Here is a 71,574-nt window from a genome sequence, read left to right on the forward strand (position 1 = left end):
ATTGTTTTGTTGAACTTTGAATTTGAAACTGACACCCGACACGATAAACATAAACTGACACCCGAAAAGTTTACGTTATCACAACGAGATGGATTGGACAGAACTAGCTACTCGACAACGATGTGGATTTTGTATCCAGTTAGGACATAATCGAAGGAAGTGTCCTTCGTTACTAAGACGGGCTCCAAATAGTTAAGGATTTAATAATAAATAATTTTTTTTTATTATATATTCATTTTATTGTATATTCAATTTTTTTATTATAATTTATTGTATATTCAATTTTTTTTATAATAATCTACTGTATATTCAATTTTTTTTGTAATCAATAAAGTTTTACATTATAATAATTTAATATATTCAATTTATAGTATAATAATTTAATATATTCAATTTATTGTCTAATGATTATTCAATTATAGTATAATAATCTAATATATTCAATTTGTTGTCTAATGATTATTCAATTATAATATAATAATCTAATATATTCAATTTGTTGTCTAATGATTTTTCAATTATAGTATAATAATCTAATATATTCAATTTGTTGTCTAATGATTTTTCAATTATAGTATAATAATCTAATATATTCAATTTATTGTCTAATGATTATTCAATTATAGTATAATACTCTAATATATTCAATAATAGTCTAATGATTATTCAATTATAGTATGATTATTAGCTCTTTTTTTCTCTTTTTTTTTTAAATATATATTTCTATGGAAAGTTCAAATAAAGTGAAGACTCCCGCTCTCTCCTAAGATCTTGCTATCTCACTCTCGTTCTCTCCTAAGATCTCGCTCTCTCAGTATCGCTCTCTCCTAAGATCTTGCTCTCTCGCTCTCGCTCTCGCTCTTTCCTAAGATCTCGCTCTCTCATTTTTGCTCTCTCTCGATATCTCGCTCTCTTCTGTTATTGTTGTTATTTTTCCATTAATGATTATTAGCTTTCATTTCTTCTGGAACAATCACAAACACTTTTTGATTATGGATCTACTTGTTTGTTCGTAGACAAAGCTAATTCAGAATTGTCTTTTATTCCAAGGCATAACTTGTATCCATGCGCTTCATATTCGCCTGGAGTTCGCTCCTAGAAATATAGCCATCCCCACCCCCTCACGTCAATCCCACAAGCCTCCGTCTAATTCGAAATGATAACAAAATGCATAGGTTGTTAGAAGCAGCTCGAGTACACAGATACACATAGTATATCATCTCATTACTTTATTTCCTCTATGAGGGAAAAAAAAAAGTAATAAACCTGCAATCTCGAGAGTGGATGTGTGTCGAAACTTCAACCTTCGACAACCTAAGCGAGATTCGCGAGATTTTCCTTGTCGAGGGTTGAAGTTTCGGCTTATGTATTGTTTCCAAGTTTTTCTTTGTTTGTCGAGTTTTCAACGTTCGACCTCCACATTAGTCGAGTTCTCAACGTTCGATCTCTAGCCTCAAATTCCCAAAACAACAATATTTCTCTAATAAGTTTTGAAAACAACAATATTAATATTAAAGTTTTTTTTTTTTTTTTTCATGTGTGACATAATAATTTTTAGAAGGAAAGGACAAAAATTTTATAGTTATGTCAGACGCGGAAGAATCCAGTCATCTAGAGTAGCAGCCCATGAATCAATCTATTTATGAAAATGAAAAAACTAAAATTTATCGCATGCTAATATATATTTTTTTAATTAAATTTGATTTAACGGAAGAAAAAGAGGTCTGGAAATAAAAGAAATAGGTGCAGCCACACCTAACCATTCCTTTTATTTTATTTATACAAATTGCTCCAATATCCGAATAAAATAATATTAACGAAAGCAACTCTGACAACCAATCTCCGTATTCAATCTCCTTGCCCAATCGGAATCAGATCCTCACTCCGTCGTTGAACTTTCCGGCGAGCAACCAGAGAAGTACAGTTTTGTGCTTTGTGTTAACGGACGAGGTGATGACGGTTGGGGATGCAGCCTCATCTTCCGTTAAAACGACGCCGGCTCCTTTGCTCGCTTCCAATCTCCCCCTCCTCTCCGCCTTCCTTGCTGGCGCCATCGCCCAGTTTCTCAAGCTCTTTACCACCTGGTACTCTTTCTCTGCTCTCATCATCTTTCCGATTGCCACTTTTTTGTACATTTCTCCATGATCTAAGGGATCCAGAGCTTTTTATTTATTTATTTATTTTTGTTGTGTTTTGGTTTTTTGACTCTTAGGTATAAGGAAAGAAAATGGGAATCTAAAAGGATGCTTGATTCTGGCGGGATGCCTTCATCTCACTCTGCAACTGTGACTGCTTTGGCCGTTGCTATTGCCATACAGGATGGATCCGGAGGACCTGCTTTTGCCATCGCCCTGGTGTTTGCATGTATTGTATGTGCTTCATTCTTTCTTTCCTTCTTGTTTAAATGCTTGTTTTTTTCCGTCTACTTTCTTCTTCTGATGCCTTCATTACCGAAAGAATCAAGGCACCGAAAGAATCAAGGCATCAGCTGTACATCCTTTCAAAGTAGTTCAATGCTTGTTTGGGATTTTGATTTACTATTTAGGTTAAATTATAAGTTGTAAGTACAGTTCTTCGGTAGCTTAAAAAGTTCTTAATATATTCTGGTGATATCTATTTAGTTCCTCTACTTCATAAAATTTTTAATTTTGTATCTAATTTGTTTACTTAGTTAAAACATTTGCCAAGCATAAGTATGGTATATATAAGGATCACGATTTACGCCCAAAATCAACTTTTCGTGTAATTTTTAAATTACGCATGGTTAATTGGCTATGTAAATGCCAAATGAAATTCAAGTAAGATATTAGATACAAAATTGAACAAGTGTAAGATGGGAAATGAAATGTGTATCTTATTCATTTCCATAATGAAATTATTTATTCATAAAGAATGGTTGAAACCACTCAACAGAATAATAAGTGTACAAATAGCAACGAAACAGCTTTACTAAACTACCTTAATACTTCCCTTCAAGATGGAGTGAAAATATTCAACAAACCCATCTTGGATAAAAGAGGAAACAAAACATTAGAAGCAAGACGCTTTATAAACATGTTTGCAAGCTGGAGATGAGTACGAATGGGAAGCAGCTTAAAAAACCAGCAAAAAGCTTATCCCGAACAAAATGACAATCCAACTCTACGTGCTTCATTCTTTCATGAAAAGTGGGATTCGATGCATTGTGAACTGCCACCTGATTATCACAAAACAATAGTGTAGGCAAAGAAGAAGTAATCTGTAAATCAGATAACAGAGAGGACATCCAAACAATTTCACATGCAGTCAAAGCCAAAGCCCGATACTCTGCTTCAGTTGAAGTACGGGAAGCAATGGTCTGTTTCTTATACTTCCATGACACCAAAAAGTCACCTAGAAAAACACAGAATCCAGTTGTTGAACACCGCGTGTCTTGGCAAGATGCCCAATCAAAATTGGCAAAAGCAGGAAGTTGAAAATTGGTGATTGGCTGAAGTAAATTACCTTGTCCAGTTACTGTTATCAAGTATTTCAGCAAGTGATGTGCAACCACTAAATGAAATTTTCATGGTTTAGAAACAAGCTGACTTAGTGATGCACTCAAGTAAAGTAATACTCTGAAATTTTGTTAAAATCTGTCTACAAATATACAAAGGGAGCCTCTATTTATAAGAGAAGCTGGACACTAAACCTCAAGGAGATGGGCAACCGGAGGAAGAGGTACTTTGGTTAAAAGGCTTAATAATGGGCTGGGTAAAATAAGTATTAGAGCTGGTTATAAAGGATGAATAACCGGTTGGTTAAACAAGAAATACAAGATTAATGAGGGTTTATCTACTCACTAAAGAAACACAAGATTGATGGGTAAAAAACAAGATCTTTTAAAGAACTAACAAAAGATCCTAAAAAGATTACAAAGATTGGTCAAGATTTACAAGAATCTTGCAAGATTTGCTGCATCACTTATTTTGTTGGAAATTGCCAGATACTACAATCTACTAATCAACTAACAATTCACCACCAACTTGCCCTAGCTTGAGATGAGGATCTATAGGCACCGCCTCAGGTTCATAACCAAGAAGACCAATGTCTTCAAAGAGTTGCAGAGTATAATGTCACTCTAGTTTGTGACAAATATATTCTTGTGGAAGAATGAGCCAGCTCAAGTCCAAGAAGTTATTTTAGATCCCCCAAGTCTTTAAGCTTAAATTTCTTATTGAGAAGAACTTTCCGTTGATCAATGGCAGAAGGGTTGGCTCTAATGATAATCATGTTGTTTACATACACTAAGAGGGCCGAAAAAGGTCCGAACAAGAACCCCTCACAAAAAATTGGATTTTGATTGTTAAAAACAAGACACTGCCCCTTGTTAGAGACATGATCCACATAGACTTCTCAAATAATTCACCATGTAGAAAAGTGTTGTTGAAGTCCAATTGTACAATTGACCAATTAAAGGAAACAACCACAGTGAGATGTATATCGGGAATAGAGGAAAGATAAGATTAGGTCCGCGTTTGCTTACGGGGATTTCGTAGACTGAACACTTTCTAATACCAATAGAGATGAATAAAGAAAAGTATGTTTCTCCATCAGTTGAAAGCTCTCCCTTAGCTTACCAAGGCTTACGGCCACTTCAAACAACAATTCTTTTTTTTTTTTTACCGAATCACCTCCTTTCATTTGGTTTTTGATTTCTTGATTTGGTCAGGGAGCTATGTGTCTTTTTCTTTTGGTTTCTGTCATCCCTTGACCGATAGGGATACGTTGGAGGTAACCCCTTTTCTGTGCGTGCTTGATGCTTTCAATTTTAGGTTTGGGTGAAGGAATGTTTGTGCTTGGAATCCTAATATTCTTGAGGGGTTCTCCTCTAAGTTCTTTTGTTTGTTGTTGGACCTCTCTCTCGTTAGCGAGTCAGTTGTTGATGTGTTATGGAGGATTAAGATTCAAAAGAAAGTGAAGTTCTTTACCCGACAAGTTATATTGGGTCATTTGAACACTTTTGATAGGCTTTTGAGAAGGATGCCCCTGTTAATGGGTCAGTTTTGTTGCATTCTTTGTTTAGTTGTTGGAAGGTGGAGTAAGACTTGGATGACATTCTTTGGAGCCATCAGTTTGCGAAGTTTGTTTGGGATTGCTTCTTGGATGCATATGATATTGTTAGATCATTAGAGGGATGTCTGTGCAACGATCGAGGAGTTTCTCCTCCATCTTGCCTTTCAGAGAGAGGTCGTTTTTTGTGGGTTGCTAGAGTGTATGTAAGATCTTGGAGAGGAAGGGGGGTTGAGTGTGGCCCTAGTGAGGTTTGGTCCTTGGTGAGATTTCATGTTTCTTTTTGTGCTTCGATTTCAAAGACTTTTGTAATTACTCTTTAAGGAACATTATTCTTAATTGGACCCCCGTCCTCTAGTGGGGTTTTTGTGGGGCTTATTTTTTGTATGTCCTTATATTCTTTAATTTTTTTCTCAATGAAAGCAGTTGTTTCTATTCAAAAAAGGGAAAAAGAAAATGTCCTCGTGGAATATTACATCGTGGGAGATAAAAAAAAATTATGATTTTTAATATCAAACCCCATAAGTATGTGTTAACGATCAATAGGTCTATGTTAGGACTCCTATACCTGTAACCAAAGCCTAACATGTTCGAAGAATAGAGCAATGCTCTGGGCAATTTTATTTATAAATTTCAAGGGAAATTACAATCTAGAAAAGAAAGATTCAACAAGAAACCAATAAAACCCACTAAGTCCTAACACATTCAAGTGGCTGGAATTCTTCTCCTATAAGCCAAATTTATCCAATTCTTCCCACACAAGATATCCCTTCAGCCCTCTACGTAAACCCCTATTTAGGCTCATCATTTCTCTTTCTCCCACAACCGAATGGTCCCCACTCTTAACAACCAGCAAATTCTTCACCCTTTGATCCCCTCCTTCCCCTTCTCCTTGTGCTTTCTTATCCGTACGTTTATAAGCTTTCTTACCCCTACATTTATAAGTATTTATGATTAGGGGCCTCACAATACCCCCTAGTTTTTCAAGCACCTTGTGCTTAATGTGAAATTTTGGGTATTATTCCTTCATTCCAGCAACTCCTTCCCATGTAGCTTCACTTTCAGGATAGTGTCTCCATTTAACCAGCCATTCTTCCCGAAGTAGTGTAGTGTTGCAACAAACTCCCAGGATAGCTTCCGGTGTCATCTGTAGTTCAAAATTATCCGACAGATCTGAAGGTTGGTTCTGTATCTGGGCCGCCTTGCCCAAAAATTTCTTAAGTTGAGAAAAGTGAAAGACATCATGTATCCTTGCATTGTTGGGTAGTTCTAAATTATATGCCACTGATCCTACTCTGTCTGTGATTTTATAAGACCCATAAAATCAGGGAGCTATCTTTTCACACCTCCTTTGGGCTAACATGTGTTGTCTATACGGCCGTAGTTTCAGGAAAACAAGATCCCCAACTTCAAATTGAACTTCCCTCCGATGTTTGTCTACGTAGTGTTTCATTCTCTCTTGAGCCAAGGCCAAATGCTCCTTGAGGGCTACCAACGCCCTATCCCATTCTAGCAGTCATTGTTCTAGTGTGTCATTTGTCGTCTTCCTGTTTCTATAGGATATCAAGGGAGGAATAGGTCTTCCAAAGACCACCGTGTAAGGAGTGGTATTGATAGAGGCGTGAAAGGTCGTGTTGTACCAATACTCGGCCCAAGGAACAGAGTTAAACCACCATTTTGGCTGTTCATTTCAAAAGCACCTGAGATATGTTTCTACACAACGATTGACCCTCTCTGTTTGGCCATCCGTTTGGGGATGAAAGGCCGTACTTTGTTTAAGCGCCACTACATGGGCTGTACATAACTCCATCTAGAAACTGCTTACAAATATTTTGTCCCGATCTAACACTATAGAACGAGGGAACCCATGATGGCGTACCACTTCCCAGATAAATACTTCAGCTACCTTCTTAGCTGTGAATGGATGGCTCAATGGAAGAAGTGAGCGTATTTGCTTAATTGGTCCACGACCACCATCAGGGAATCCTTCCCATGGGATTTGGGTAATCCTTCTATGAAATCCATTGATATATCCTCCCATACACGATCTAGAATTGGTAGAGGTTGTAGCAATCCTACTAGAGCCACTGATTCATGTTTGTTTCTTTGACAAATTAGGCACTCGGGCACGTGCTTCTTGACATCGTTTTTCATACCCTGCTAGTACAGTTCTCCGGCCATTCTTTTGTATGTGTGCAAATACCCCGCGTGGCCCCCCAAAATAGAATCGTGGAAGGTTGACAGTAGGGTGGTGTTGTATCGGGAATTTTGTGATATCACCAGCCTTCCTTTGTATAACAACACTCCTTGTTTATGGGAATACTTAGCAACACTCGTCGGGTCCTTCTCAAGCCTCTTAATGATTCGTTGTAATTCCTCATCCGCCTCCACCTTTTGTCTTATTATTTTGACATCAATCAGTGTGGGGGCTACTAATGTCATTAGTTGATTCGTTGTAATTCCTCATCCGCCTCTACCTTTTGTCTTATTATTTCGACATCAATCAGTGTGGGGGCTACTAATGTCATTAGTTCTACTTCTTGAGGCCTTTGGGACAGAGCATCAGCTGCCTTACTGTTGAGCCTTCGTTGGTAAAGAATCTCGAAAGCATATCCAAGCAGCTTGATCAACCACCTTTGATATTGAGGTTGGATCTCTTTTTGCTCTAACAGAAACTTGAGGGCTTTTTGGTCGGAAATAACTGTGAATTTGTGCCCTAGGAAGTATGGTCTCCATTTTTGTACAGATAGAACCGCTGCCATTAGCTCTCTTTCGTTTATCGATTTCCCTTGTGCTCTTGTCGACAATGCTTGGCTAAAGTATGCAATTGGCCTGTGTTCCTGAACCGGATGCATCGGTTTCTATCACAAATGGTAGTTCAAAATTGGGGAAAGCGAGGATCGGAAGAGTAGTCATGGCTTGCTTAAGTGAGTTAAATGCCATTGTAGCATCCTCAGTCCACCTGAAAGCATCCTTTTGTAACAGTTGGGTTAACGATTTCGCCAAACTCCCATATTCCTTGACAAACCTTTTGTAGTAGCTCGTGAGTTCTAAGAATCTCCTCAGTTCTGTAATGTTTTTAGGAATAGGCCACTGCATCATTGCCCGAACCTTCTCTTAGTCTGCTTCAACTCCTTTTGCCGACACCCAATGTTCTAAATATTAGATCCTCTGTTGGTCGAACGTGCATTTTTTATTGGCATAGAGTTTGTAATCTCGCAAGACATTTAAAACCATGCCAAGGTGTTTAATATGAGTGTCTTCATTTCAAGACTATAAACTAGGATATCATCAAAGAAAACCAATACGCACCTTCTCAAGAATGGCCTAAAAATCTGGTTCAACGATTGACAAGTGGCCGGAGTGTTCATTATCCCAAAGGGCGTTACCAAGAACTCATAGTGGCTTTCATGGGTCCTGAAGGCTGTCTTCTCTATGTCTGCCTCGTGCATTCGTATCTGGTGGTAGCTAGGCTTGAGATCCAATTTTGAGAAGATCATCGATCCGTGTAGTTCATTGATCAATTCCTTTATTACGGGAATGGGAAATTTGTTTGCCACGGTGGACCAATTCAGCCTCCTGTAATCTACACAAAATCACCATCCTCTATTCTTTTTTTAAAACTAACAGAACCAGGCTGGAGTAAGGACTGTGGCTGAGTCTGATGATTTCGGCCGTTAACATTTCTTTGACTAATTTTTCTATCTCATCCTTTTGAGTATGACTATACTTGTAGGGCCTGACGTTCACAGGTGGTTCCCCTTCCTTTGTTAGAATTCTGTGGTCTACTGCCCTTTTATGGGGGAGGGTAGTAGGAGTATCGAATATCTCTTTGAAATTCTTTTAGCACAGGTTGAATGCACAAGGGAGTTTCCTCCTCTTCCTTTTCGGTTCTCTCCTTAAGCTGTCTCTCATTTGTCTCTGGTTCAAGGTGTTGGAATTTGATCAAAAACCCCACAACATCTTCTTCCCGTTTGTGTGTGATTACCTTGAGTGACACTTCTGAAGTAGTGAGGGTGGGGTCTCCCTTCAATACCACCTTCTGTTGCCCAGAAGTAAAAGTCATTGTTAGACTAGGCCAGTGTACTTCCATATAGCCCATGTTACATAGCCAGGTCATGCCCGGAAGTAAAAGGAATCGACGTCGCATAGGTCTCGAATTTCTTCCAGTAGTCTTCAAAGGATCCCTTCTGTTTAATTCAAAGCAAACGAGAGAGAAGGGTACCTTCTTGTGTAGGACTAAAACGGTCGAACTTCCTTTGTTTCAAAGTCTTCCCATATTCGAATCAGTCGTCGATTGTGAGCCCAACGAAACCAGTCCACTGCATCTGGTGAGAATGCAATCACAGACACCTTGATTTTCTCTTAATCCGTTAGTTCGTGGATCTCAAAAAAATGCTCCGCGCGATAAACCCAGGAATCGGGGTGGTCTCCATTGAATGTTGGCATCTCTGGTTTCTTGTATTTGCTTCGGTCGATTGCCCCCTCATGCGCTTTGGTACATGAACTCTCTCCTTCCTCTCCCTTACAATTTTTGGACTTCTGAGATCCTACCGTCACCTCCGAGGTCTCTTTCTCACGTACTTCTACTAGGTATTGCATCGTAGTTGTGAGTCGTTCTATGTTTTTCTTCAACTCGTTCATTCCCTCCCCTAGCTCAACGATTCCCTCGGTGTTGCTGTCAATCTTCTCCTCCATCTTTTGCCTCTTCTCTACCCTTGTTTTTCCTAGGTTGGATGTTGCCGGGCTCTGATACTAATTTGTTAGGACTCTTGTACCTGCAACCAAAGCCTAACAAGTTCCCAATAACAGAGCAATGCTCTGGGCGATTTTATTTATAAACTTCAAGGGAAATTACAATCTGGAAAAGAAAGATTCAACAAGAAACCAATAAAACCCACTAAGTCCCAGCACCTTCAAGAGCGCTGAAATTCCTCTCCTACAAGCCAAGCTTGTCCAATTCTTCCCACACAAGATATCCCCTCAGCCCTCTACGTAAACCCCTATTTAAGCTCATCATTTCTCTCTCTCTCCCATAACCGAATGGTCCCCACTCCTAACAACCAGCAGTTTCTTCACCCCTTTGATCCCCTCTTCTCTCTTCTCCTTGTGCTTTCTTACCCCTACGTTTATAAGTACTTATGATTGGGGCCCCACAGTCTATCGTTCAAATTTCCAACTCCCATTGTACTAAAAAATAGTTCTAGAAAAAGTATCACTATGAAACAGTTTGTATGCTTCCATACCAGGGGCATATCCTACAAAAACAGTAGGAATAACTCGGGCAAACTTTTGTCAATTTGATGGTAGAGTAGATGCAAAACAGAGACAACCAAACACTCTTAACCCATTAAGCAAATCAAAAGAAGTTTTCCGTCTAAAACATGTGAAGAGTTCTGCTTATCAAATGCACAGCAGTCAATACACACTCACTCTAAAAGGAAAGAGGTAAAAAGGCCAAAAATACAAGGCTTGTGCAACATTTAAAATGTGTCGGTGTTTTCTTTCTGCACATCATTTTACTCAGGTCTAGTAGCACACAAAAACTGATATACAATTCCCTTTTCTTTAAAAAATTGTTCAAAAGTTAACTCAGGCACATTGTCAGATCTAAAAGTCTTGATACTTTTTTCCATACTGAGTTTGAATCAACTGAAAGAACAGGAACTATTGTGAACACATCAGATTTTCTTTTTAACATGTGAAGCCAAGTGTAGAGTGTACAATCATCCACCATGGTAAGAAGTAACGGACTTTGTATCCCTTGTTATTTCCCATTGCATAGTGCCTGACAAGTTGGTTTAAACTGCTTTTTGAATGTTTATGTTTCTAATCAAATATTCTTGTTTCATTATTTGTCTAAATGTGATCGCACTTAAACTTCGGGTTTTTGAAATCTTCTTAATGTTTTAAGGTCTTCATACATTTTCAATTTGTTGAAGGTAATGTATGATGCTGCTGGTGTCAGACTTCATGCTGGTCGTCAAGCCGAGGTAAGTTCTTTCGAAAGCACATATAGATTCCACGTTTTATCTTTCATTTATTATTTCCACTTCCATCTGGATCTCCTTGAGTCTGATTATTATGTCCATTTTACAAACGAAATTCCCATGTTCATCTTTTCTTGTTCAAGTCTTATCAATTGATGATCATTGCAGTTGCTGAATCAAATAGTTTGCGAGTTTCCTCCTGAACATCCTTTGTCCAGTATTAGACCATTGCGAGATTCACTTGGCCACACTCCACTTCAGGTCAGTGCCTTTGCGGATCTCTGGCTTCATTTGTAATTTCTTTGCATTAGTCTCATATTTATGTGTGGATATGGAGATATGATATTAAGTGCTTAGCCTTGCAAATTGGTATTCTGTGAATTGTCAATATTCTGGAGAAAAAAACTCGAATCTTTTGAGATGTAAGACGATACTAATTCAACAATTCCGTAGCTACAAAATACCAATGTGATTTAACTAGTAAGGAACTTTGAATATACAAATGGCACTTTTGTTATGGCTTATATACTAATTATTTGAATATTATCATCTACAATGATCATTTGCATTCTATTTTTCCAATCTATGTATTGTAATCCTGCTATGGCTGACTGTTAATTAACTTAATATCCTCCATCTGGACTATGATGGGACTTGATCAATATCTCTATTTAGCTTTTTTCTTATTATCCAAGATCCAGTTGATAACTACTTTATTTTGACTGTTTTCAAATAAAGAAAAATGAACTAATTTATTTACAAATATAGCAAAATATCACTATCTATCAATGGTAGACGTAGACCATGATAGACCGCAATAGACATTTATTAGTATCTAATGGATGTTTATTGCAGTTTATCATCTACTGATAGATGTCTATTGTAGTCTATTACGGTTTATCACTAATAAATAGTGACATCTTGATATTCTCAATAGTTTTACCAGTTAAAACAATTACCTTTTTTGATTTTCTATTTTTGAAAACTATGCTTATTTCAACACAATTGTTTTTAGTAAGTTTTCCACGTTCCTAAAAAAACACATTTAAATTCCACACAAGCAAAATCAAGTTTTAAAAATTGTTTTTTTTAGGCCCCGATCGATGATTATTTGGTTTTTAAAAATTAAACACTACTTCCACCCATAAATTTCTTTGTTTGGTTGTGTATTTTATACCGATGTTTACAAAAATCAAGCCTAAATTCCAACTAAAAAATGTAGGCTTTATTTGGTTACCATTTGATTTTTAAAAATTAAGACTATAAACACCTATACCACCCTTAAATTCCTTGTGTCATATACTTTTTATTACTGTTTTTAAAAACTAAGCCAAAGTTTGAAAACTAAAAAAGTAGTTTTCAAAAGGTAGTTTTTGTTCTTAGAATTTAGCTGAACATTCATCTATTGGACTTAAGATATGCAAACAATTATAAGAAATTGAAATGAAATAGGCTTAATTTTCAAAAACTAAAAATTAACAACGAAATGGTTACCAAGGGCCTGAGTGTTTTGTTATTAGAATTTAACTAAGAAATTAAATCTTTCCATGATAAAGGTGAAAACATAGTTAGGAGATTAGAGAAGAAAACAAACCAAAATTTCAAAAACAGGAAAAAAAAAAAAAAAGGAAAGAAATATTTATCACTTATCCAACTTGGCCTTGGTTTTAAAATTTTAACTTGGTTTTTGAAAACATGTTTCTGAAATCAAGTTTTTGAAAAGTAGGTAATAAAGCAAGAAAACTGTAGGTAAATTTAATTTTCAAAGATAGAAAACCAAAAACAAAATGGTTATCAACGAGGTCTAAAATATCTTATTTTGAAGTTGTAATAGTGTGCATTATCCTCGTACGCTTGCCTGAACACCAAGTCTTAATTGACACCGTAATGCATTGTTCCTTCATTAAAAGTACAAGTAGTCTACTTCTGTTTGTAACTTCATCTTGACTTTGTGGTACTGAAACAGGTTGTTGCAGGTGCTGTGTTGGGATGTGTAGTGGCTTATTTGATAAGAAATCAAAATTAAAGCACGGAATTTGTACATCAGGATCGATTGAATACGACATGTCGTTCATTGAAAGCACTCGAACCTTAAAAATTGTAAAGAAAAAAATGGGTGCTGCTGCTATAAGGTAATGGACTGGGTGATTGTTCTTCCATCATAATCGACACTCAGATGAATGCAGAAATGAATATATTTTTTGGTTTTAGATCTCCCTATTGCCAGTGTCCCCCTCATCCCATCCACATTGAATTTCTTGTTTAGCCTTGTCATATATATTATATATAATATATACACACTAGTATTAATTTAAGTTAAATATTGTTTAAGATAGGGTAATTGTTTTAAAGGGTAAAACTGTTGAAAATATTTTCAAGTATAGCAAATTGTCACTATCTATTAGTAATAGATCGCGATAGAATTCTATCATTGAGTGATAGATTGTGATAGGTTGACTTCTAAAAGTCTATCGTGGTCTATCATTGATAGATAGTTCTACTTCTAGTACATAAAGTAAATTTTCTTGTGCGATCACCGATAAATAGTGACATTTTGCTATATTTATAAATAAGTTGGCTCTTTTTCCTTTATTTGAAAATGGTCTTAATAGGGTCTTATTTTGCTCCTCTTTTTTTTTTTTTTTTTTTTTTTTTTTTTTTGTTTTTAAATATTCTTATGATTTTATTATGGAAAATGTCTATAATGTTTGTGTTTTTATTTTCAATTTAATCTCTATTTTTTTTTATATATAAAAAAAGTTTCAATTTAGTTATTTAGGTTTTGTTTCATTTTGTTTTTTTGTTTTTGTTTTTGATGATTAAGCCTATAGACATTACTTAATTTCTTCATTTATTATCTACTTTTTATCAATGATTTACAAAATAAGCCAAATTTTGAGAAATAAAAAAATTGTTTTTGTTTTTGAAATTTAGTTAAAAATTCAACCATTGTACTTAAGAAAAATGCAAATCATGGTAAGAAATTTAGATGATATAGACTTAATTTTCAAAAACAAAAACAAAAAATAAAATAGTTACCAATGGGGCCTTATATTTTAATATGTAGATGACATTACAATTTTTATTTGAATAATGAATAACTAATACTTGAACGGATTAAATTTACTATTGAAATGAGGTAATTGTCATAAATATAAATTTAGAAGGATATTATAGTCTAAAAATATAGTATATAGATTTATATACACTTAGAACGATTAGATGCTAAAATGAGAATAATTCAATTGACATAGTATTTATATTATGAATGAGATTAGAAGTTTGTAATCCCATGCATTAATTCAATACCTTTGCCCAAAAAAAAAAAAAAGTTAGATATTAATTCTTGATTGGTGTGTAGCCATGGTGTTTATAATTTCTCCTTCAGCTGGCGTTTGGCAGGTCATTAATTCTATTTCCAGTCTTGGTTTTTCTCCTTTTATAAAACTTCTTTGCTCATATATATACTAAATATCAATAATACACTACTTTATTTTTAATAAAATAATACATTACTTCTAGAGGCAATATGAAGAAAAGAAGTATGATAACTTGAAACTTTACTTAACCAAAGACGAAAAAGATGAAGAATGAGAATAAATTCACAGAATTATTTGCTTTACACGATGTCAATGAATTTTGTTGAGAAACTATGCAAGTTTTGAGAGAATTTACATAAATTTCAAATGAATTTAAATGCCTGTTGGAAAGTCATTTAATACTTGGCACCTAAAGGCTTAAAAAGGAGTATTTTTATGTGATCTTTTCAAAAACATTTTGAGAGTGTCAATCAATCTTATGATGCCAAAATAACCATTATTCAACCGACATAATATTTGTATTATCAACTTCATAATCAAGTGTTCGATTCTCCCTTCTCCATCATTAAAGCATAAGTAACCATTTACATGGTTTGAATTTGAAAATTAAAGCATTGTTGATTAATATTTTGTAACTTTAACAACCATTGATTAATATAACAAAAGACAAATAATAATAATAATAAAATAAAAAAGAATAAGATAATTTGAAACTTGACCAAAAAATAAAAGTTGAAGAATTATTTGCTTGCATAGGGAAAGCAATGAAAATAAAAAACTTCCTCTCGATTTTCTTTGGGCCAACTTTTCCGCATGTTTAGTATGTATGTGAATGTAATTTCTTCCGGGAGTATTTTAAAGTATTGTACTCAAAATGTAGTACACAAAATTGTGATATTCAAAATTTAGTATATAAAATCGAGATTTGTGATACACTCAATACATGGTAGTTCAACCTTATATAGGACAAGGATATGAACCTAATTAATACTACTAACTTATAATTTAAAACAATATTAAAAAGAGAAACTCACAAAACATTAAAAGCTTAATAACAAGCAACTTCAATCTTAGATCTAATATTGACATCAAACTTAAAATTAAATATAACAATAAATTTAAGAAATTTAAAAATTAAAATTTTAAGAAAAACCTCAAATCTCAACCTATTCTTTGGTTTTAGATCTCCCTATTGCTGGTCTCCCCCTGATCCCATCCACATTGAATTTCTTGTTCATATATATATATATATTTAGTTTGTTCAATATTTTTATGACTTTGTTGTATAAATTGTTAATAACGTTTGTGTGAAACGGTTTGTTTATTATGAATTTAAAATGGTTTAAGAGAGAATTAAGAGAGTCATTAAATTAAATTTATGTTTGGTTGTTTTGGTTTTTCTTTTCAAAGTGAAGGAAGAGTTAAAAAAAAATACTAATAAATGAGTATTTATTAAGAACAACAAAACCATCAATTAGTACTACTTTGTAACTTGAGGATGATTATAACAAAAATTATAACTCAATTTAAAGCACTAAACCATGAAAACACATATTAAGTACCGATTAAATCACAAACAAAGAGTGAAGATCAAACAACAATGACAAAGAAGAAAAGTTCGACAATGGCGGTATGGCCGCCGTTGACAGCGGCGGGTTCGAAGATGGTGGTGGTTGTGTGTGCCATGGTGTTGACTTTGGCCATATTGATATTTCATTCTGATGAGTTCAAGCTAATTCAATCCTCCAACTTCACTTACCAACTCAGAAACAATGGTTTTGGAGATAGCCATGGCTTCCAATCACCTCCTAAGATTGCCTTTTTGTTTCTCACTCGTAAAAAACTTCCTCTTGACTTTCTTTGGGCCAACTTCTTCAAGGTTTTCCCCTTTTCATTGGCATGTTTAATATGTATCTGAATGTAGTTTCTTCTTAGGATATGTTCGGAAGTGATTCTGAAATCTTTAAAATCACTTTTGACATTTTCAAAATCACAAACATGTTTTTAATCATTCAAAACTGGAAAACGTGTTTTGTAGTGATTAAACATGACAAAAGTGGTTTTACGATCACTTGTATTTACATCATTTGTTATTGTTTGATGAAATGTACAGAATGGAGACCAAGCCAAATTTTCAATTTACATTCACTCAAAGCCAGGCTTTGTGTATGACAAATCAACCACTAGGTCTTCTTTCTTTTATGACAGACAATTAAACAACAGTATTCAGGTATTTCTCCATGAGTGTCATCTTTTCTTTCTCAATTTTCTTGGCTTAATTAATTTTGTGGCCATCAAATGTCTAGGTACTATGGGGAGACTCTAGCATGATTGAAGCAGAACGCCTACTATTTGGTGCAGCTCTTGATGATCCAGCAAATCAGAGATTTGTCATTCTTTCTGATAGGTTCGTTAAGATCTTCGTGTTTCGGTGCTCGAAAATTGTTAAATATTAGTCCAAGAATCTAACTTTCTTTTCCACTTTTTTGAATTGTAACTGCAGCTGCATACCTCTGCATAACTTCAATCATACTTACAATTATCTAATGTCTTCTACAAAAAGCTTTGTTGACAGGTACGTATTCGAAATGTCGGTAACGAAGATCGTTTATATCGTAAATCTGATACTTTAGAACTTTTGATGATAAAAACTGTCTTTTTCTACTTTAGTATTAGCATTGAAATGATGTTGGTTTTAAGTAGCTTGTCTTCTCTATGTAGTGTAGTTTTCTGAATGTCGATGAAGGCCGATATAATCCCAAGATGTTGCCCGTAATATCGCAGGAAAAATGGCGAAAGGGTTCTCAGGTTTAGTCTCTTTGTCTACTTGTAAAATAACATACTGATCTTAAGCAGTCCCTATAGATAATGTATTGATAAATTTTTGCCTTGTTTTTCAGTGGATCACTTTGGTGAGGAAACATGCTGAAATTGTAGTGAATGATGCCATAATCTTCCCTTTGTTTAAGAAACATTGTGAGGTGTGGAATGAAAGTTACAAGTAGTTCAATTTAGTAATAGAACAATACCCATGATCAGATTTATGATCTTTTTCCTTTTTGCAGCGATGGCCGCCGTCGGAAGACGCCACTGGAAGGAAAAAACCAGTAAGTTTTTTTTTGGTTGTTTAGAGTAAATTGTATTGTGGTTTATTTAGAAACAGGAGTTTGACAAAATTTGATATTCAAAAGGAGAAGTATCATCCCAACTGCATACCAGATGAGCATTATGTGCAGTCTTTACTTTCAGTAAGTTGCTTTTTTTACTTGCACTTGAAAATTGTACTTAATGAGAATTTGAAAATCTACATCTCTTGGTTTTTTCGGTTTGTTCCTCGTACATCCAACGGTGTAAAACTAAATTGTTTCTCATACCATATACCAAAAAAAGCTTTCATCGAAGTAACAATATTGTTAAAAATTTGAAAGTATAAGAACTAAGTTGTTACATACTAAAGTTCAAAAGCTAAATTATTATACAATTGAAAGTACATGGATTAAATTATTATAAAAAAAAGTTGATTGACTAAATTGTTACTTTTAGAAAAGTTAGAGACTAAAAGTATTTTTTAACTTACAAATCTTTACGAGCAATTACGAGATAGGATCTTCCATTGGAGATGTTATGCAATATTTATTCTCATTAACTACCAATCTTACTTCGAGTTCATTGTCGCTAAAAACTATTTTGTGTCGGTGTCGTATAAGATAAGGGGTCTCGAGAATGAACTCGAACGACGAACACTGACGTACTCGATGTGGAATAGTTCTATCCCAAAAGTGGATAAAAGATCTTGGCATCCAGTTACTTTCCATTATCCAGATGCAACTCCTCTGAGAATCAAAGAAATAAAGGTCAGTGTGGGCAATGTTGATGCATTAGTGTGCAAAAACAAAAAGTTTGAATGATAAAAATAGCTTATAAACTGATTTGGTTGTTACCTTATTATCTTCATATCTCCTAGGAAATCAATCACATTGACTATGAATCCGAACACCGAACGGAGTGGTGTCGTGTTAACTCGAAGTATACGTCGTGCTACTTGTTTGCAAGAAAGTTCACTCCCGGGGCGGGGTTGCGAATCTTGAAAAATGATTTATCAGAGAATCTAGTTGATGGAAAGCATGGGTGAGAAAAATGCAAGAAAAAGATGAAAATATTGTTGTAGATGGATTAAGGACATTTTTTTTTTGGTTAAATGGGTTCCAAAACCACTGTATTTTAAAGAGGTTGTTTGTTGAATTATATGCTCAAAAGAATAAACAAGGCTTTTGGTTTTTTCTTTACTTTTCTACAACTTTCTCACTTGATTATCTGCTTGAAAGCTGATGAGTATGAAGTTCATCTAAAATTTTACAAAGTCTTTTGTATTAACCTTAATTACAATATGATTTCTTATTAGTATATCTGGAGAATGAAGATTTAAATTTTTGACAAACTTCAAAGGAGATAATACATTTTTACGTAACAACTTTCTCTATTAGAAAGTATATCTAGTTTTTTGTCAATATGTAAGGTAGGAGATTTGAACCTTTATTCCGTCTTCTAGGTTAATAGTACAAGTTTTATATCAATTGAGTTACACTCATTTTGACAAATAATCTAGAATTTACGTTTTTTGGTTCTTTTTTTGGTTCTAGTTTTAGTTTTCTTACGATTTTTTAGATCGATTTTGAGTTAAGTTATGTTACACATGTAAGGTAACGGAACTTATTTTAAATTACAAAACTGTTGAAAATATTTATAAATAATAACAAAATACCACCGTCACAGTCTATCGTAGATAGTATTTATAAAAATTTTAGTTTATTTTCTTATATTTGAAAATAATCCATAAGTCAAGTTATTATTGTTATTATTATTATTATGGAAGAGAAATAATATACTACAAATGAACAAATTTTTTTAGTCATTAGAAAAAGTTTTATTGTACTTAAAAAATAACAAAATTTTCTCTTAAAAAATCGAAATTTTACTTTTATCATGTATACCTTATGTATTGTTTTTCTTTTTATCATGTATATCTTATTAAATTATAATCGTTATTATTGTTTTTGAATTCTATATCTTATCAAATTTAAACATAAAAGGCCAAACTCAATTAATAAAGTTTATCTAAACATGACATATCATTTTCTCATTAATTTTATTTCTTTGCAGTAATAAAAACTTAATTCAACAAAATCAATTAGAATGAATGATTAAAAGATTTGTGATTCAAATTCTCAATTTTTTATTGTATTAGAAAAAAGATTTATCTTTTAGTTTTGATCGATCCCTATTTAAAATAATAATAATAAAAATAAGGCTCCTTCTGATTTGTATTAAAAAATAACCTATTATATAATAATAATAATAATAATAATAATAATAATAATAATAATAAAAAAGGTTTGTTTCTATTGTTTTTAAATTTTGTTTCGAAATTTAGGAACACATGAGATGCAACTTTGAAAAAGAAGTTTCCATTAAATAAATCACACCTCGTATTAGTTCTCTTAAATTATAATCTTAACTGACTAAATTTACCAAATACATATTAATCCTTTTTGTATATCCAAATTCACAGCCAAACACAATTTTCAAATTTTGAGTTCAAATTAGAACCAAATGTATTTTTTTTAATATAATGAAATAAAGGAACATGTTTTTCATTTTCGGCACAATTTTCTATTTTCAAAATTCTCGGATCACAAACCAAACTAGCTTTAAAATACCCTACAAATATATTTATCCTAAAAGAAAAAGAAGAAATAAAATAAATAAAGGTTTAAATTTTATTTTGGTTCATGAACTATGAATATTGTCCTATTTTAATCTCTAAACTTTGAAAAGCGTTTTTTTTAATCCCTAAACTTTAAAAAAAATGTTTATTTTGGTCACTGCTATTAATTTCTACTAAATTTTAAGAATGGAATATTTTTAGAGAAGAAATCGCATATAACATGGGTTGAGCAAAATGGAAGTGAAGTAAAATGTCAACGACCAATGTGCAAAAGACTTTTGAGATTTCCTCTACAAATTTACTTTACTACCTAATTCAAAATTGAAATTTCATATTTTTTTAGTTAGTCTAGTCATTTAAAAATACAAGTCATTTCACTATCTTGCATTTAAGAATTAACAAAATTTTGATAGCATGGATCAAAGTAGATTTTTTTAAAAAAAGTTTAGAGACTAAAATGGATATTTTTAAAAGTTTGGAGATTAAAATAGAATAATGTTCAAAGTTTAGTGAACAAAATAAGATTTAAAAAAAAAATTCTAAATTAAAAAAAAAATCCTTGGGAAAATGGGGCATTTCTATTTCTTGTTGGAGCGTACACAATAACACGAAGTGTCCCGTTACTCTCGCAAAATTCAAATAGAGAAATGGAGGGAAAATCGTGTTTCTCGTTCTAGTTCTTCTTCCTCAAACAGCTTCCCCACTCCAATCTTTCTGGAATTTCTTTCTGTAATAATCACCTCAGTTTGATTCCTTCAATGGCGGAAACACTAAGCCCTAATCCATCAATAGCGCAGAAGCAGAGGCGTCCGATGGCCTCTCAGTTGCAATCTCCGACGAGCCCTTTTTTCCTTGGCTCCAACGACGACCAACTTGAGCGCGCTCAAGCACGGGCCGCACGCGCTGCAGCAAGTCGCCGAAAGTCCATCGCTACCAATCTCCTACCTCGCGAAGATCCCAATATATTTCTCGACAAGCGGCAGATCCTTGAGTTATTTCAAAATTGCATCAAACTCGCTAGTGAAAATGTGAGTATCTTTATCCATCTCAAAGTTCTCTTCCTTTGGTATTGCGACCTTAATTAGTTCTAAAATGTAGTTTCTGTAAACATGCATACTATCTGGAATCTTAATTATTTGTTGTGCTTTTCTGTTTGATTTTTTTTTTTGGGTGCAGAAAATTAATCAAAAAAATACATGGGAGCTGAATTTAATTGACCATCTTGCTGAGATTATTAAGGTTGAAGAAGAGGACACAGAGACAAATTTTCAGAAGGTCGGTTGTGTTTCTTTGACTGATAGTCTGGAGAAAGCTGCCATTGTTTTATTTTTTTAACGAATTTGCTCATGAATTGTTCCTGAGAATAAGAAATTTTGATTACTTTTCGTGACGATACATCAATTAGGTCTGAATTGATAAGTTAAGGATAAACTTGGAGAGTAGCAATTTGTGCGTGTGTTTCTGAATTTAAACAGCAAGATCTTAAAATTCCTTGAGTAGAAGGTTTTCATGATTATCCCTTTTCCAGAAATGTTAACCAAATTCGGTAGTCCAGTCTTCTAGGAACATAGATGACGGTGTAAAACCAAAAGTTTTCATTGCATCGTTGATTCATATATATCGACTTTGTTATTTGGTGGCCATGTGACTCCATGTACCGTGCGGCTTTACCAAAATTGGAAGCTTGAACGATGTTAATATGATTTGGATAATATGTTACCCATTTTACTGGAGATTTGGTGATCATAGTTTATACTGTTGATGAATGATTGTTTGCTTTGCACCTGTGTATGTTTTATTACATAAAGCGTGGATATTATGTACTTTGGTAGGCGTCGTTCTGTTTTCTGGAAATTAATAAAACTTTTCCATGATTCTTGAAACAAAATGGGCGTTAATCATCAGTGATAAGGTTTATGGTCTTAAAAATTTGGTTGAAGATGTTTGCATGATTTTTTGTCTTTAGGCAAGTTGTACACTTGAAGCTGGAGTCAAGATATACTCATTAAGGGTGGATGCCACTCATTCAGAGGCATATAAAGTCCTTGGAGGGATGAACAGGGCAGGCCAAGAAAATGAACAAGGTAAGCTTGAAAATCTCAAACTTTTTCCCCTTCTATGGTTTATGATTCTATAGGGAGTATCAATGATTATTCGTCAATTGAGAACAAGGAAGTGCAATGCTGAATACACAAGTCCATTTCAAATAACTATCCCATTTCAAATTTAATTATTATTTGAATATTATTTACGTAATACGGACTCAAGGATGTCAACCATCAACATTTGCTAAACTTGCATAAGACAACAGTCATTGCAGATGTTAGCATCGGTGCTTTGCCATTTGGCTTTCATGTAGAATGATTGTGCTTAATTTCACCACTATATTTTCTTCATTTTCTTCATTTCTTTCTTTACCTCTTTTAGGTTTCTAGTTTGTAGTGAACCTTAACGTAATTTCGTTTTCCGTATCAGCTGCTTGTTCTGACATCTGTCTGTACTTTCAGAAACCATCATGCAGGAAGGAAATCCAGAAAGTGAGCAGGAGGGAGTTCGTTCTAAGAAAGAGGAGGATAAAAAGGTTGGAAGTCTATTTTGACAAGTAAAACAAATTTGTCTGGATATGTATGTTAACATGTGTCTGTATCTTGCAGTTGTCTCCTTTGTCGACACTGGAGTCATCTTTTGAGGCTCTAAATGTAAAGAAATTTGATGGTGATCACACCTCTCATAAGTTCTTTCTGCTTATGATAGATGAGGATGAAGTTCTAATTTCGTTTTGTCTGTGATATCAGTGGCATTTGCGGTGGATCCTCTTTATCATCAAACATCTGCTCAATTTGATGAGGGTGGAGCCAAGGGTCTGTTAATGAATAATCTTGGAGTATATGGTGCTTGTAGGGTGCTTTTTGATTCAGATGAAGTGCCTGGAAAATGTATGTCTTTTGAGAATAGACATGATAGCTCAGATATGATCGATATCTCTTTTGCCAAAGGTTTGTGGTTGTTACTGAAAACATCTTGTATAGTTCATTTTTTATGTGTTGCCTTGACACATGGTTCAAAATGAAGAAACTTAGACCCTAAAGCATTTTCTTCCTACTTCTGTAGATTGCATCGAGGAGATGGTATTGAACATGCGAGTGAAGGATGAAATATCTCCAACTCTGAGGAATATAGTCAATCTATTTGATGAAGATAACATACGACCATCAGATTATTGTAGTTCAGGTCTGAAAGCAGCCGAGCAAGTTCATACGGATTACGACGTAGATGATAGATTTGATGGTGATGATTTTGATAACTTCGGCACTGCAAATTATGATAACGATGACCAAGCAAGCACGGTTGATGATGGACTTGGTGGTGGAGATGCAAGTTTTCCAACTTACCACGAGGTCATTTTTTCCATTATTCATACTCCTGAAATTAATTTAAATTCATGTTATTTATATGTAGCCTTGGATTAAATATTTGAAACAAAAATGGAGTTATTGTTAAAATTTTGAAGTATCACAGGAAAGTGTGTCAAATACCTACCATGACCCTGATGTTGAGGATAGATTGGGGAACGTAGATGAATATTTGATTTCATGTTTGGGTTTTGCTGTAAGACAGAATGCTTGGGCAGGCCCCGAGCACTGGAAGTATCGTAAAACTAAAGGTATTGCTAAGGGTTGTAGGTTTAAATCGTTTTTCTTTTGCAAGCTAGCGTCATCTTGAGTTTACTTGTATGTTATTTAATATGGAATTTTATAATAGTTTCTAGGGACAGTCCTACAGAAAATGGATCAGAAACGATTAGCAAGAGAGCAAGAAGTAAGAAACAAGTAGAAAATGATATTGATTTCACAAACAATTTGGAAAAAGAAGGTTCAGATCTCTTTGCACCTCCAAGAAACCCCAAATCATTGTTGTTGCCTAAGAATAGAGCACCTTGCAATACTAAGCTTCCTGAAGATTGCCATTACCAGCCTGAAGATCTTGTGAAGTTATTTCTTTTGCCTAATGTAAAGGTAAATTTTGCCACCTTATTTCCATGTCGTTTTTTGTTCAAATGGGAGCATCCCGGGTTTAACTTTTCCTCAAATTCTTGTGGATTAATTATTTTGGCTGCAGTGTCTTAGGAGGAAGGGAAAACAACATTCAGGTATTATCTCTATGATATTAAGTCTCATAGTTTTCCTAGACAGGAGATGATCGTTAGTGTGTAATATTATGCACTAATGGGCATTTTGGCGCTCCACGTTTTTAGATGAACCAGTGCAGCATAACGATGATTATGGAACATTGCCATCCTGGGAAGATGATAATGGATTTGGTGGCCAATTTGATGAAGGTGATGGTCATAGTGATGTGGAGGACTCTGATGAACTTGTTACTAAGCCTCGCCAGGTTCAATTAATTTCACTAAAATTTTCATTTTGACCCTTTTGGTTGTGAACGGGAATATGATGTATTGTCTGGCAAAACGTAATTCAACTTTGATGGAGTTGTAGTTGGATATGTTGGTTTTGTACAGATTCAGTAAGAAAGTAAAGATGCAAAGATATTTTCATGATTGTTTCTTTCTTCTGAACGGTACAGGTTAACAAAATTGAAGTTCAATACGACAAAAAATCTAAGCAAGTTGATGTCCAGGCTTTGAAAGAAACACTCTGGTCTCATTTGCAAGAATCTCGAACAGACGCTCAGGTATCTTGGCATGCACCATTACTTTGTACAGAAGTTTTGCTTTATCTAATTGTTAAACTTAACTAACTTGATTTGAGAACATTTTGGTATATGGACAAAAGCTTATCCAAATAAAATGAGGCCATTTTTCATACCATTATACGTATCTCAATGTGCAGCATTGATAATTGGATTTTTATGTTTTCTTAGGGACAAAGTTAAGGTAGAAATTAGTAGTAGAATTCCAACTCGGGTATAGTTCTGTTTGTAGAAGTTCACATTTTGTCATTCTTATTACACAAACTCACTCACACGAACACATCGTTAATCTGGTAAATAGAGAAATTCTAATTCCGATATTTTGTTTTTGAAAGGGGGAAGACGAAACAGTATCTTTCAAGCAAATCATTGCCACCTTTCCAGATGACTGCAGAGCTGCTCAAACCATCAATGATATCTCGCCCCATTTGTGTTTTATATGCTTATTACATTTAGCTAATGAGCATGGGTTACGTATAATTGGTTCTGACCACTTGAATGATCTCACTATTCACTTTGGTCGTCATAATTGATGTAAAATACTTGTGAAGATGTGTACCCCTTAGTTTTCTACATGTAATTTATCACTGTATGATGTACTTGGCTTTCCATTTTCTCCAACTGTTATTGGTGGTGCAATATGACCAGAATGTATCGATGGGGCAATATAGTTTGATTGCTTCTATTCTGATTCCTACTTTACTTTTTGTTTATGCTTGTTATTCTTTTTTAGCGGTTGAAGCCTGATGATTTAGTGAGGCTCAACAAATGGTATACGCCGGAATTTTTCATGCAATTTCCTTGATCTCTTATACAATACTGATGGACAAGGGCAATATTTTGAACGTTCTAGTTACTGACAAGTTACATGAGTACAAGTAGTCTAACTAATTGCTGTACCAAAATTTGAAAGTCCAATCAGCAATCACAGGAAAATTTGCTTGCTGTATAACCTTTCCAAAGGTTTGATCTCTTGAAGGGAAGGGAGAGTGACATTTGGTTTGTATCTTTTCCATATACAGGAGGAAATTTGAAGAAATATGAGTGGAATATGTAAAGGAAAAGCCTGGGCTCTCAGCATAGACTAATCAAAGCAACTGGTTCAGTAGGCTTTCTGGCTCCACGAAATCTGGCAGTAACTGGTTCAATAAGCATAGGACCTATTATGAGGTTCGGATGGTACCACTGGTCTGAGCACGGAATCGAACAATGTCAGTCTCTCCATCCTCTTTGGCGAGCCCTAGTCTCCCATAATGCTGTTAGCCTTTTTTGTGAAGCCAATGTAGCTTCAGCCCTTTCCCTTGCTGCTTCACATGTTTCCATGCCTGAATTGCACTTGTCTGCTTCTTTCTGATATTGAGATGTCATCTTCTTTGCTTCTAGCAGAGATATGTCAGCATGCCGATGACTCTCCAAAGCTTCAGCTTCCCTCAGTTTCAGTTCCTCAGATAACAACTCTGCAAAACTCTTTTCTGTTTCCTCGTTCATCCCAGAGTCATGTTTCACACAATCTGTAAAAATAGCAACAAGAACACATTCTGCAGTTACTAAAGAAATATAACATCTACATAAAAAAAAAGAAAAAAAAGAAAAAAAAAGAAACCAATAATGCTACCTAGCTAGTGGCAATCATATCAACTCATTAGTTACATTCGTTGTTGATACACAATTTAATTCAGGCTAAAAAAATTTCGAAATTTATGATGATGGGAGTTGGTTTGATCTAGCAATTCGAAAAAGAATTAAAATGGATAACTAAGAGGGTAAAACTTTGAGATCGAATTGATTAGAGCAACCTGAACCATGCTAGTAGTAGTAGCAAGTAGTTCTTTTACTGTTTCCTAATATAGGTCTAGGAAAAATTCTTTAAAATTTCATTGATCAGACCTGAGTGTGATGATCAAATTTAATGCCAGAACAGAGTAACAAATTCTTGCAGGAGGATGAGATTTTCTACAATCTATAATATGAAAGTGTAACCAATTTTAGCCATAATCCAAGTAAGTTTATACAAGACTAACCTCTAAAAGTGGTGTCTTCGAGCTCTGCAAAGCAAGCAAATCAAATTAAGAATCAGTTTAAAGATAACCCTTTGCAAAGGAAACTAAAAGAAATGAATCTTTAACAAGTAATAATATTTAGAAGGCACACAAGCTCGTGCATTATGAATACAGCAAAACAAGTGTCACTTGAAAAAGAGGAATACTGGCAGAAAGAAAAAGCAGAACAAAGCTAAAGGAAAACAACATGGAGCAAATCAAGATGCTACTCCATGTACTATAAGTTTATGACTTGAAGTATTATACTAATGTTAGTTTTAGTAGCAATCAACACACAGAGAGTGACAAAATAACATAGCCATTTTAAAACATTTAATTAAAAGTAAAGGCGGATTGTGAAAATGTGAAAATCTGAATGTTTTGTCTTCTCAAATCTCATTCAAGAACTTCAATCATTCACAGTTAGGTGTGTATTTACATCTACACAACACAACAGAACATTCCTTGCAATGTTTTTCTTTCTATTTCTTGTTTTTTTTTTCCCAAGATACACATACAAGTAGAACTAAAAGAATATGAAATCTTGAATAGTGACTTGGAATCCAACTAGACTAAAACCTTAATCAATGTTAACATACACGAGTAATGACAACATAATGATAATCAAGTTCAATGATAAACAAATGATGGCACATACAAATATAAAAATGTTAAAACTCATTAATGGATAAAAGTAGATAATTCATATAGACTAGAGCAGAATGGGATTAACGGTAGAGGTAAAGACTTATTGCTCCATCCATGACCATGCGGGCGTGGGGATTCCAACCTAAGACCATTTTAAAGGAAGTAGGATGCGTTAGCGGCTAATATATATTCAAGTTACCTTAAGCCAAATGGGTTCCATCCGCACAGTACATACAGCATATGATTTTGGTTTTTGGCTCTAAATAAATTATTTATTCTCCATTACCATTATCCTCCACGATCAAGGAGAAATAGAATCAAGCAACTGAAGAATAATCAGTAAAACGAAAAGGCAGCAGCCGTCTAATCATTCATGAGATCTAATAATTTGGACCTAATCGATCTGCACGAATTTGATCGTTTAAATATGAAGGAAACATTGGCATTGTTATTTCAGTATTCAATTTCAGAAAGAAACTAAACCAACCTTCAGTGAAGGCAAAGTCAGTGTGAGAAGAACAGTCACAAAAGCAAGGTGGGCAAGTTGAGAAAGAAGAAGAAGAAGAAGAGAAAGCGGCCAAGCCCTCCATGAAATGCCAGTAGAGAGGCGGACCCAGAATGTAAGCCGCCATACAAAGAGCCATTAAACACAATCCCACCTTCGTCAGGCCTGGAGACCATGAACCCACCGGCTTCACTGCCATTTTCAAGACCTTCGTGTAGCCTAGAAATGGAAAATGGGAACGAACTCGTTGGGGAAGCTGGATTGTATTGTACAAGAAAAAATGTAATGGAAATAGCACTTTGGCTTAAATGCGCCTTTTGGTTTATGTAAATCTGGCTTTGATTTATTATTAATTTTTTTTTTTTTTTTTTTAGTATGATACATATTGGACAACCAACCTTTTGATCCTTGACACATCCATATATTGGTGATAAAAATTTTTGTAAAAAGTTTTAGTTTAAATATTACTTTAGTCTCTTGTTCATTTTCATGCATATACTTTCGAAAGGTTCATTTTGGTCTTTATACTTTTAAAGTTCATTCATTTTGGTCTATTTACTTTCAAAATCTTCATTTTGTTCATTTACTTTCAATTTTTGTTCATTTTGACATTTGAATTTTAAAAAGTAACGAATTTTATCTTTTAAAATGTTATAAAAATAAAAATAAAGGACCAGACCAAAATAATTACTTTTTAAAAGCATAAAGATCAAAATGAACCACTCCAGGGATCAAAATGAACATTTTAAAAGTATATGAACCAAAGCCAAAAGTATAGAGATTAAAGTAGTATTTAAACCTAACGACTAACACTTCTTATAAAATTTCTCGTCACTATCAAATTTCATCCCACTTTTAATTTTTAAGTAATGAAGTGGTTATTTGGGATGCTAAGTTGAGTTTTGAAGTCTGATGTTAATATGTTTTTGTAGTTAATATATCTATTGAGTCAAGAAGTCATCATCTAGAATGTAAAGTTGATTTGTTAAGTTAGAGGTCTTAGTGCAGTTTTTTTAATCTAAAAATTATGATTCTCTTGTGGTTGTTTTTGTTTGACCATTCAATTGCACCTATATTTTCCCAAATTTTCAAAACTCAATTGAGATGTAACTTAAAACCTTCACATATATTTTATAATTTTTACATGTAACCATTGTATGTGAGGTAGACAAAATATTTTTGTTTCATACAAACAACAAAATTACAATATACTTACACATTAGTAGTATTTATGAGTGTAATATTGTCACACCCCTCCCCAGACTATCCTTTTAATTCGAGAAGAGACGTGAAGACAACAATTGTCAACCCTCCTATGACAACTTCCACCCAACATACTCCTAAAAACCTGTATCCTTAATACATGTTACACCTGATTAGCAGTTTATAATCCTCTAGAACTTAACACACAGTTTCAACAACTTTAAACATATAATTTACTGCTAATTAAAAATATCAACATCAACATACATAACAGATTCAGAAACTACACTTATATACAACACAACTCCCTCCCTCTTGACATGGACATAAAACTAATAATAGAACATTATGAGTTACCTTAAACTGCAATTTTTCTAAGAGTCTGATGAGTGACTGACTGACAGAACTGCTAGCCCTCGAGACGTTAACTGCTACCTGAAGAGGAAAACATTTTTAAGTAGTGAGCTGGAAAGCCCAGTGAGTGACTATCTTAAGTAAAACATACTTTAAATCATAGTTAACATAAACATGCTTATCAAAGAGTCATTTATTAAATCATAATCAGAGTTTTTAAAGTAGAACTGAAATCATAAGAATACATCATATAAAAACCCAGAAATAATTTATTAGCATCTTTCTGAAACTCTACTACTCCACTGCCTGAACACGTGAGATAACCTATTTTGCTCAATCCCCAATAACTTTAGTTAAGAGAGAGCCCTTTCGGTCGATCTCATCAATATCGATAACATAATCATACATGCACGTAGAGTTGGATTAGGTCCTGACCACCTTACCATACCTTCGGTGTCAAGGATCCCTAATATCATTGAAATTTGGGTACCTAACCATACTTTCGGTACCGACATTGGAGTAAAGTTTGTACAAGACACAACATTTGAACATGTAAGAACATATTTAGAATATGCATATTTGAAATAATCATACCTCCTGGTTTCATATCAACGCATAGTGCCTTGTAAAACATAGAATATACTTGGTTAATTTTAACACGCGATAATACATGGCATAAGCTTACTAGAAAATGTATGCTAAACTATTTAATAACTTCATTATTTAAAAACATAGATCATGCGATCAACATTCATTTTAATGCATGCGTTGGAGAAAATCATGATATAATAACTTCATATGAAATGCTTATGCATTGGGATTCATTTATAAAAATTGCATTAGAAAACACTTATTAAAACTTGTCACTCATGGTCTTAAGCTACTTATCTAAGGGGGTTGTACGCCCCTCTTATTTGTGTTTGCCTTGAAGAGGAAAGGTCCTTTGGTCAGTATACTTAGTTCCCTTTTGAGCTTAACACATAGCTTAACTTCATCACATACTAAAAGTTATCGCATTATAGCTAAGTTCGACGCATTAAAACCATTCATAATGCATCGACTATTCTTAGCCGTCTTACCTTATGACTTGGCTAATAATTGAGAATCCTTTCTCAGGGTGCTCGATAAGCGCTGAAACACTTCTCAGTCTATGCGGCCTTCATCCACTATGCGAAGTACTCAGATTGCCTTTATTGTTGATTAGCTATGTTGTATGTGTTAACGCATAACATCATTGAGTTAGTTGCTTGCTTATTCTTTATATTCAGCTGCCTGCTTATTCATCCATAACATCATTCCAAATTCAACTTCCAGACTTTATAACTTTAATTTCAGCATTCGTTTAACTAAACTCCTTTCAAAGAAATTACTCATAAACATCTTAACTTTTACTTACTTTAGAATTTGAGCATTATTTCTTCCAGAACTGATCAGAAATCCCTCAAATTCTCCTTTAACTGGATGAGAATTCTTCAACTTTCAAAGTTTTCAGATGGAAGCAATACTCCTTCACTTAGGCGTTAGAAATTTTTTGGTAAAACAATCTTATTCTCAGTTAAATCTATTTACACTTGGACTTACATGAAGAATTTGCTTAATTAATTGCCACCGACATGCTTATCCCTTCATAGACGTTACGAGGCTGCCATCAGGTTTACTTACTCGTTAATTAAGCTAAATTCTTCAGCTTAAACTTCATCGCATGGTCTTGCAGTCACCCAAGCCTTCTCCCTTCAACGCATGACATTCTGCTGCATCACTTGCCAACTTAGTCATCAACAATGGCATACAAGGTTAGTCTCATAAATCCTTCATACCATTTTTTGTATCTAGCCAAATCGTCCCCCCTCCCCCGCTCCCCCTCTCCCCCTGTTCTTAGACCTCTGGCAGCATCATTCAATTGGAACAGCCGCATGACACCTCATAGTTCGCATGGAACCTTCTATCTTTCCTAAGTGTTAACTTGTTTCTACTTCACCCGAGAAACCAACATTCCACACTTAATATATTCGCAACTCTCTACGCATCAGCCAAGTTACAACCTGAACGCATATAGTCATAACACTTAGAAAATTTTCCTTCCTTTACATTTTAGATGCATCATTCACTATACTTAATTTACTCTTCCCATTGACATTAATTCACATCTTAACTCATAATTAAGGGGTCTTAAACTTGATTAACTAGTAAAACAAGTTTAGAGGTTTGCAAATATGCACACAAAAGAGTATACCATTAAGGAGTGTAGGATTTATTATGACATCTTATGTCAAATTGTAGGTGAAGGCTTATTATGTATGTATGTTGGTATAGTGAAATGTTTTTTAAAAAGTCATTTGCATTTAAAGTATTTTTTTTATAGAAAGTATTTAAATTAAAAATATAGTGGCTTTGGTAAAATTATCATAAAAGTATTTATACACAAGTTTGTTTGGTTTTGTTATATGCTCAAAGTATTTCTATTAATGTTAAATTACTAAAGGGCCATTTGAATTGAGGTTTTCTCAATGCCTAGGAATTAAGGATGTCTGGGAATAAAATTACTGGGAATCAAGGATGAATATGTTTGGTTGTGCATGAGAAAACAATGTTTGAGAATAGTATGTGGGAATTAAAAAAAAAAAAAAAAAAATCCAAACGGCCCCTGCAAGAAATATGTTACAAAATAATTTAGTAATAGCCCAAATGCAATCATATTACATTTAATATTAATTTTACATTTCTTGCAAATGAATTACTAAATCTAAACGACCTTTGGGCATTGACTATGTTATTTTGTCTTAATCAATTCTCTCTATCGTTTATGCTCTTTACCTATCGTATAGCAAATTTCTTCTATCGTCTACATCCTATCGTGTATTTTCTGTCGCCTACACTCTCAACTCAATCGTGCAGTCTCCTACCCCATCGTCTACATGCTTACCTCTATCATGTAGACGCTTGACCTATCGTTTACCTTTTTTCCAACGATTGTCTAGATATTTGACAACGATCGTCTAGCCTTTTTCTCAACGATCGTCTAGCCTTTTCCCAATGATCGTTTAGCCTTCACCTTTCTGTCGCCTACATGTTCAACTGCAGTCTCCTACTCCATCGTCTACACGCTTACCTCTATCGTGTAGACGCTTTTCCTATCGTTTACCTTTTTTCCAATGATCGTCTAACCTTTTTTCTCAACGATCGTCTAGCCTTTTTCCAATGATCGTTTAGCCTTTACCTTTCTGTCGCCTACACGCTCAACCCAATCGTGTGGTCTCCTACCCATCGTCTACACACTTACCTCTATCGTGGAGACGCTTGTCCTATCGTTTACCTTTTTCCCAACGATCGTCTAGATAATTGACAACAATTGTCTAGTCTTTTTCTCAACGATCGTCTAGCCTTTTCCCAACGATCATTTAGCCTTCACCTTTCTGTCGCCTACACGCTCAACCCAATCGTGCAGTCTCCTACCCCATCGTCTACACGCTTACCTCCATCGTGTAGACGCTTGTCCTATCGTTTACCTTTTTCCCACGATCGTCTAGCCTTTTTCTCAACGATCGTCTAACCTTTTTCCAACGATTGTTTAGCCTTCACCTTTCTGTCGCCTACATGCTCAACCCAATCGTGCAGTCTCCTACTCCATCGTCTACACGCTTACCTCTATCGTGTAGACGTTTGTCCTATCGTTTACCTTTTTCCCAACGATCATCTAGATATTTGACAATGATCGCCTAGCCTTTTTCCAACGATCGTTTAGCCTTCATCTTTTTGTCGTCTACATGCTTAACCTAATCGTGCAGTCTCCTACCCCATTGTTTATACGCTTACCTCTATCGTGTAGACGCTTGTCATATCGTTTATATTTTTCCCAACGATCGTCTAGATATTCACGGCTGGAAGGAAGAAATTTCGTGATAGGAGGGGGAAGAAGAAAAGAAAACCCACACTTTTCAATGGGCATTCAATTCCTTCTTTTGTGTAGAAAAAAAACCTAGGAATTATCTTTTCCAAGGCAAATGAACAAAAACCTACGAACCAAACACATGGGATTCATTCCCATTCCCACCAACTAAACGGCCCCTAATAGTGAACATTGTTGAAGTCGGTAGATTATCGAAAAATTTTCACTTGTTTACTTCTTTTTAAGTAGCTAGAAAGATTCAAACTACAGACTTCTTAGCCAACATATACGTTTGCCATTGAGTTATACTCATTTTAGTAAGAACTCACTTGTTACATATACACATAAGATACACATACGGATTTGGTTGTAAATTTGAAAGCGAATTATTCTAATATGGACAACCTTCTAAACATAACTTAACTTATTAACACATTATATAACACTTATTTTTAGATCAACTTGTTCTAATTATATTTTATTGTTTTAAAAAAAATGTTAATTTTAATTTAACATACATTTGGGTTGACTCACAAATTTATATTGACAGAATTAGAGAAAATTTGTAAATAGTATGAACCTTAATAAATTTGGAAATGTACATGTGTTGGTCATTTAACTATATTCAAGTTAGCATGAAAACATATTAAAATTAGAATTATGTAATATGTATATCATTTGATAAAGTAATATGTCTATTTTTAAGGATATAATTATTTAAAAAGCTTTTTTAATGATAAAATTTTTGAAAATCTATTAAAGAGAATATATATAACGGATTAAAACTCAAACTTTAAAATTGATAATATAAGTATATGTTAATTAAACTATGTTCATGTTGACAAGAATAATTACGATATATAAGCTAAACTTAAAATTATTTTTCATATATAATTATTAGAAAAATTATTTTAAATGACAAAATTGTCAAAAATATTTACAAATAATAGCAAAATATCATAGTTTATCTGCAAAAGACTATTTGTGTCTATTAGGGATAGTTATTCAAATGGTAAAAATCAAACTGTTTCTAAAAACAGAACCAAACTAAATCGAAAAACTTAGTGAAACTGAAAAATGCATTTCGGTTCGGTTTGAAAAGATTTTGAAACCGAATTAATTTAGTTCGGTTCGATTTCAATTACGAAAATTGAATTTGAAACTGAACGGAATGATTTTCAACTAATATATTTATTTATCTATTTATATATTAAAAAAAAGGAATAAATCGAATTTAAAATCAAAACATTTTTAATTTAAAGAACGAAATTGAATCAAATCGAATCTTATTTTTTTTAATTAAAAAAATATATTTTAAAAGAATATTGAAGTCGAATTTAAAGCCGAGCCGAACCATGTGGTTTGGTTCAGTTTGAACTAATAAATCGGTTAAGTTCAATTTCACATATAAAAATTAAATATTTTAAAATTTTCGATTCGATTCGATTCGATTCGACCATTAAATTGAACGGTTTTCATCTTAATGTTTATCGCATTTCTGTCACTGAAATTTTATTATATTTATAAATATTGTCAAACAATTTCTTCAGAAAATATTTGTACCTAGGCTAAGATAGAAAAAAGGACCCATAAGGAGAAAAGTCGCTACTTGAAACGGCGGGTTATAGCTTCCATGAAACGCAGCGTTTGGGAAAATTTCCCTGTACCGGAAAAGCCATCTTCCCCGTGTGGGAGAAAATCGATTTTCATATTCGAAATCCACACAGAAGGAAGAGAAGGAGAACTCTGTCGCTCACACAACCTGGAGAAACTACGAAACACCTTTAAACTCAATCAATGGCGTATGAAATCCCTCACGATCTGATCAAACAACTTCAGATCTCTCTTCGAAATGGTGCCAAAATCTCCTCCTACGACCCTCACGATCCTTCACTTCCAAATCTACCATCGCTCCATGAAACAATTGCAGAGCTTGATCCCTCGCCGCCTTATCTTCGCTGCAAACACTGCAATGGAAGATTGCTTAGAGACTTGAAGTCGTTTATGTGCGTTTTCTGCGGCAGGGAACAGAACACGGACGTCCCTCCGGACCCCATCAATTTCAAGAATACCATTGCTTGTCGTTGGCTTCTCGAATCCTTGGACTTGGATGGATCGGTAGGTTCTTTTATTTTGATAGGAATCTTGGGATTTTTTTCTTCGCTAAGATTCGTGTAGGTATAGGGAAAAGTTAAACATCAGTTTCGCTTGTTGTTCTAACGTAGGTGCTTGTGTTTTGAATGAGCTACTTGCTTGTTTCACTTAGGCAGATTGTTGCGAAAATTATGTTGCTGATTCTAGTCTAAAGGGTTGATGGAAATTTTGTTTCTAGTTCCAGATAAAATCTCTTAGAATTTCAAACTGGGTCTTGCTATCTTAATTATATTGTTCATGGTTGTGGCATTCGGGGAGCTTGTCTGTGAATTCAAGAATATATCTGAAACGGATAGTGTTCGAAATTTAGCATATTGGATTCATACTCTTTGTGGAAATTGAGAGCCCAAAAGTATTTTCTGCATTTGGTTCAATAGGATTAGATAATTGATTGATGTTGTTACATGCCTGGGATTCCTTTGGGCAGATCCTTTGAAATGTATTTCGAAATCTTTGGCAGGAGATGGTGGAACCAATCAATTTGAAGGAATCTAACCGGGGAAAATCACCTGAGCAATTTCCCCTGACGGATCTTTTAGATTTAGAGATTAGATGGCCTGAATCTGAAAAGAAGGGGATCTCAGACGAGACTCCGGCTCCAAGCAAAAGTAACTTGAATTTGGCTGAAGTTGATCTTGACTACTACTTCTCCGAGGAAAAGAAAGACACTACCTCAAAAGCATCTAATGAGCCACCACCACTGAATAAACAAACTGTTGAGGATAATGTTGATCTTAGTTTGTTTGATAATGTTCCATCGTCCGAGACGGCTACAAGGACCACTAAACATGAGAGTGGTGATTCCTTTTCTGGTTGGGAGGCAAGCTTTCAGATTGCTAGTTCTGCAACTCTTCATGATAATTCCAAATCAGTTGATCCTTTTGCTGTTTCTGTGGTCAATATATCTTCCTCTTTGGAAACAACGTTTGGGGACCAAAACAAGTCCAGAAGTGGAGAAACAAAAGATACTAAAAATCCTTCTTCATCAGTGACCAATGACTGGTTTCAACAACAAGATTTATGGAGTAGTTCTAATCATGAAACAATTCGCATGCCAGATCAGGTTGAGCAAACTGGAATTGTAATTGATGGTAGAGCTGCAGAAACTGCTAATTATTCTTCATCAGCAAGTGTTGATTGGTTTCAAGTTGATCAGCGGCAAGGAGGGAGCCAAAAGAAACCTGATGATAAAAGTGATTTTAAAGATCATTCAGCTGATGCTTGGGATGATTTTACCAGCTCAACTGGTGTGCTAGGCCCCTCTGATAATTCTAGGAAAGATATTGTGAATGACGTTGTATCAAAGGTTGATGAGATATCAGAAGTAGATTTCTTCAGCACAACCAATAGTGATTTTAGAAACTCTTCTCAGCCAAATTCATTTGCAGAAGCATTTCCCAATCCAAATGGTACATCCATAGGAAAAGCAACCTGGTCGGATGCTTCTGATTTAAGCAGGTATGTACAAACTAATCAAATATTTTTGTAAAGCGATCTGTTAGATTGTAAAAATACAACATTGGTACAGTTGAAACCCATGGCTAGGAGGTTCCCTGTTTTCGTTCTTCCTTTGATGCTCACTAATATTGATTGGTCTTCAAGGCTGTTTTACTTTTAGACTCTCCATTAATCATCACTTTGTTCTTCATGCAAATGCTTCACTCCCTTCAAGCTTCATTTATATGTTATGCTTATGCTATATGGAAACTATGGGACAACTTGTTCCCTAGCATTTACATTTTTCATATTGTAGGATGAGTGAAGAGAGCGGAGAAACTGGAGAAAATTCCAAAGCTCTGGAGCATCAGTCTGCATCAGGTCCTAGTTCAAGTACAGATGATGTACAGATGATGATGGAGAAGATGCACGATCTATCTTTTATGCTCGAAAGCAATCTTTCAATCCCCCCAAAGTGAGGCATCTTTAGTTCTTCTGAAGAAGCACTGTGCCACTGAGCTTTTCTTGCATTTTTCTTTCCCTCTTTCTTTTAAATCTGTGGCAGCTTAGTGTTAGTTTAGTTATTACGGAATGCATTCTTTGATTTTATAAAATAGCCATATGCCGTTGAAATCCATTGCAACATAACTAACATACTACCCATTCACATATATGACATACTCTTTTCAAACTGACATACCATTGCACAAAAAATTTGACTATTATTCACTGACCAAGCTAAAACTGTGACACAAGTAGACAAGCCCTAGGGTCACCCAGGTGACTTTTCAAATAGTATATAGGGGAGTTTATTATTTTCCATTTTCAATCAACCCCTTGACAAAGATGATCGAAAGCATCAACCCCTCGACAAAATCTAAGTAACTGACCAAATGTTATTTATTTCACTTTGTTGTCTCTTGACACAAGTACACAAACAAGAATGCTAAAGCACTGGATTTGAATAAGGTTGGCCATGGAAGCCCATAGGGCCCCTTTGCAAACATCCCCTTCAAAAATGGCCAGAAGCACAAAATCAACCACACACTGCACATCACCTCCGCCACCCCAAACTCTTGAATGCTTGGCTGCGTTTGCAAGAAGCCGATCGAAAGTGCTGCCAGTTGAATCATCAAAATGGTTGTGACTGGCACAAAGAATGGGGACTCATCAAATGTGAGCCGACCCAAATCTCCATCACCACTCTCTGAGTCATCACTAGATGAAGATGACTCCTTTTTTGTTATTTCAAACACAGTTTCTGATAGTCCAAAAATCTTGAGAATGATGGCCAGCATTCCAAGCAAGGAAGTAGACATTGTCTGAATCTTCTCCATTCTCAGGTTATTCCACCAAGCTCTTACAGATTGGCCCGTTTTGAAGTAGTCTAACAACCCTCGTAGCTTGTTAATAACAAAAAGGAGAAGAGGTATGCATATTACTGGTTCTTGTACCTGCATTTAGAAATCCATAGCTGTTTAACAAGTTGAATATCTCTGGTTATTTAGATGATGTGTAGGTAGGGATTGTATTCTATACTTGCCTTGGGCAAAAAATGAGAGTTGGAAATTAGACAGAATGCTGGGAGTGTAGCGTAACATATCTCTGGAATAGCACGAATGCTAGTCAGATATGCCCACAGATACACGAGACGTTGCCTAAATTGGAGCTTATCAGAGAGAGCAGTGACAATAGGGGATCTTTTGCTGATTAGAATTTCAAGTAGTCCTGTTATTGCTCTCTTGTGATGGTTTAATGGAATTGGGCCTCCTGAAGGAGCACATCCTAGGAATGCTGGTGGAGTTGGTGTAATGTATGCAGATTTCCATCCCCTTTTGTGGATCTCCATCCCAGTCAACACATCCTCCACTAAAGATCCATATTGCCAACCCACCTAAAGGACCCATCGGTAATTTTGAGTTAACTAACTAGGTATAAGGATTGTAGTGGAGAATATTTTAACCAATTCAACAACTAAAAGATTTTAGTACTACCATAGTAACTACTACTTTTATTCATAATTATACATGTCATTTATATGATATATAGTAGTTTATTTCGTGAACTCTACATTATTATTAATTGCTACTATCATTACAAGCCATGAGTGAGAATAGCATGGAAAATTCTTTTTACTATTATAGTACTAGAATTTTTTCATTGAGCAATACTTAGATTTACAGATTCGTGATGCAAATATTTTCCTTTTAAATTCTTAAAATTTAGGAAACAAATTTGAAAGTCCTTGTCCCTTTCCTTGCTTTTTTTCAACTAGATGTTGTGTAGCATCCTATGAGGTAGCTCACAAAAATTAGAGCTAGGATAAAATAAAGGTAGATATTTTTGTATGAATGACTCAATACTAGTTGCGTGAATGCAAAACGACTCAACCTTAGAAAATAAATGAAAACTAACTTTATGCTTATATCATCGAGCACTTTACCACCACTTGAAATGCACTATCGTGTTAGGGGATGTCTATCATGAATAGTTAGAGTCTTAATGTAATTTTGATTTTTAACCACGGTTTTGTTGACTGTTATTTTTTTAAAAATCTGATTGAAATGAATATCGTGTTAGACTTCCATTTGTTTCATGATGGGCAGGGACATCCTAATGCGATAGTGGTTGTGACATCACCAAAGTGTTAGTTTTCATTGTTTTTTTAGGATTGAGTCATTTCGCGTTAATGGCTAAAAAATGGGTTATCTGTACAAAAACCCCAAATGTATATTTGAGAATAATTTTTAAAATGGTTAAAATCACATTTGTCATTGTCAAATCCACTTTGAAACACATTTTTAATGAATCAAAAATAGGCTTGGTTCAAATTGCATTTAGAAGTGCAAAATCACTTGAATGAATAAAGTCATATTTTGAATGATTTTATACATGACAAAAATGATTTTATTTTAAAATCACTCTCAACTCAATTCAAACACATGTATGAAAATTGCATTTAAAGGTATAAAATTAAACATTAAATTGATTTTGAATGATTAAAGATATATTTATGGATGATTTTTAAAATGACAAAGATGATTTTAACAATTTTAAACGTCATCCTATCTCGATAAATGGTGATTGTATTTCCCACCTTTTTGTACATAGGATCCTATCTCGATAAATGGTGATTGTATTTCCCACCTTTTTGTACATAGGTCGTATAATCCATCATTTAAATATGGTTATAGTAAAAACTCAAGCAATAAAAACAAGTATTATTTGAAAGCAAACCTTGGATCCCCAACCAGAATTGTGTTCATAACCAGCAGTAGCAACTTCATTTGTTGATTTGATTAAGTTGGATAGGCAATTCGAATCATCTTCAAAGCTTCTTAAACTACGAATCGCTGATTTTACAAAATCTTTTGAATTTCCAAATGTTTTATATAACTTTTCTTCATAACATTTCTCTGCAAAAATAATAATAATAATAAAATAATAAAATGAATTGTGTTAAACACAAAAAGAAACCAAATATTTTTTAATTTTTTTCAAATTTATATTTCTTTCCAACCCTTTGTTGGTAAAATTGTTGTCTCCCTTAAAAACATATTTGACTTCTAAGCTAAATTTCAAAAACCATTTTCTTCTCTAGTTTTTAAAATTAGCATGATTTTTTTGTAAACATGTTTAAACAGTAATAATAAGGTAAGGAAATTATAGGTAGAAAACAAAATAGTTATCAAACGAAATATTTTAAATTATAGTAAAGTTTATTACCATTAATGTTGGCTTCTTCGTTTGGTGATTGACCATACAAGACTTTTCGTCTATGGATACATCCTGTTCCCATATACATAGGCCCTTGGACTCCTGCCATTCCACAAACCACAATCTGCGAACACAAAAAAGGAACAAACGATAAATATTACTTAAAAGTACTTTTGGTTTGATGTAACAATTTAGTATCTAAACTTTAATTTGTAAGAATTGAGTTTTAAACTTTCAAACTTTTAACAAGTTAGTTATTGTAATTTAAATTTATAACAATTTATTTCTTATCGTGCAAAATATTATTAAGCTTTAATGAAATTTGTTACATACCTAGATTGATAAATTCATGATTAAAGATCAAATTAGTTTAGAAACTATAAAAACTAAATCATTACGTAAGTAAAATCAAAACTTTATTTGGATATGAGATTTTATCACATTAAAAGCTAAATTGTTACAAAACTAAGAGTATAGGAATTAAATATTTGGTAACCATTTGGATCTTGGTTATGATTTTTGAAAATTAAGTATATTTCATCCATATAAAATGATTTTCATCTTTCTTAAGTAGAATGGTTGAATTCTTAGCCAAATTCCAAAAACAAAAATTTTTTAAAAGCTATTTTTCTAGTTTTCAAAATTTAGCTTGATTTTAAAAACAAAAACTAAAAACAAAATGGTTACCAAACATGCCTAAATTAACTTTTAGTGAAAGTTGAAATCTTAAATATGAAACTACAAAAATATTATTTCAAAAACACTTTATTTATATAAAGAACAAAAGATTCACCTGCATTATGACAATCCATTGGTTCCCATAGGGATCATCTTTGACTCCATTGTAAAAGCATTGAGGAAATTGAACAAATGCATACTCTTTATCGATCATCGGGTCTAGGAAGAGACACATTGCTTGTAAAATAACATCGGGACTATTGACAAACATGTCACAATCTAGATTCAATATATAAGGAGCATTCGTCATTACTCCGGACACTCTTGTCTACACATAAAACAAGATTATTTGAGAATATAGAAATATAGTATCATAAAGAAACGATTTAGGATATGAAGAATTTGAAAATTATTACCAAAACATTCATGGCACCAGCTTTGTAACGGCGTGGAATTTGGGGTTTTTTCTCTCTTGATATATAAATCAAATTAGGCAATCCATCCCTAAGCCCTTCCTTATTCTCCCATATAATCTGGGATTAATCGAAATTTAAAAATTAATATATATTATCGACAAGCCAGAAAGTTATATAAACTATAATTAAAGTATTATACTTAGATAAATGAAAAAAATTATTCAACTTGCCTAGAACAAAATAATCAATATCTTCCAACATAACCATGTTTGTTTGTTCAAATATTTTAAAAGATGATAATTTAATGACACATCAAATTCTTTTAATAAAAAATTAAAAAAAGGTTAACACAATCTAATTTGATGTGGTTAGCAAAAATTTAATTGGGTTTAAATCTTTATTTCAGTTTGGTCCTCAAATTTTTAAAATCAAACCTTTTTGATCTTTTAATTCTTTAAGTGACTATTTTAGTTTCTAGACAATTAAAAAAAAAAGGATAATTGTTTTGGTGTCTTTGGTAATTTATTTTTTCATAAAATATTTACAATCCCAATATTCATATCCAACCTATTAAAAAAAAAAGTACTTAGGTGTATACACATTATTATATGTTACTATTCTAGACCTATAATTTTGGAGAGTTTTATAAACACCCTAATCCAATATCCAATTGATACTTCTGCATCTGTATTATATGATTTTTTTTAATAAAAAATTACTATATCACGATAGTTAAAACAATAGTAGTGAATTGCATAAATTTTGTGTCAATTTCTTCTTCTCATTCTCATTCTTTGTTTGTTGATTTCGTTTCTGTCAAAACGTTTATGCATTTCGTGAAATTAAATTTTTATGTATCACACCTTCACCACACACGTAAAAGAAAAAGAATCAAAATATTTAAAAAAATCCCTTTCCATCTTAGTTTTTGTTTTGACTTTTTAAGATTTTCTTTTAATTTGAATTTATTTTATAATTTCCTAACATGTCTATTTATATATAAAGTATTTAACTTTAATATTTTTATTTATTTATTTAAGATTAGTAGATAGTATTTTAAGTTTTTATATATTTAGATGGGTAAATATGTAAAAATTTCATTATAGTTTGTACGTAATATTATTTATCATTTTAGATGTTAATGTATAACATACGTATGAATTTCAATTTTATATTGAATAAGTTTTTGATTTATTAAAAATTATATAAAATAATAAAATTAATTATTTTATTTAACCCAAAAAAGGAAAAAAGAAAAAAAAAAAAAATCTGTTCCATTCAAACATTACCTTGACTATAGGAGGATGATTATTTGGTTTTGTGTCGGAGAAATCTGCCAACTCCCCCTTAAGGTCACCACATGCTATAGTTTTGGCGGCTTCCTCAATCTTTTGTCGCAGCTCTTCGTACTCATCCTTATATATTACACAAACATTATCAAATAAATAAATAATCTAAAAAAAAAATAATTATTTCAAATGACAAAAAATATCACTTTGGTGATGTGGTAATATTTTACTATATTTATAAATAACTTAACTCATTTTCATATATTTGAAAATATTTCCAAATTCTTTTTTCTTTAAATAAATAAAATAATGTAATAGTTTACCTTGATTTTCCTCCACTCATGCTGAAATTGGATTGACTCATTAGAAGCCAAATGGGTAGAGAAATATCTAAACGGAGCTCGAACTTGGACCTTATATTTATTGCAAAATGGTACCCAAATTTTGGCAAAATTAAAAGCTTCACAAAGGGAATAAAATGTGAGTGGTGAACAGGCATCGTCAGAGACATAACAAGCCAGTTTATTGGCCGGATATTCCATTGCTAACACTGAAAGCACCGTGTTTATCGTTATTATCGGCGGCTCTAGCACCGGATCCGCCGTGGTAACGAATACGTCCACCGCAGGAACCTCCTCCACTCTGCATTTTTCAATAATCATTAAACAAAATTATTCAAAGGTATAATTTTTTTTTTAGAAATACTCATTTCTATTCAAAAAACTATCTTTTTAATCTTTTTTAAAAATAAAAATAAAAATTGACACAAATGTCAATTTTTTATTAGAGGCAGCATGAACGCACAAGAAATGATGCAATTCAACTATGCTAAAATTTTCTAATTTTTTATTTGATCTCATAGGTTCAGAATACTTTTATAATTTCTTAAAAAAATATCTAAATTAGAGTAACAATTTTATTTTTAGCTTTTAGTTTTTTTTTAAAAAAATTATTTATTTTCTCTAAACATTATACATAAGGTTTTATGAAGTTAAGGCCTCTGGAGGATAATCATTTCATGTTTTTGTTATATTTACTATTGCTTTCAAAAAATCAAATCAACTTAAAAAAAAAAAAATCAGGAACTTATTTTCTTTTAAAATATGATTAGAAAATGTGAAAACTATAATTAAAAAATTAAGAGAAAATAAGTGTAAATTCTTAACCTCAAACTATTATTTTTAGTTTTTAAAACGTAGCTTGATTTTTTAAAACATAAGTAGAAATCAAAGTAAATAATAAAAACAAAGAAATTCATAAACAAAAGCGAAATAGTGTTCACATCCTTCTTTTTCAAAATGAAAAAGTAAGGTCTCGATTGATAATTATTTGATTTTTACTTTTGAAAATGAAGTCTATAAATATTATTTACACCTTCAAATTTCTTCTTTTGTTTACTGATGGTTTAAAAAACAAAGTTAAAAATTGAAAATTAAAAAAAAGAAGTTTTTGTTTTTAAAATTTAGCAAATAAAACAAAAAGAAACGGAGTATGTGTAATCTAATAGATCTCTGAATTATCGAACTCGAAAGATGTTACCGTTTAAGAAGGCGTTGCGGATAAGTATGGTAATGAACAGGCGTCCAACAGAGATTGAGAGCAAGAAGCCAAGTGAAAGTGAACCAAAGCTCGCAAAGAAAGGCAATGGCATAGAGACAGCAGAATCCATGGCTGTTCAATAAGAGAAGACGATAACCCAACAGTGAAACGAGGAGGAACAAAATGGTAACGTCTATAAATCTTTTCAAGCCGCTTTCAACTCTAACTCTTTGGTACAAAGGAACAGTCTTAGATTTGTTGGCCATAAGGAAAGAAAAAGAAGGCCCAATGTCTACTGCTTTGAATATCATGATTTTCTGCTCTATTTATAATGTTATAAATCTTTATAATAATAATAAGAATAATAATATTTCTTTTTGATTTTCTAAAATCTTTTTATTGGTGCCTAACGTCTTTTCATTTAATTCAAAGATTCAATATTATGATTGACGTGACAATTATGCACTACCTTACAAAAACCAAAAAAAAGTTAGTGTTAGCATGGAAAAATATGTACATCTATTATCGTTAGCATTCATTAAATATATGTTTATTAGTCAATTTAGCTATATATATCTTATATTTATTGATTATCTTTGAATAAAGAAAAATGAGCTAACTTATATATCAATATAGTAAAATATTATTGTCTATTAGTGATAGACTACAATAGATCGCGATTGACATCTGTTGTGGTCTATCAACATCTATCAGTGTCATCAATAAATGTCTATTACGGTCTATCACGATTTTTTGTTGATAGACAGTGACATTTTGCTATATTTGTAAATATATATATATATATATATATATATATTTATCAATTTTACTATTTAAAATAATTGTTCAAAAATAAATTTACATATTTTTCAATTTTGGAAGTTATATACCTTCGTACTTCAAATTGATAATTGTATCAATTAAAACCTTAAATTTTGATAATGAATCAATATAGATTTCTTATATTTGGTTGCGTTTTTTTCCAACAATTTTTGTCAAATTTATATTGGTTGCGTTTTAAAACCTTTTATTCGAATGATAGACACTGAAAGACACTGATAGACTTTTATCAGTGTCTATCAACGTCTATCATTGATAGTTCTAAATTTTTACCATATTTTGTAAATATTTTTGTTTATTTTTCTATATTTAAAAACAACCCTTAATGTAAACTAATTAATTTAAGTAATTTAATGATGTTTAATATAAAAGTATTTATTTATTTTAATTTTAATTGATCAAATAATGAATTAATATGGCAATAAATTGAATAATGTTAAATTTAATTAATGTCTACATCAATTGCCTCTTACATTTAGTAATTAATTTAAGTACTACATCAATATACGAATTTGGATCTCCATTCATTTGCATTATTGTTGTAGTAAGATGGTTTTCCTAAATGTTTAAAATAATTTGTAATCTAATTCATATAAGGGAATAAAATAAGATGAGGATAATAGGCTACAAAAAAATAGAGGTATTTTTATCTGATCAAAGTCTGACAAAAAAAAGGAAAAATGACAAAAAACTTTTTTTTGCAATTATTTGATAATTCCAAGAAAGATATCACAGTCAAATACATTGAACCCCACAGAAAGTTCTCTTGTTCTCCATTTCATTTTCTTTGGGATCAAGATATTCATCTTTTTTCTTATTGCTTGGTCTCCAAGAGAAGTGTTAAATTTTGCTTTGAATGATATCTATATTTTCCATTTTATATATATATTTTTTTTAAATTTAGGCTAAATCTACCAAATATTCCTAAATTGTGTACTTTATGTAAAAAAAATCTTGAATTTTTAAAAGTTTCATCAATATCCTTAAAATTTGGAAAACAGTTTAAAAGTACCATTGTCGTTAATTTGGATGAAAATCGTTAGTGTTTGATTTAAAAAATACTCATGAACCAAAAAGAGTTTAAAAAATACCCTTACTGTTAGCACATAAACATAAACCGTCAATACTCGTTTCAAATATTAACTTTTAGAAGTTGCATCAATACTCTTAGGGCATGGTTGAGAGTGATAAATAGCTAAAATCATTTTACTTTTTTAAAATAGCTCTAAAAACACGTTTTTAATCAATCAAAACCGATATTGATGATATGAAAATTGCATTTAAAAGTGCAAAATTAAATAATTTATATTTTTGATAGACTAAAAGTGTATTACGAAGTGATTACAAATATGACAAATGATTTTAACAATTTTAAAATCACTCCCAAACCTACCGTTAGTTTTGTAAAAAAAAAAGAAAAAAAAGAGTTAAAAAAAATTATATAGATATCATTTTTTTTTATAGATACTCTTATTTTGCTCTCATTTGTCTAATTCTTACACCACTTTTGTCACAACAAGATATAAACTATAATTTCAAGTTAAAGCATAAAATCCTACGAGTCTCCAAAAATAAAATAGTTTCTCCTTAAAACTTACGAAAATTATAAATAGTCAAATACAAAAAGAACATGTTTGGCTGGCAACACACTCAACTACTAACATATAATCTAATGGTAATGGTAGATCGATGGTAATAATATTTTTAACTTTTATTTACTTTTTTTTTATTATTTATAATTTATTTTTTAAGTAAAAGTACTAATGCAATATTTGGAAGTTTATAGGTACTTATGCAACAATAACAAGGTATTGATGGTTTCTGTTTATATATAAACAATAAGGGTATTTTTGATCCTTTTTCTTTTTTTAAAACGTATAACGGTATTTTTAAAACAAAACACTAATGGTTTCCATCCAAAACTAATAGTAAGGGTATTTTGATTTTTTTTTTTGAAAATTTAAAGATATTTTTGAAACTTTTAAAAGTTCACGGATATTTTTGACATAAAGTGCAAAGTTCAAGAACATTCTATATAATTTAGCCTAAAATTTGTTCTTCATTTTTTAGTACAACAAGTAGTGAAAGATTCAACCTCTAACTTTAATAGAAATGATATGTGTCAATAAATTTATTAATTAGATGGTAAAATTAACATTAGTGTTGTTATTGAAATCACTATAGGTAAAAAGAAATTTTCACAAATAGAAAAAATGTCAAACTATTTATAAACTAGCAAAAGAAAAAAAAAAACACCGATAGATACTAATCGACTTCTATTGACCTCTATCAATAATAAACTTTTGTCAGTTTCAATTACTAATAGTATAAATGATAGACTTCTATCAATTTCTATCATTGATAGACACTAATAGATTTCTATCGGTCTCTATCAATAATAGACTTCTATAAATTTTTATCAATAATAGAGACACTAAATTTTATTATTTATATAAATATATTTTTTTATTTATCTATTTTTGAAAATCTTCCTTAAAATTATTTAGGTGTAAATTTCACACGTGAATATTATAATACTAAAAAGAATTGGATTCAATCTCACATAGGCATGTGAATAATTTTAATTATAAATGACATGTAGAGAAAATAAAAATTGAACCATTCCCTAATAATATGATAAAATAAATGATTAGAGTACTTTCGATGTAATCAAATTTGATTCAGATCACTCCTCCCAAGAATGTCAAAGATGAGTCAATTTGATTGGATCGAGCCAGTAAGAAATTACAAAAAAGAAATCCAGATATCCAGATTCAGTTTGGCTACTGCATATGGTTTGATAATTCCTTTTCTTGGGCGTCAAGGTGTGGCCTCCATATAAAAGTCAAGTCTATTTGAAAATAGTTTTTATTACTTTTTCAAAGGGGACGGGTTGCAATATTAATGAAAAAGGAAATCTCATAGTCTAAGGTTGACACAAATAAAACACAATTATCAGAGTTAATAAAAACAAACACTAGAACAACCGCAATGAATCACGTGAAAGAAAAAAAACTAACACAACTCAAAGAAAAAGGTCCTAAAGAGAAGAGCCCACTTGGAGCCTCTCAATGGAAATCCCAAGTCACTTAAAGCAACAGATGAAAATCTCAAACGATTCAACTTGGCTGCCACCTAAGAGGTAGCTCCATGGACACAAACACTATGTTCTCTATTGAAGTAGAAGTAATATTAACTATTCTAGAAGCTTACCAGAGTATCTACCGTAGACTTTTCTAGAATTATGTTGAAGAATGTAAATATTATCAAAGAAAAGATCTAGGAATATCCTAGTCTTTTCTTTAGGCTCCAAGGAATTCTAGAATTCCTTTAGATAAGGATAACGACCCATGCAATATCTAGAAAACTTGTAGAATTCAAGAAGAACCTAGAGATCCTTTACTTGGACTCCAAGGATCTCATGCCTATAAATAGGAGATGTGACCCCATATGTAAAGAAAGCAAAGAGAGGAAGAAAGAAAAGTTAGAGAGCTAGTAAAGAAAAGTGAATGAGTATCTTGAGAGTAAGAGTAATCTTTAAGAGGACGACTATCTTAAGACTATAATAACCACCTCTTGCTACAGTACTATTTCAAAACCCCAAATTAGCTACAATCAATATTATTTCAAAACCCCAATTTGCTATAGTATTTACTATTTACTACAGTATTTACTATTGTACATTAATCACTTTTTTATTCTTTATTGCAGTATTTATTATTTCCTTCTCAAACTAAAATAGTTTACATCTCAAACACATACTATTATAATCCAAATTAAAATAATCTACACCCCAAACATAAACTATAATAACCCAACTATAATAACCAACTCCTTGCCCTAAACACCCCATAAATGTTCATCCTTGTTCATTCTTAATATAAGTCTTTCTTCAAAAGAGATCATCTCTCTTTCTTTTGTGTCAATTTCTTCAACGTTCCCTTCAAAGATGATAAATAACGACACACCAGACCACTCTCTAAACCCCCTCAAAGATGATAAATAACAATACTCCAGAGTCTAAACCTTGCTTTGTAATCGATTGACCGCACTAAAATGGAAAATCTAGTCAAGCTTAGTGTCCCAGTGAGAGATCATATGAGAACTTCCTTCCCGCAAGAACATATCCCCCAAATAGCTTGACTAGAAAGGCAATCAATCAATAAATGATCTCGAGACTCAACCACATAAGACAAAGAAACTCAGAACACTATATGCTAAATAATCATGCGTTTGTATCCAATTCTGAACAAAAAACCAAACAATAAAAGAGTGTCTGGAAATATTATCTCTAACTAGACGAGGTTAGTCCAAGGCGTTGCAGGATTTCTAGGTCACAAGGACTCCTAAACAATATTAACTAAAGATACTCCAAAATGATAAGGAAGCCAATGATAAGGAAGCCATGCAGGCTACACAATCACCCCTCTCAACTTTAACCAAACTCACCATGCTGAAGTTTCCACAAATATAGACAATTAAGCTCATTAATCATACTAAATGTGTGAGATTTGGGGAACTAAGATAGCTCATTTAGGAAACTATCCAACTTTCTAGTAAATTTTGATTCAACACAATCTTCGCATTTGTGTTTATTATCAATATTGAATTAGGCAATAGTCCTAAGTTTACCATTCTATTTAAAGAACGATAATTGAATGCCTCAACCTAGAATGTCATTGTTCGTAAATGTGTGATCGTGTGGTATTGTTTTATTTCTCTCTATCGTTCGTGAGCTTGCTTGTGCATTCTTAATCTTTAGCTTTAAGCGTTCCTATATGAAGTATGTAATGAATATAATGATGCAGTATAAGCTTTCCTTGTTTGAATCCAAATATAAATCCAAACAAAAGGTTTCTCTGTAAGTCCAGGATCGAACACATGGATTTAGTAACGTGACTTGTTTGAATGCTTTAATGATCTCTTGTAATGAAGTGTGAATTATAAGCAATGTTGATGTGGTTCTAATTGAGTATACTAATTACTACGAGGATGATGATGATGAGGCAGTGAGTGTGATGTGATGTGTTGTTTAGGCGATCACTAATTTAGTAGTAGGTGATGAAGTGAGGTAAAAAAGCATTGTAGGGTTAAGAAGAGTTGCTAACATTTCCTTAAGCATAGCATACCTACGCATTCATGCTTCAACTTCTTGCCAGGAATTCACCTCTCGGTGTCAAAAGCCACATTTGTTCTATATCTAGAATGCATGTTGAGTTGATTTTTCACAAAAGAACTAACTTTATCTTTAAAGCTAATTTTTCCTTGTTTAATAAAGTCTAAGTCACTTACTCTCTCGAGCAGTTGACTACTTGTTACCTAATCAAGTTCTCATTGAATTAGGCGTTAAGTTAAATGTAGATAATAACAAGATGAACTTTTACGTATGTATGCTTTTGTAAAATGTTAGTTTATCTTCTCAACCCATTGAAAATTTAGTTGCACATGATGAAAAATATAAAGAACATGAGTGAGATGAAATGTGTGGTAATCATATTCATATTAAAAACAACAGATTTCTCAAACGTGTGATTCTTAATACAAAGTATGAAATGAAAAACAAGAGTAAAAGTGATAAAAAGAGATGTCGAGCCGCTTTTCATAGAGTAAAAGTGATAAAAAGAGATGTCGAGCCGCTGGTTGCAATCTCTTGCTTCCTTTGGCTCTAATGTTATCTACTACTGGTGATTGCTCTCGAGATGAAGAGTGAACACTCTTTCACTTTCTAAAGAAGAGACTAAGCTCTCACTTAGAATATTCAACGTGAAGTTAAGAGGTTGAAGATGGAGGTATTTTGACAGAGCTTTTGCAATCTCTTGTAAAAGTCTCTATATCATGCATGAGTTGTTACGAGCTATTTATAGGTGTCGAAATGTGTATCCTGAGCATCTTTCCAATGATGATCTAAAACTTTTACATTTAAGTCCATGCCCTGCTGCATCGATTGATCGTGTCATAGATTCATTAGATTTGGCATGCTTGAGTTGAAGTCGGCTACCAACTTACTTTGTGATTTGACAATTTGCCAACCATGCTGTTGTTTCGTGGTTTCATCGCGTACTTCAATCTTCATCGCATGGTTTTTCTACGTGTGCAATTTTGTATCGCCTTTCTTTCATCTTTACGATAAAAAAGGCTGCAGCTTCTATCTTTTAAGAGATGTTTGCTTCTTTTTAACCAAATCTTGCATTAAAAGATGTCAAAATTTATAAATTTCAGGATATTATCTTTTGTAAACATGTGATCACCTCAAGTTAACACATTTTTTCTTATTTTCCTTAATTATTTTAAATAAAAGGTTACAATAACTTGTATTTTTACGAGTTATCACACCCCCAAATTTAAAACAATGCTTATCTTCAAGTATATTTTTAGAGCTTTAGTTAGATTCTTAACTTGAATTGATGCATTAATTAGACCTTTCAACATGTTTCCAATATTTAGGACTCACTAGGAAAATTGATCGCCTCGAAGTTTTATTTTTATTTCCTACAGAAGTATTTCTTTAAACTATATGTGGCAAACTTAAGTCTCAAAATACCTTTACTCATTTTCGGACAATTTTATTCTTCATTTTAAAAAATGGGCTTATGGTTCAAAGTTTTACAAAAAGAAAGAAGTTTTCATATTACTCCTTGTATTATTGAGTAGTTATGCGTTGATCCAGGCATCTTACTTCGTTTTGGCTTGCCCCCCCGGGTGTCATACGAACATCCAACTACAAGCAAAAACCATTTTCAAACTCAACTCTTGCCTTTAGAATTTTCTTTTCAGTTTAAGGCAGTGGAGTTGTACTTAGCATTGATTATGATTCCCACTTCGTTTTGGCTTGTCCCTGCGGGTGTCATGCGAACATCCAACTACGAGTAGGAGTCAATCTCAACGCTGTTTATTATATATATATATATATATTTGAGATAAGAAGATTTTCAGAATTTTTGAATGCATTTAGCTTAAACCTTACCCCCTCCAAAATTTGAAGGCAACAAGGTTCTCATTTATGAAATTGATGAATGAGATTGTTGTAGAAAATTTTTGTAAAAGAGGTTTGAGATAAAGCTTGCGTGCATAGTGAATACCAAAAATGCTTCCTAAGGCAAATTTCCTAAAACTAGAGTTGAACGCTGGACTATTGAATCTCAAGGTAGTGTTAGCATAAGTATCATAATTGAAGTCTGATGAAAAACTAGAAGAGAAAAGAGAAAAGGGCACACATAGATTTACATGAAAAACCCTAGAATAGGGAGAAAAACCACCATATAGAATTTTCTTAATAGAACTGATACACAGGATACACATAGGCTACACATATAAATAGAAAAGTGGGAAACCCTAGAGTACAGTAAAAAGACAAAAATTCCCATAAGGTTCGAACCCTAGTTTCAATACTCCCCCTCAAGTTAGAGCGTAGATATCAGTGAGGCTCAACTTGCTAACACAAGAGTCAAAGTTTTGTCTGGGAAGCCCTTTTGAAAGAACATCTGCTATCTGTTGACTGGAAGGAATGTAGGGAATACAAATGTTGCCATTTTTAAGTCTCTCCTTAATAAAATGTCTATTAATTTCCACATGTTTTGTTCTGTCATGCTGCACCGTGTTGTTTGCGATGCTTATTACGACTTTATTATCACAATAGAGTTTCATTGGATGATCACTATCTTGACTGAGATCAGTTAAGACCTTTTCAGCCAAATTCCTTCATATATCCCTAGGCTCATGGCCCTGTATTCTGCCTTGATATTGCTTCTGACAACAACTTATTATTTTCCACTCCTCCAAGTAACAAGATTACCCCACACGAAAGTACAGTATCATGAGAGGTTTTCAAATATCTCTGGATGCGCTCTACCGCTCTCATATGTTCTTCATAGGGAGCTTGCATAAACCGACTGACTGCACTGACAACATAAGATATGTCTGGTCCGGTATGAGAAAGATAGATCAATTTTCCAACAAGCAGCTGATATTTTCCTTGTTGACCTGAACACTATTATTTAAGTTACTGAGTTTAGCATTAGCTTCCAAAGGGGTATCAACTAGTTTAAAACTCGTCATACCTGCCTCCTTAAGTAAATTGAGAGTATATTTTCGTTGAGAAACCGAAATCCCCTCTTTTGATCCAGCCAATTTCATTCCAAGAAAGTACCTCAAGTTTTCCTAGATCATTAATTTCAAAGTCCTCAGCCATTTTCCTCTTTAGCCTGGCAATTTTTGAAGCTTCATCACCTGATATGACAATGTCATCCACATACACAATAAGAACCACAATTTTCCCTGATACTGATTTCTTCGTAAAGAGGGTGTGATCTGAATGTCCCTGATTGTACCCTTATGATTTTATGAAGGCAGTGAACCTGCCAAACCAGGCTCTTGGAGACTGTTTCAATGTGTACAAGGACTTCCCCAGTTTGCATACTCAGTGATTAAATTGTTTCTCGAACCCTGGGGGAGGACTCATGTAGACTTCTTCTTCTTATTCCCCATTAAGAAAGGTATTTTTCACATCAAACTAGTGGAGAGGCCAATCTTTTTTAATTGCAGCTGAGAGAAGAACACTGATAGTATTTAACTTCCCTATTGGGGAGAAAGTCTCAGAGTATTCTATTCCGAAGGTATGAGTAAAGACTTTGGCAACCAATCTTGCCTTGTACCTGTCCATCGTTCCATCAGGCTTGTATTAACGGTAAACACCCATTTGCACCCAATTGCCTTCCCTTGGAAGAGTAACCTGGTCTCAAGTGTTATTTTTCTCAAGCGCCCCCATTTCCTCCATAACTACAGTTTTCCATTCAGGAATCTCCATCACTGCATGTATACTGCTTGGTATCGTAACTATGTTCAGACTCGTAGTAAGAGCCTTGAACTCAGAAGATAAGTTACTATAAGATAAGTAACTCTGCAGTAGATACTTCATGCAGGATCTCGTACCTTTTCTCAAGGTAATGAGAAGATCAAGAGAGGCATCATGGCTTTTCTTCCCCTCTGATTCTCCACTACATTCAACCTCCTACTCATGAGTCTCATCTTCTGAGGGATCTCTTTCACCTTCAAGAGTGTTATCTACTAGAATGGATTTTACAAAACTGTCATCACTTGCATCTATGTCCTCGTCGCAAACAACATCCTTGATACAATTGTTGGTACTGTCACCATTTTCTCTATCTTTATTTACATCATCTTCAACATAAGCATCATTTTCAACACAAATGTTACTATCATTAGGGGTAGGAATACTAGTACTTGGAATTGATGCCGGGTCTGACTCATGGACTGAATCGGAGAGGTGACAGGTGACATATTTCCTTTCTAAGATTCTTCCTATAATACGTGATCCATGGGACTTTTTCAGTAGCGAGAATGGGTTCGTTGACACTTATGAAAGGTTCAGGAAGGATGCTCCCACTCCTAAATTCAGGTAATACTAACGAACTAAGACTCTAATTAGTCTCTTCACTCGTACTCTCCCCCTGAAGATGACTAATGAGAAAGAAGGGTTGATCTTTGAGGAAAGTAACTGAAGGATCTCTTACCAAAGAGTTCCATAAGTGCGTTCGGATCGCTCCGATCTCACCGTGACAGAAATATACATTATACATTCAAAACATACAGTTATGCAAACAAATCTTAATTAACGGCATGCTATGAACAACAAATAACAAGGGAATGAGTTGCCATACCAGTTGAAGACAATCTTCAATCTTTGGAACTTAACGCAATAGAACCCTCAAAGCGATCTACCAACGCCCAATAGCAGCGTCAAAAACAGCATCACGAACCACCGCACGAACATAAACGCTGCGAGGACGACACCACCAGAAAAGAGCCTCGGGTATTCTCGGAGTGAGAACCCAAAGTGTGGTCTTTGGTGAATTTGGTAGAGGAAGGAGGAATACCAGATCGTGTAGGCAATAAGCAAGTGGGAGGGAAAAAGCGCTAGCACGATGCTTATCGTTTAGGAGAAGCTATACGATTGTGTAGGTTTTATTGAACGATCGTTTAGGAAATGGTATACGATCGTTTAGTAAAAATGCCACACTATATGTTCGTTTAGAGAAGTTATGCGATCGTGTAGGAACTAGTATGCAATCGTTTAGGCGCGAGGTCGACGATCGTCTAGACGAAGAGCGACTATCGTATAGGCTCTCGATTCTTTTAAGCGATCGTTTAGAATTCTACAGATGTGCGATCTCTTTCTTTTCCAGACCGGGTGATCAAAATGAAACCATTTCATTTTTATTTCATTGGTTACAATAACCGACTCATTCCCACTAACCCACATCCAAACGTGATTTTTGGCTTAATTATCATATAATTAACCAATTAATTAATAATAAATATAATTATATTATATTTTTACCCTATAGTTTGATATCACATATTTACTATAGTATTTTCTCTTCTACTTGATATAAATCATATTTATATCTAATTTCCTCCAAAATAATGTATCTCATATATTTAGCCAATTATATCATATATAATTAACTAGTATAATTATATCATATATAATCGAACTTCCTCTTGTCAATTTGAACATTTCAAATTAACCCAAACACTAGTTCTCGACTTTATCGAAGCTACCTAAGGACCTAATGGACCTGTGGCTCGAAGTTCCAACGGTCCATGAATAGTTGACTAAACTCTTTAGCCACTAGATCTACCATCCGTTAATTATCAGGTATTCCACTAAAGACCAACAACCGAACTCTTCTTACCAGAGATATATTTTTGTGTCCATCGGATATAATCAATCATGAGTACGATGACCCTTCACAGATGCTCGTAAGTACAGCTGAGCCAAATTACCGTTTTGCCCTTATAGTTATATGTCACTCCTTAAGTACCACTGATTTCTCTAATGAATAATACAACATAGTCCAACTATGTGTGAACACCTTTCGAGCCAAGAGAAGGTGTGTGGCGCCACATCGTTCAAGCCTCGGAATCAGCCCTTAAGGGAGCTATCTATCTACTTACCTTTGCCTCGGGGAAGGAGTGAATTTCATCTTGTGTAGCTAAGTTCCCAGCTCCCAAATCAGACGAATCCCCAAAATGGTAGGTTTGAATCAGCGACCTGGCCATTCGCACCCATACAAATCAAAGGATCGCCCTCAATGGCAGAAGTTCTCAACTCACTCAGGATTGAGGTCATGTTACCTATGGTCATCCTAGTGAAGTTAAGTCGCTGTCATGAACGGTGTTATATAACGAGAAATTAACACTTCGTGGTCAGGTCTTATATAAACTCTTTGTATAGGACACCCCCACTCGCATGTCCCCAACACGAATGATCAGGATTAGACCATCTATGAAACGTCACAACACTTGTGACCATTCCACAAAGCGGACCGCATCCGTAGCGTTACCAGGATAAGGTTTCCCTATATCCATATACTACAGATCATTTTGGTTATCACTCAAGACATGATCCACTTGTATGTCACCACATATATGCTTGAGTCATATACAAATAACTAGGGATTTTATGTTTATTGGTTTGTGGTAAAGCAAATAAAACAAGTAACCGAACAAAATACAAAATGTGAAGTAAATATCATATATTAACAACACAAGCGTTTGTACAAATTGTTTACAAACTACAGGACACGAGACTTTAGGGCATCAATGTACGATGCTTGAGACAGTGCTAGCACTTTGTTCTTACGATCCCGAAAGATCTGTATACCTAGAACAAACTGAGCCTCTCCCAAATCTTTCATTTGGAATTGGGTTGCTAGCTAGTTCTTAACAGCAGTCAGTAGACCTACATCATTCCCAATGAGTAGGATATCGTTTACGTACAACACTAAGAAGACTACTGAAGCATTGACGAACTTCTTGTAAACATAAGGTTCATCAATGTTGTGGGCAAAGCCATACGACTTGATCGCAGTATCAAACTGTATGTTCCAAGATCGAGACGCCTATTTAAGTCCATAAATGGACCGATTCAGTTTGCAAACCTTTTGCTTTTGACCTTGGGCTATGAATCCCTCGGGTTGCACCATAGAAATGGTCTCCTCAAGATTGCCATTCAGAAAGATCGTCTTGATGTCCATTTGCCAGACCATTATCACTTTGAAGAATAGCGTTTTTTGTGTTAAACTCGGTTTCTACAGTAGTGTAGAATTGTTGGAAAACCAACGAGACTTCAGACTTACGGTGAGAAGGAAAACCCAAGTTAGCCTAGTGTGGTCGTTAATGAAGGTTAGAAACTAGCATTTTCCAGTAGAGATAGTAACGGATGATGGACTCTAAACATCGCTATGGAAGAGGGTGAACAGCTTGGAAGGCTTATAAGGCTGAGAGCTCAGCAAGACACGAGGTTGTTTAGCTCGAATACACACATCACATGTCAAGGTACATATATTAACACTGTGAAATAGATAGGAAAATAAATATTTCATATAATGAAAACTAGGATGTCTGAGAGGATAATGCCATAACATGTAATCGGTTTCAGAAGTAGAAAAACATGATGAAAATAAATTAGTCCTATCACATATCCTAGAAGAGGCATTTTTAGTGAGGAAATAGAGCCCTCTATCATGCAGGGCAATGCCAATCGTCATCCCCGAGCTTAGATCCTGAAAAACAACAGCATCAGGTGAGAAAGTAACTCGACATTTCAAATCTCTTGTAATCTTGCTAACAGATAAAAGATTATAAGAAATTTTAGGAACATGCAGCACATCATGTAGAGTTAAACCCTCAAATGTTGAAAGACAACCTTTCCCTGCTATAGAAGCAAAAGATCCATCAGTAATTTTGATTCTCTCATTTTCAGCACTTGGACAGTAAGAAATAAACTGGTCGGAGGAGCTAGTTAAGTGATCTGTAGCCCTTGAATCTAGAATCCACAGCTTTCTACCATTGATACTAACAAGACCAAGGAATTGAATTTTACCTGATTGGGCAATTGCGCTCACTCCTACAACACTAGAGTTATTCTGGCTAGTATCCTAATTTTGAGGTTGACGACCTTAATTTGTTGATTCACTTGCCAGTACTCGTCCCGAACCTGACTGACGCCGTTTACCATTAGGTAGATGACCATGCAGCTTCCAGCACTGGTCTTTGGTGTGCCAGCACCGGGGGAGGGGGAGGCTTGTTGTTCTATTTGTCATTGACAAGACCTGACGTCTTAAAAGCAGCAGAATCAGTCGATGAAATCAGCATATTATTCATAGAACTAGACCTATCTTCCTCGAGGCGAATTTCATAGTAAACTTCCATCAGGGATGGTATTAGATGATGTCCCAGTATCCGACTCCATACAACGTCGAACTTAGAGTCCAGCTCCGCAAGGAAATCATAGACTCAGACTGTTTCCTCAGACTCGTAACGTAAGACTCCCCACACGAACAGTTCCAGAACATCCCGCGACATAAATCCATTTCTTGCTAGAGAAGAGACAACTTGTTGAAGTAAGCTGTAACATCCATCATCCTCTACTTGCATTCGTCAACTTGCTTGCGTAAAGTATAAAGCCGGGAAGTATTTTTTCGTTTGGAGTACAACTTCTGAATGGCATCTCAAATATCTCGCAGTGGCAGCATACAGTAGAGGTTTTTCGATCTGAGGTTCTATACTACCTACTAAAATAGACAGAAGTAACGAATCTTCTCCCTTCTATATACGTTCTTGAGGGTCACCTGGTCTCAGTTTCGATATTTCACCCGTTAAGCATCCAAACTTATGACAACCCTCGAGGGCCATTTAATTGGATTAAGACCATGAAAAGTAATTGTAACCATTTAATTTTTTCCCCTACAATAAAGGCTCAAAATTTCCCATTGCCCTAGAAAATAAATTTGCTGTAGGTAAAACAGGGAAAGAGGTTACTGGATTTCTAGAGTAAATTGGTAGATTGGAAGGGAGGTCTAATTGGACATTTGAAGTTGTTCCAAGAGCTTCTTCGAGAATAACTATCTATTGCTGAACATACTCGTTTTGCTGCTTAATCTAAAGTTGGTGTTGGGTAAATTGGTCTTAGATTATACTGCCTTGACCTTAAGGGTAGTGGGATGACGACTCCCCAATTTAAATCTGCTACCCACAGGAACTTTTTGACCGAAACTGCCATCCAAGCTCGACTGGAATGAAGGCACGGTACCGTTGGGATCAGTGGACATCGGTTGGGATTGGGTACAAACAGCAGTTGGGATTGAGGTACTACAGTTGGAATTGACTGAGTTATGGTCGAGGAGATCCACGCGTACACGACTGTAACTGGTCCAGAGAGCTCTGACATGTTGAACGCCAGACAGATCGGGGTTGGTGTAATAATAAAAATTTAACTTCTTGTTATGCTTATGCACTACTGATGAATGACTCAAGTTCTTGTCCCAGACAACCGTGCCAAAACCTTGATAGACGAAAGTATTGTCTTCTTTATCTTTATCTTTTATCTTATTATGCGCTAATGAATGAAATCGATGATGCTCTATGCGCTCAAGTGCTTTGCGATAAAGATATATGGTACTACGTTCTAAATGTATGCGTTGATGATGATATGCTTTGTAGTATGCGATGATGTAGTGCGTGTCATAAGTTTTCTTGCGTTGGAACCAAGTATAATTCCAACACAAGTTTCTCAGGTTGACCTGAGGTCGAACACGGGGATTGTTGTTGTTAATGCGATACTAGTGTGGTAAATGCGACGGGTTTAACATAAAGAATAAAGAATTGGTTTGTGCATATCATCATCAACGCATACACTTAGAACCCTAATTTCTCTACTTAAGTATGTTCCCTACTGAGACCAGTGTGATGAGTATGTTGATGTGGAAACTAATGTGCAATGGTAGAGAAAAGGGTGGGAAATTAGAAGAAAAGTGTGAATTTGAAAACTTGACTCTTGGGAAAAGCTTTGAAAATTGGGTAAGTATAACCCATGCGTTGGAAGCAAGAAAATTGACTACGTGTTGTCCTTGCGTTGGCCTTAATCATTTAGAGGTTATTTGGGGCGTTGAAGGAAGTCAAAGTGTGGCCAAGAATAACGCATGCGGCAGTCTCAAGTTGCGAATCCAAGGGCACTGGATGTTGGATGCGATGGATAGAGGCATGCAGTGATGGATGCGATGGTAAGTAACCAAAGGCATGCGACCGAAGGAAATGCGTTGGTAGTTTACGGTGATGCAAGGGCATGCGGTGAGGCGAGGGCATACGATGACGCGGTGCGAGGCATGCGTCAATGGATGGCATGCGGCATTGGACACGGCAGTGCTATGCGATGGTAAGCATCGATGGATGTGATGGACGTGATGGATGTGACAGTGCTGCACTATGCGTTGGTGATGTACTATGCGTTGGTGATGTACTATGCGTTGGTGATGTGCTATGTGAATGACATGTGCTATGTGTTGAACATCCAAGGGTTTGTGGGTGCATAGGACAAGCTAGTAGTATGCATTGAAGGAGTGTTGGTCATTATCCTAGTTAAGCACATAGAGTAAAGGTAAGCCATGCATATGCGGCCAAAGATGAACTTGCGAGCATCTAGCATTTGTGACTAAGTTGCGTCGATTAGATGCACAAGGTAAGAGTGAATGGATGCATGCGCCGGTTGATGGTGTCTGGACATAAGAAGGTTGCGGCAGTTGGATGGGCGCATTTGTAGTTAACGCATATGAGGTTGGTTGGACACATGGAAGGTCGTCATCCGGACATGTGGCTTATTGGGAAGAAATCTCAAGCCTTAAGCAAATGAGGTGGTTCCACAAGAGGACATGCAAAATTAAGCATTTTGTGCTTGCTAAGGATGAAGAAGACACCTTAGATTGCGTTGATTGAAGGTTGTGTTGATAGTGTGAGGAAGAAACACTTGGACATGCGGCCAAGTAGAAGGTGTCGACCTTGGAGAGTTTTTGGACGCCTATAAATAGGGCCAAGGAATTCTTTTTAGATCACAATTCAAAAGACATTAAGAAGAGTGGAAAAGTTGATTAAACATTGCGTTGATAGCAAATCTATGCGTTGATCATAAAGCTTCAAGGGGAGACGTAGTAGACAGTGAAGTATGGAAACAATATCAACTAAGGACGAGGATTTCTCCCGGTATACTCATGCGTTTGAAGTGATTTCAAAGCCACCTGAAAGTTCTACAAGTCTAGTTTTTAGGGTATGGCTGCTAGAGAAGAAGCTTCAAGGGATCAGGCTGAAAACTAAGAAAAATGCAGAGGGGTCAAGCTGTCGGGTAAGCTTAGGCCAGTCTTGAAGATTTTGTGATTCTGGCCAAATAACGAGGAGTTCTAAGCTCATATTTTAGGGTAATCTTCCTGAGATATTTTAGAACATGTTGATAGAAGAAAGTATCTCAAAATAAGGCTTAGAACTATGAATAATCGGAGTTTTAAATTGAATTTGGATTTTAGGGGTTCAAAAGGGAGCCCGAGGTAGACAAAGAACTTCTAGAGTGAAAAGTTCCTAGACGACAAGGTGAGTGACTAAAATATTTACAATGTTTTAAGGAAATCATGTTTTAAAGAAAGATTATTCTCATGCCAGCTAGTTTTACAAAGTAATTTCCAAGCAAACCATGAGTTATGTTTTAAACGCATGCATGTATGAGAAGTTTATTGAAAAGCTATTTATGTGTGTTAAATACACCCATAATGCGTTAGTATCTTTAAAGACATGTTTTATATGCGTTATACTTTACATGCTTTAAAGAGAAAGTCATTTATGACTAGTTTTACTTGAAACGCGATACCGAAGGACATTTGAGAAAGTAATCGACAAACTTGATACCGAAGTACATTTGAGAAGGTATCCGAGCAGCTCGATACAGAAGGACAAGTTTAGAGAAGATATCTGAGCAGAAGTACCTAAGGTATGATGGTACTTAGTATGGCCACGTGTACGTAGGTATTTAAAGTCAAAGATTGAGTAAAAGGGTTCTCTCTTGACTAGCAGTTGGTGTTGGGATTTAACCGCAGCAGGGTTATTCTCAACTAAGAAGCAGTGTTAATGTTTTCTGATAAAAATAACTTTATATGTTTTATGCTTGGAAAATTTTTATACTGCAGTACAAGGTTACTGTAGAAGTTTATATTTCAGTTTAACCTCTTTATTGAGACTTTTGCATGAGAATCAGTAATCTTTCTTAAGTCACTCACTGGGCTAGCAAGCTCACCCCATTTTCAAATGTGTTCCTTTTCTCCAGGTAGCAGTCAAATCCTCAGGAGATAGCTCTGCATTTGCTCTGCCACTAAAGGACAGAGATATTATAACCCGTTTGCTAGGTGGTTACTGTAAATATTGTACACATATTATAGTTGTTCATATAGGGACTAGGGTTTTGGGCATTGAGACTTGTGAATCTAGTGATGTAATTACTCTAAATATGTGGTGCTTTTGAATTAATAAATTTTGGCCCTAGAGGCATCCGCTGTATATGAGTTTTTACATTGGTATCAGAGTTATTTCTGCAAGAGTTATTAGGCAGTAAGTGCCAACAAAAGGGTTGATAACTGCTGCAGTCATATCCTTTCCTAGGCTTAGAGAGTAGTCTGGGGCGGGGTGTGACACAGTTGGTTAAGTGATTCATGAAGAAATTCTTCCCGCCAGCCGTCAATGCAAGAAGACGGAGGGACGTGTTGAATTTTGAACAAATGGAAAATGAGACTCTCAGCACCGCATGGGTGCGATTCAGAAGATTAGTGAAGAACTGTCCGCACATCAGGATTCCCGATTGCGTTATGATGGAAACCTTTTACAACGGCCCTGACAGATCAATGCAAGTTGTTACTGATGCCTCCGCAGTAGGAGGATTTATGGACAAGACCTACACTAAAGCCAAGGTCATCTTGGATCGCATTTCACGAAACACAGATGACTGGGTAGACGACGGGTACGGGGGAAGAGGCCCAGAGAGAAGAAGAGCAGAAAATGCCATTGTACCATCTGATACAATGAAAACATTGGCCGCGTAAATGGCCGCAGTGACCTCTCTCCTCCAGACGATGGCAATAAATCAAGGAACTCTTTCTCAGGGTGCAATGTAAACCAATGCGCTGGCACAAGTGGCAGCAATCAGCTGTGCATAATGCATAGGGGATCATTCAGCAGAAATGTGCCATCGAACCCTCAGGCAGTGTACTCTATTCAGAATAACCCGTACAACAACACATATAACCCGGGTTGGCAGAATCACCGTAAATTCAGTTGGGGAAGTTACAATGACTAGGGAGGCTAGAATTAGAGTCATCAGCACCAAAGGTAATCGTACAACCAACCTTCCACATCAAACACCTCTACAAATTCATCATCCTTGGAAGCTCTGCTGAAGCAGTACATTGAGAAAAATGATGAATTTGGAGGTCCAGGTTATGCAATCGCAAGCATCTTCCATAAGGAATTTGGAGGTTCAAGTAGGGCAACTGACAGCCGAGCATCAAAATAGAACACTGGGAACGCTGTCCAGTAATTCAAAAGCCCTCGGATCTCATGGGAAGGAACTATGTCAGTAGTGACATTGTGCAGACATGTCTAACCGCCTGTGGGGATGCGGATTGCGGTAACCTTGAACGCATTTATTCCATTGACCTTGAACGCATTTGTAAGCTTTGATGAAGGACACCGGGATGCCGAAGGAACAATGTCATGAAGAACTTTTCCCTATCGAAATCACCTATATAATAAGCTTTGATGCGTTGGCCATTGACCTTGAACGCATTTGTTCCATCTTCTCTGGTCAATTCTATGACACCGTGTGGAAACATCTATTTAATGATGTAACTAAGAGGTAAAGAGTAATATTTTTTGTCGAGCATAAAAGTCTCGTTGATGGATGTGGCTATCATGCCACGTCTTTGTCTTTTCTTTATAAATTTTGGCATTCTCGTATGCCTCAAGCCTCTATACATTCAAATCATGCAACTGAATCTTCCTTGCTTCATTTGCAAGGTTTAAATCAAGGTTAATCTTTTTGAGTGCCCAGAGTGCTTTGTGTTTCAACTCTAGTGGTAAGTGGCAGGCCTTTCTAAACATCAACGGATATGAAGATAAGGGTTGGGTGGATGGTAGGCGGTGGCAACCATGTGATTAACATTAAACTTGATCATTATTTTAGAAACAATGCGATTGATGAACTGTGTACTTTCGTCGCTTATTAGGGCACGAGGCGTCCCAAAAGGTGTGAAGATGTTCTTCTTTAAAAATTTGTATACGGTCGCCACATAATTCTTCGTATAGGAAATAGCTTCAACTCATTTGGATACATAGTCTACAACCAAGAAGATGTACTAATGGCCACCTGAGGAAGGAAATGACCTCATAAAGTCAATGCCCCACACATCAAATAATCCAACCTCCAGGATTGTCGTGAGTGGCATCTCATTTTTTGTTGAGACATATTTCCAATCCTTTGATAACGGCCACAATTGACTACAAAGGCGCGAGCGTCTTTGAATAGCGTTAGCCAATAGTAACCACATTACAACACCTTAGCTGTTGTTCTCTGTCCCCCAAATTTCCCATAGTGCTTCATGGCCCTTTGATAAGATTTCTTGCGCTTCAGACTCGAGAACGTATCTTCTTAGAATGTGATTAGAACCCGACTTATACAAGAAGGGCTCATCCCATCTATAGAATTTGCACTAATGGACCAGATTCTTACACTGGTGGTAGTTGAAGTCATTTAGCCATGTCCTACAGACTAGGTAGTTTACAACATTAGCGTACCACGACTCATTTCCTTTTATTTTTAGTAGCTTTTCATCAAGGAAACTATCATGAATATCCTGAGTAGTGTGTTGAAAAGGCTCATTCTCAAGTCTTGAAAAATAATCGACAACTTGATCTTCAATGCCCTTGCGGTCCATAATCTCCAAGTCAAATTCTTGAACTAATAGTACTCATCGAATTAGCCGTGGTTTAGCATCCTTTTTCGCCATTAGATACTTGATTTTTGAATGCTCAATATGACGAAATTTTTCTGCAACGAAAACTACTGCAAGCAACTCTTTTTCTGTAGTCGTATAGTTCTCTTAGGCTTCACTCAGAGTCTTGCTCGCATAGTAAATCAGATGAATCATTTTGTCTTTCTTTTGACCCAGCATGACACCTACTACCACATCACTCGCATCACACATGAGTTCAAATGGATGCGACCAATCTGGTGTTATGAAAATAGGCGTTAAAGTCAATGCTTTCTTAAGAGTTCGAAATGCATGGTCACATGAATCAGTAAACTTGTAGGGTTGGTTGAGTCCAAGTAAGTTGCTTAAAGGCTTGGAAATTTGGAAAATCCTTTGATAAAGCGTCGTTAAAAGCTCGTGTCCTAAAAAGCTTTGTAGTGTTTTGATATTAGAAGAAGTTGTGGTAGTTTAGCTACCACATCAACCTTGGAAGGTGTTGGAGTTGATACCCTAAAGTCTCGTATCCTGTAGTTTGTAAACTGTTTGTATGAACGCTTGTGTAGTATAATATATGATATTCACTTCACATCTTCTTTTTTGCTCAATTATATGTTTTATTTGCTTTACCACAAACCAATAAACATAAAATCCCTAGTTATCATGTAACTTAAGCATGGATACAGAAGTATATGGATATAGAAGGAAAACCATATCTTGGTAACACTACAAATGCAGCCCACTTTGTGGAATGGTCACAAGTGTTGTGACTTGTCACAGATGGTCTGATCCTGATCATTCGTGTAGGGGACATGCGAGTGGGGTCATCTTATACAAAGAGTTTGTATAAGACCTGACCACGAAGTATTAACGTCTCGTTATATAACACCATTCATGACAGAGACTTCACTTCACTAGGATGACCATAGGTAACATGATCTCAATCCTGAATGAGTAGGGAACTCCGCCATTGAGAGCGGTCTTTTGATTTGTATGGGTGCGAGTGACTAGGTCGCCGATTTAAACCTACCATTTTGGGGATTCGTCTGATTTGGGAGCTGGGAACTTAGCTACACAAGATGGAATTCACTCCTTCCCCAAAGCAGGGGTAAGTAGATAGATAGTTACCTTAAGGGCTGATTCTAGGGCTTGAACGATGTGGCCCCACATACTTTCTCTTGGCCCGAAAGGTGTTCACACATTGTTGGACTATGTTGTATTGTTCATTAGAGGAATCGGTGGTAATTAAGGAGTGAGATGTAACTACAGGGGCAAAACGGTAAATTGGCCCAACTGTAGTTATGAGCATCTGTGAAGGGTCATCGCACTCATGATTGGTTATATCCGATGGACACAGAAATATATCTGTGGTAAGAAGAGTTCAACTGTTGGTCTTTAGTAGAATGCCTGGTAGTTAACGGATGGTGGATCTCGTGGCTAAAGAATTTAGTCAGCTATTCACGTACCGTTGGAGCTTCGAGCTACAGGTCCATTAGGTCCCCTAGGTAGCTTGGATAAAGTAGAGAATTAGTGTTTGAGTCAGTTTGAAATGTTCAAATTGATAAGAGGGAGTTCGATTATATATAATATAATTGAACTGGTTGATTATATATGATATAATTGACTAAATGTATGAGATACATTATTTTGGAGGAATTTAGATATAAATATGATTTATATCATGTGGAGGAGAAATTACTATAGTAGATATGTGATATCAAACTATAGGGTAAGAATATAATCTGATTATATTCATTAATGATTAAATTGGTTAATTATATGATAATTGACCTAAAACTTCTCTCGGACGTGCGTTATTGGGAGAATCCGAAGTACATAGCATAGCATCTACACAATTTGTTCTTTCTCCAACCTCTACCAAATTCACCAAAGATCACACTTTGGATTCTCACACCGAGAATACCAAGGGCTCCATTCGGTGGTGTCGTCCCCGCTGCTGTTCACTTGTTCGTGACTGTTCGTGTTGCTGCCATTCGTGTAGACGATCGTGCTGCTGCAACCAACTTGTTTGCTGGGCAATAGAGTGCGGGTGGAGGTTCTTCCGCTGTGTTTGAGTTTAAATCTTGAAGAGAGTCTTCAAATGGTATGAAAACTCTTTCCTTTGTATTTTAGTGTTCAAAGCACGCCTTTAATTAATGTGAATTTGCATAACTGTCTGTTAGAATGTATGTGTTGTATTTCAGTCACAATGAAATCAGAAATATCCGAATGCGCTCATGGATGCTCTTCATTAAGAGTTCCTTCAGACGGATCTACCTTTAAACTTTTCTGAGGGACCTTGTGCCCAAACATAATTTCTTCTGTCACCATAAAGTGACACTTTTCCCAGTTTTCTACAAGGTCGGCCTTCTCGTATCTCTTGAGTACATCTTAAAGGTTGGTCAAGCACTTATCATAAGAATATCCAAAAACAGAGAATTCATCCATAAAATTCTCCACTAATTGTTCTAGGAAGTTCGTGAAAATCGCCATCATACACCTTTAAAATGTACTAGGTGCGTCGCACAAGCTAAATGGCATGTGAAGAAATACAAAGGTCCTATATGGGTAGGTGAAGATAGTATTCTCCTGATCCTCCAGAGCAATCATTATCTGGTTATAAGCTGAGTAGCTGTCCAAAAAGTAAAAGAATTCATTACCTTCTAATCTGTTCAACATCTTATCAATAAAAGTTAAGAGGAAGTGATCCTTTTTGGTGGTGGCATTGAGCTTTCTACAGTCCATACATATTCGCCACCCAGTCACTATTCTGGTAGGTATCTGCTCTTTATTGCTATTAATGACTACAGTCATGCCTTCTTTCTTGGGCATACATTGGATAAGGCTAACCCATTGGCTGTTGAAGATAGGATAAATGACTCCTACGTCGAGCCATTTAATGATCTCCTTCTTCACAACATCTTTTATTGCAGGGTTTAATCTTCACTGGCATTGGATAATCCGTGTATGTTCTTCTTCTAGTCAAATCTTATGCATACAATATGATGAGCTTATATCTCTGATATTTGCCAAGGTCCCTTTAATGGCTTTGATGTGTTATTTGAGCACATTCATTAATGATTCTTCATTAGATGCGTTCAATTGGGAGGATATTAACTAGCAATGTGTTATCCTTTCCTAAGTATGCATATTTCAGATGTTCTGGTAATGTCTTCAATTCCAATGTTGGCGGTTCCTCAAACGATGGTTTTGTTCTCTTCTTCTCTTTATCACTCAGATCTAGAGATTCAATCTTCCTTTGTGTTTTGATCATAGCATTGGAAACTTCTTCTTGTTCGTGATCAAAAACTTTTTTACAAAGTAGCTCAGATTCAGCTTCAACTCCTTCAAGTTCCCATTTCAATGCGTCAATATGTTGACAAGTTTCTGCTTCATCAGGATATTTCAATACGTCCAATACGTTGAACTTGGTTTCCTGATCATTCATCCTTAATGTTAGCTTACCTTTGTAAGTATCTATGAGGAATTTCCCTGTGCATAAAAATGGCCTACCTAAGATAATAGGCATTTCCTTATCCTCCTCATAATCTAGAATTATGAAATCGGTTGGGAATATAAACTTGTCCACTTGCACTAGAATATCCTCTATCTTTCCTTCAGGATAAGCAATGGATCTATCAACCAATTGGAGCGATACTGTTGTCGGTCTCGCTGCCCCGATCCCTAGTTTCTTAAAGATCGAAAGTGACATTAAATTAATATTGGCTCCTAAGTTGTAGAGGGCACAACCCAAATCAATCCCTCAAATAAAACAAGGGAATTTAAAGTTTCCAAGATCCCTCATCTTTTTAGGAACGTCTCTCCTGAGAAAAGCACTAGTTTCTTGCATCAGAGCCATTGTTCCATTTCATTCAACCTTTTCTTCTTAGATAGAATATCTTCTAAAAACTTTTCATAAGAAGGCATTTGCTCTATTGCCTCAACTAGAGGGATATTCACATAACGTTGCTTCAAGATGTCAAAGAAGCAACGAAACTGGTTTTCATCACTTTTCTTTTTTAAGTGCTGAGGAAAAGGGGGGTTTGGTCGTGTATCTAAAGTTGAAGTATTTGCAACAGATTTTACGCGATCAATGACTTTCATTTACTCTATTTTATCCTTTTCCTTAGTTGTCCCAAGCGTTGAGATGTTTTTGTCTGAATCTTGAGTTGGTGTACTTGCTATTTGCTCTAAATTCTGTAGGTCATGGCTTTTATTGGTCTTGTTGGTTGATTTCCTTACTACTGATTCTTGCTTATCTGGTTTATCATTTAGAGGTCTACCATTTCGTAATTTCATAGCATGACACTGCTCATTTTCTATGTTTCATGGATTTTCCGTATTACTCAGCAAGGAACCACACGATATTACCTTCAATTCACCGGCGAGTTGGTCTATTTGCATCATAAGGCTATAGATTGAGAAAGCCTGACTTTGCAAAAGGGCATCATTTTTCTGCATACATTCTTATAGCAGATTCTCTACGGAAGAGGATGATGAACTGAATGCCTGTGCGGGCTGGTGATGTTCTTGTGTAAGTTGGTGATGTTGCTATTGGTGACTTTGGTAATTATGGTGGAATCCTGGTGGTTCACCTCAATTTACCTATTGGTCGCCTGATCTATCATGCTGCGTTGACTGGTTCCCACCCCAAGCAAAATTGGGATGATTTTTCCTCCCTGGGTTGAAGGTGTTGAAAAAAGGATCATGGTTCACGAAACATACATATTATGCGTTTTGCAGGCACAAATTATAACTATGCAGTTCGTCGCATCCCACGCAACTGGTATCAGTAATATGGTTCACCGCCTTGACTTGGTCATTACTTCTGGTATTAACTTGATTGTAACAAATTTATCATGGCAGCCAGTTGAGTTTGTAGAGCAGTCATAGTTTCCTTATCAAATCCTTCTTGGTCACTTCGTTTTCTACCTCATCTCGTGCCAAAGTCATTACCTTCCCATTCCTCGTAATTTCTTGAGATTCTATCCATAATTGCCTTCGTCTTAACGCAGGTTTTGTCTAATAGTCCTCCAATTCCTATTGTAGTCGTGTCTGTTACTTGTTGTGAATTCTTGTTTAGCCCATCATAAAAAATCTCCATATGTACGAAATTAGGAATCCTATTATACGGGCAATTCCTTACCAACTTTGTCACATAGAGTTTCTCAATCTCTTTGCTCAAACTTTGTAATGTCCCTTCATCACTTGGCGTTCTCTGTTGGGGAGGGGGGGGGGGGGGGAAATGGGAAAAGTGACAATCGGATCTCCTTAGGAGTGATGTTTGTGATGACAGAAGTCTTGCAGTTTGGATCATTTGAAGCATTATTAGTTTCATTTTGAATTTAGCACCTTCAAAAGAGGGCCACATAATTCCTGAAGAGAAGTCATAAAGGCTTGGTGAAGCATAATCCCTTACGGGTCTGTTGTGATCATCGGCTAGAGTATTGGGTGAACTATGCTACGACGTTGTTGTTGAGATTATTGGCCGCATTCTGGATGAACATTGCATGATGCATGACATTATCCATGCATCATATATATTATAATCGTTCCTATTATGCATGCAAGCATAAATATTAATTCGAACAATTCAAATTAACCTAAAATTGATTCTTATTTTTTTCTAGTGAGCTAGCAATGGAACCTTATGGACATACAGATTAGAAGCTCCAATGATATGAGATTAATTAATTAGACTCCTTAATTAAATTAATCAACATTTATTAACTACAGGTCACTCCACTAAAGACCCATAGTTGCACTATTCGCTCTGTAGATATATTTCTGTCCATAAATATAACCAATTAACAGTTTCACGAGTCGCTCGTAGCTACAATTACAAAAAATTATCGTTTTACCCTTATAGTTACGTCTAACTCCTTAAGTATTACTGATCCCTCTAATGAACAAACAGTTTATTAGTTTGACTATAAAATATCGCTCTAGTGCCAGTGAGAGGGTGGGGCCTTACTGTTTAAGACCTGAAATTAGCTATTAAGGGAACAATTCATCTACTTACCCTAAAGACGAAAAGGAGTGAAATTCATCTTGTATAGCTATGTTCCCAACTCCCTTCTTGGACAAATCCCCAAAATGGTAGACTAATTGAGTAGGTGAATCTAGCTACTTTCACCCATATAGATCAAAGGATTGCCCTTATAGATAGGAGTTCATAACTCACTCAAGATTTAGGTCAAGTCACCTATGGTCATCCTATGAAATGTTAAT

General features: G+C 34.7%; 6 protein-coding genes across 6 annotated transcripts; 4 read left to right on the forward strand and 2 right to left on the reverse strand.

Moving 5' to 3' along the window:
- Positions 1–1,618: 1,618 nt before the first annotated feature.
- LOC120088686 (Acid phosphatase/vanadium-dependent haloperoxidase-related protein) lies at positions 1,619–13,342 on the forward strand. The gene is made up of 5 exons (XM_039046106.2): positions 1,619–2,084; positions 2,213–2,369; positions 10,974–11,024; positions 11,190–11,282; positions 12,988–13,342. The coding sequence occupies exons 1-5, from the start codon at positions 1,954–1,956 to the stop codon at positions 13,045–13,047; spliced, it is 492 nt and encodes a 163-aa protein (XP_038902034.1). The 5' UTR covers positions 1,619–1,953; the 3' UTR covers positions 13,048–13,342.
- Positions 13,343–15,618: 2,276 nt separating this feature from the next.
- Positions 15,619–18,627, forward strand: LOC120089032 (glycosyltransferase BC10-like). The gene is made up of 10 exons (XM_039046463.2): positions 15,619–16,220; positions 16,455–16,571; positions 16,648–16,748; positions 16,845–16,916; positions 17,068–17,149; positions 17,242–17,322; positions 17,407–17,448; positions 17,533–17,589; positions 18,049–18,195; positions 18,306–18,627. Exons 1-10 carry the CDS (start codon positions 15,942–15,944, stop codon positions 18,471–18,473), a joined length of 1,146 nt encoding a protein of 381 aa, XP_038902391.2. The 5' UTR covers positions 15,619–15,941; the 3' UTR covers positions 18,474–18,627.
- A 2,034-nt stretch (positions 18,628–20,661) lies between these two features.
- Positions 20,662–25,476, forward strand: EMB2795 (condensin complex subunit). The gene is made up of 13 exons (XM_039044411.2): positions 20,662–21,094; positions 21,243–21,341; positions 22,033–22,150; positions 22,574–22,647; positions 22,721–22,781; positions 22,862–23,062; positions 23,178–23,464; positions 23,586–23,730; positions 23,829–24,082; positions 24,186–24,216; positions 24,322–24,461; positions 24,654–24,761; positions 25,115–25,476. Exons 1-13 carry the CDS (start codon positions 20,825–20,827, stop codon positions 25,310–25,312), a joined length of 1,986 nt encoding a protein of 661 aa, XP_038900339.1. The 5' UTR covers positions 20,662–20,824; the 3' UTR covers positions 25,313–25,476.
- An 87-nt stretch (positions 25,477–25,563) lies between these two features.
- LOC120087594 (uncharacterized) lies at positions 25,564–28,269 on the reverse strand. The gene is made up of 3 exons (XM_039044412.2): positions 27,954–28,269; positions 26,801–26,824; positions 25,564–26,290 (listed from the first exon to the last, which is right to left on the reverse strand). Exons 1-3 carry the CDS (start codon positions 28,168–28,170, stop codon positions 25,992–25,994), a joined length of 540 nt encoding a protein of 179 aa, XP_038900340.1. The 5' UTR covers positions 28,171–28,269; the 3' UTR covers positions 25,564–25,991.
- Positions 28,270–35,003: 6,734 nt separating this feature from the next.
- On the forward strand, positions 35,004–37,638 carry LOC120089318 (uncharacterized). The gene is made up of 3 exons (XM_039046752.2): positions 35,004–35,532; positions 36,029–37,026; positions 37,322–37,638. The coding sequence occupies exons 1-3, from the start codon at positions 35,212–35,214 to the stop codon at positions 37,482–37,484; spliced, it is 1,482 nt and encodes a 493-aa protein (XP_038902680.1). The 5' UTR covers positions 35,004–35,211; the 3' UTR covers positions 37,485–37,638.
- A 69-nt stretch (positions 37,639–37,707) lies between these two features.
- LOC120089317 (cellulose synthase-like protein H1) lies at positions 37,708–45,013 on the reverse strand. The gene is made up of 9 exons (XM_039046751.2): positions 44,645–45,013; positions 43,429–43,747; positions 43,106–43,231; positions 41,817–41,933; positions 41,516–41,728; positions 40,732–40,846; positions 40,243–40,421; positions 38,549–38,899; positions 37,708–38,459 (listed from the first exon to the last, which is right to left on the reverse strand). Exons 1-9 carry the CDS (start codon positions 44,953–44,955, stop codon positions 37,911–37,913), a joined length of 2,280 nt encoding a protein of 759 aa, XP_038902679.2. The 5' UTR covers positions 44,956–45,013; the 3' UTR covers positions 37,708–37,910.
- Between the last annotated feature and the right edge of the window lie 26,561 nt (positions 45,014–71,574).

This window comes from Benincasa hispida, chromosome 10 (genome assembly GCF_027475165.1).
Source record: "Benincasa hispida cultivar pf3 chromosome 10, pf3_genome.v1.1, whole genome shotgun sequence".
NCBI classification, from domain to species: Eukaryota; Viridiplantae; Streptophyta; class Magnoliopsida; order Cucurbitales; family Cucurbitaceae; genus Benincasa; species Benincasa hispida.

Coding starts and splice junctions, on each gene's coding strand:
- LOC120088686 (XM_039046106.2), top strand. CDS start 1,954: ATGACGGTTGGGGATGCAGCCTCATCTTCCGTTAAAACGACGCCGGCT. Junction 2,085..2,212: donor CTCAAGCTCTTTACCACCTG/GTACTCTTTCTC, acceptor TTTGACTCTTAG/GTATAAGGAAAGAAAATGGG. Junction 2,370..10,973: donor CCCTGGTGTTTGCATGTATT/GTATGTGCTTCA, acceptor AATTTGTTGAAG/GTAATGTATGATGCTGCTGG.
- LOC120087594 (XM_039044412.2), bottom strand. CDS start 28,170: ATGGCAGTGAAGCCGGTGGGTTCATGGTCTCCAGGCCTGACGAAGGTG. Junction 26,825..27,953: donor TGACTTTGCCTTCACTGAAG/GTTGGTTTAGTT, acceptor CTTGCTTTGCAG/AGCTCGAAGACACCACTTTT. Junction 26,291..26,800: donor CGAAGACACCACTTTTAGAG/GTTAGTCTTGTA, acceptor CTATTTTTACAG/ATTGTGTGAAACATGACTCT.
- EMB2795 (XM_039044411.2), top strand. CDS start 20,825: ATGGCGGAAACACTAAGCCCTAATCCATCAATAGCGCAGAAGCAGAGG. Junction 21,342..22,032: donor CAGAGACAAATTTTCAGAAG/GTCGGTTGTGTT, acceptor TTTTGTCTTTAG/GCAAGTTGTACACTTGAAGC. Junction 23,063..23,177: donor CGATATCTCTTTTGCCAAAG/GTTTGTGGTTGT, acceptor CTACTTCTGTAG/ATTGCATCGAGGAGATGGTA.
- LOC120089032 (XM_039046463.2), top strand. CDS start 15,942: ATGACAAAGAAGAAAAGTTCGACAATGGCGGTATGGCCGCCGTTGACA. Junction 17,150..17,241: donor AATGGCGAAAGGGTTCTCAG/GTTTAGTCTCTT, acceptor CTTGTTTTTCAG/TGGATCACTTTGGTGAGGAA. Junction 17,323..17,406: donor TGTTTAAGAAACATTGTGAG/GTGTGGAATGAA, acceptor TCCTTTTTGCAG/CGATGGCCGCCGTCGGAAGA.
- LOC120089318 (XM_039046752.2), top strand. CDS start 35,212: ATGGCGTATGAAATCCCTCACGATCTGATCAAACAACTTCAGATCTCT. Junction 35,533..36,028: donor CCTTGGACTTGGATGGATCG/GTAGGTTCTTTT, acceptor AATCTTTGGCAG/GAGATGGTGGAACCAATCAA. Junction 37,027..37,321: donor GATGCTTCTGATTTAAGCAG/GTATGTACAAAC, acceptor TTCATATTGTAG/GATGAGTGAAGAGAGCGGAG.
- LOC120089317 (XM_039046751.2), bottom strand. CDS start 44,955: ATGATATTCAAAGCAGTAGACATTGGGCCTTCTTTTTCTTTCCTTATG. Junction 41,729..41,816: donor CTGGTGCCATGAATGTTTTG/GTAATAATTTTC, acceptor TTTTATGTGTAG/ACAAGAGTGTCCGGAGTAAT. Junction 38,900..40,242: donor ATTCTGGTTGGGGATCCAAG/GTTTGCTTTCAA, acceptor TGGGTCCTTTAG/GTGGGTTGGCAATATGGATC.